This window comes from Melanostigma gelatinosum (genome assembly GCF_949748355.1).
Source record: "Melanostigma gelatinosum genome assembly, chromosome: 18".
In the NCBI taxonomy this organism is placed as follows: domain Eukaryota; kingdom Metazoa; phylum Chordata; class Actinopteri; order Perciformes; family Zoarcidae; genus Melanostigma; species Melanostigma gelatinosum.
In genome coordinates, this window is record NC_136651.1 from 7,153,528 (window position 1) to 7,210,805 (window position 57,278).

General features: G+C 43.7%; 2 protein-coding genes across 11 annotated transcripts; both read left to right on the top strand.

The window, feature by feature from the left end:
• Positions 1-2,467: 2,467 nt before the first annotated feature.
• nacc2 (NACC family member 2) lies at positions 2,468-31,062 on the top strand. Of its 2 annotated transcripts, none has more exons than XM_079289798.1 (7): positions 2,468-2,661; positions 20,555-20,736; positions 20,842-21,606; positions 23,184-23,360; positions 24,822-24,927; positions 25,166-25,263; positions 25,361-31,062. In XM_079289798.1, the coding sequence occupies exons 2-7, from the start codon at positions 20,625-20,627 to the stop codon at positions 25,891-25,893; spliced, it is 1,791 nt and encodes a 596-aa protein (XP_079145924.1). In that variant the 5' UTR covers positions 2,468-2,661; positions 20,555-20,624; the 3' UTR covers positions 25,894-31,062. The 2 variants fall into 2 exon arrangements, with proteins under 2 accessions (XP_079145924.1, XP_079145925.1); XM_079289799.1 differs by lacking the exon at positions 2,468-2,661 and adding an exon at positions 19,286-19,398.
• Positions 31,063-31,762: 700 nt separating this feature from the next.
• nup214 (nucleoporin 214) lies at positions 31,763-56,247 on the top strand. 9 transcript variants are annotated; one of them, XM_079288927.1, is made up of 37 exons: positions 31,763-31,884; positions 32,393-32,588; positions 32,694-32,848; positions 33,227-33,425; positions 33,505-33,575; positions 33,687-33,750; positions 33,922-34,025; positions 34,653-34,759; positions 34,893-34,962; positions 35,114-35,237; positions 36,672-36,830; positions 37,218-37,647; positions 37,743-37,879; positions 37,989-38,077; positions 38,403-38,486; positions 39,026-39,175; positions 39,317-39,475; positions 39,585-39,688; positions 39,780-39,959; positions 40,175-40,263; positions 40,355-40,441; positions 40,659-40,937; positions 41,055-41,222; positions 41,605-41,713; positions 43,371-43,434; positions 43,765-43,809; positions 44,128-44,197; positions 44,769-44,853; positions 45,004-45,056; positions 45,456-46,955; positions 47,821-47,888; positions 47,987-48,170; positions 48,315-48,467; positions 49,441-49,627; positions 50,460-50,641; positions 50,881-50,914; positions 56,000-56,247. In XM_079288927.1, the coding sequence occupies exons 1-37, from the start codon at positions 31,843-31,845 to the stop codon at positions 56,013-56,015; spliced, it is 5,997 nt and encodes a 1,998-aa protein (XP_079145053.1). In that variant the 5' UTR covers positions 31,763-31,842; the 3' UTR covers positions 56,016-56,247. The 9 variants fall into 9 exon arrangements, with proteins under 9 accessions (XP_079145053.1, XP_079145049.1, XP_079145050.1 ...); XM_079288923.1 differs by lacking the exon at positions 56,000-56,247 and adding an exon at positions 51,441-52,038; XM_079288924.1 differs by lacking the exon at positions 56,000-56,247 and adding an exon at positions 51,441-52,038 and having other exon boundaries at positions 47,990-48,170.
• Positions 56,248-57,278: the final 1,031 nt, after the last annotated feature.

Consider the following 57,278-nt stretch of genomic DNA (forward strand, 5'->3'; position numbering starts at 1 on the left):
GCAATGCATGGCCGAGTGAATGTGTTTACTGTGTTGGCCAACACCCATGATAGCATGCCTCTAGCCGTGTCACAAGAGTGTGTGTGTGTGTGTGTGACGGGTCAAATTGAATTTGAGAGCGTCTTTAGGTCAAATGTTCCATCAGTCGCTCTCTTACACGTTGTTTTCAGAGCGCCCCTGACAGACTTCTCTGTTTAGCTTCCTCCAGCACGCAAACACCAGCCACGACTCTAGACCCCGCCGTGCCTGCCAAGCATAACAATGGCTGTGTCTCAATCACCTTATATAGCCTCGTTTTCACGTGGCATTGAGTGTGCTTACAGGATCTCACTAAAAAAAAAATCCTTTTGAACTTAACCCCGCATAATTTGCGAGGATAAGTGTGCCGTCATGTACAAGCATCACCTTTAGGTTTTACCTGCTAGTGTGAAAAAACAGAGCAAAGGAGTCTATCTTTAGATGGGAGCTTTTGACACAGAGGCTGGTGGCCTGACTGCAACATGCTTAAAACTGGTACGGCCTCGGGCTGTAATTAGATAATCGGGGGGGGGGGGGGACGACGACAATAAGCTTTTGTTTCGGAGGATCAACACATAATATGCCTCATGCTCTGAGCTGGGCCGATCCGACAGCCCAGTTACAACAGAGGAGCGCTAGAGAACATGGTGCAGAAGGTAGGAGTGATGATTAAGTCGTGACCTGCTCATTTTCAATTCTCCTTTTTGTCTGAAAAGCTGAAGTTGATTGCTTACAACAGTCTTAATGACTGGTAGGTTTCTTTTTCTTTTTTTAAACTTTTGTCCAGATCATTGATTGACATTGACGCCTCTTTTGTGTTTGGTTATCTTTTGAAGTTCATGAAGCATGTCATGCCACGTCAACTTCATTCACCCAAAGTTCGATCTCCTGTGTTGCTGCTAGACCGCGGTTAACAACGGGAGCCAACAAAATCCGCTGCCCTTTTATTAGGCCAGTTACAGTTTTACAAGGAAAGCTGGACGGCAAGTCATGATGAAAAATCTTTAATTTCCTTGTAAACCTTAATGCATTTGTAGTTACGGCACCGACCTACGTATAATGACATTATCAACTCGCTACCAAGTACCACAGACACATGATAGTCCATGGGACGTTACAGTGCAACCATACACTGTCTAAATACATGGTACTTTATTGGAAATTTCAACAAAACCTTTACACCGTGAGATGACGGAAAGTTACAGATGAGCTATAATGTAATATAATAAATAATATAAGGAGAGAGAGAAATAAAGATAATCCAGTGCCATGAATCGCAACAAATTGGGATATGGCCTGCATAGATACGTTTACACAGGAATAACCTAGTGGGAAGTGAGAAATATACGTTTACTAAATTGGTTAGGCCATATACCAAGAAGTAAATCCATTTTATCAGAATTTATAAATGCAGTCGATTATGTGTTTTACTCAACGTTTATCTGATGGCTGGTGTCTGAATGCTTCTTTTCAGAAAATATTTGATTTGCAAAATAGTATGATAGATTGCTGTAGTTTAACCTCGAGCACTTACGACAGCTGGAGGTTGTGATAAATTTTCCAGAGGTCACAATATGATTAAGGAGATAATTATGTTTCTTAACATCCAACTATGGCATGTCTGAATATGTTCAGTTTGGCGAGTGGTTGCAATTTGGCTTCAAAGGGTCGCAAGCCAAATAGGTGAAGTATAGAAGTATACAAAATACAAATGTATATGGTCATATAAACATTCAAAATACATAATGTTGCATTCTTTGTGAAAATCATGGAGAATATCCTGCCACCATGAAGTACAGTAGAGCCAGTAGCAGTGATTTATTTAGTGAGCTGTGTCACTGTGGTATCGCATGCAGTAAAGAAAAGTTGACTTGAGGTCACACCGCCGCCAGTTGGCGCTTATAATTGAGCAGAACAGCGCACATGCGCACCGTGTAGCGTGAGCTGTCATCACATTGGGACACGTGAGGCAACCACACATGTACATTTTCTTTAGGAGCGCAACGAGCTCCTGCCTTACTCACAGACCGCATATGAGGCGCCTTAATACGTTGTCTTTTCGTGACATATCACACCCAGCGTCGGGCTTTAACTCGCCGCGTGGGGTTTTGGAACAGCGCAGACAGAAGTCTGCACCTTTAAGCCCCGCAGAGTGCACCGAGTTCGCGTGTCCGTAAAGGCGGCGGCACGGTATGACCGACCGCCGCGTAGACTACAGTGTACCTACAGTAACCCGGGCAGGTCCTCCTAAAAAAACACACACACACACGTCTGCGTCTTTAAAAAAAACTCTTTACCGGGTGGTGCATGATGTCAGGCGGCATGCACTGTTCATGTGAGCGGCGTTCACTTCCTGCAAAGGGATAGGAGCGGGCAGAGAGAAAAGAGTGGGATAGAGAGATGGGGGGGGGGGGGGGGAGAGAGAGAGAAAGAGAGAGAGATACGAGCGAGGGACGAGCAGCCAAGATAGGACTGGAGTGAGAGAGTGAGCCAGCGGACGAGGGGGAAACCGGGCCCTGCTGTTGTTGTGGGGGTTTTCTTTTTTACACCCCGCAAACTTTACAGGTTATCCGAAGAGAGAAAAGCCTGCCACATCTGCGCCAGCTGACAGCCGCGGTTTATGGAATAGCGACATATTTTCGGGTAAATATCTCCCCTTCTGTCTTGGCTTGATGTTTACAATGCCTAGCTTTTGTGTGACGCATAGGTTTATTTTTTTTGTTTTACCGTGCATTAGTCCCTCGCTGCTCCTTCTTCACAGCCACAACAGGCAGCCGCACACCCCGACTATCTGCTGACATTACAGCATGGGAGTTCATTTAGATGAAACTACCAGCTAAACTAAGTACGACTCCTCAACTTTCATGAAGTGATCTCGCGAAACGTGAATGTTTTCACGCGGAGGATAATAGGTGTACCATGCGGTACTAGAATGGTTTAATCCAATTTAAGGAGTAATATGTGTACCTCTTTACCATCCATAAATGATTGTAGTCTAATTATAAAGCCGGGCAGTACTTTTAAACTCTTAACCACAGGAAATAGTGGTGTAGTTAGTTGCAACTGTATGAGCAGAGAAAGTGGCACGATATTATCGGTCTTGCGTCACGATGAAGCCAAAACAAAAAAAAAATCTCTCCGCCCATAAGGATCCATTGTGGTGCTGTATGTTGCATTGTTGCGTCAAGGAATGGGCCTACTTTACACCAATCAATTGAAGTTGCTGCTGTGTGGGCCATTATTGCACAAATGTAGTAATCGGTATGCGGCTGGCTTCCCAAATTCTCAACCTTCAGCATTTTCCACGCATTCAATTGTCAGCATTGTTAGTTCCAGGCATTTCTTTAAATTGTAGTTTCATCTTTAACATGTTTCCTTCATACAACAGACAAAACAAGACATGACACAGGCAATAAAGTATTTGGGCCAAAAAAAAATGTGGTTCATACACTTTACTGTTGCCTGCTACAGTGTCAGCTGTTTACCTCACCTGAACCCTGCAGGAGTCAACCAAGTATACATGCAATCCCCTCCCCCCTTTCTCCTGCATATACATACATGGGTGCAGTGTGTGTGTGTGTGTGTGTGTGTGTGTGTGTGTTTGTGGCTAGCCGGCATGCAACTTGTGGCAATTTTCTTCATTTCCTGTCACTTTGCTTCCCTCTCACACACAATCTCTCTCCGTCACCCTGCTCTTATTCTCTAGTCCGCCGCCAAGCCGTGCGTTTATTCTCAAGATGACCATAAAAAAACACAAAATCCCAAATATTTCCAAGTTAGTTATGGTCTACACATCTTAATCTCTGTCATGTGGTTTCGACACAGACCGAGCGTGTAGCTTACAGTGTATGTCGCATCCTGGTCCCCCAGACAGGTGTCGCGCAGGTCGGACATTAAAACGACAGCTTGGCTTATGGACTGGTATGAATCATTTAGGTAGCGTAGTGGCGTTCCTCGCCATTTTACACTTTTGAGTCCCACTTCAGAGTGTTTGAGCGTTTTTAGTGCCCATCTGTTTCTGCTTCTCCACTGAATAACATCATGGGGCATAACAAGGTGTATCGTACTTCCCTTTTGAATTACTAAAACAGTGTGAATCCATAGGTGTGCCTGCCAGACTTAAAGGTAGCTTTTACAAGGTGGTTTACGATGTCCCTCCCCCTAAATACGGGGAAATCAGATTGGGGTAATGGGAGTTTTTTACTGCAAAGCTTCTATCTTCAGTGTTTAACACAACATACATGGAAAATGTGGGACTTTTTTTTTTTTTTTTTCCTCTTTCTCTCGAAACGGAGGCCCTCCAATGCCACTCGACTTTGACTTGGACGTCTGCCAAAAGGGCTGTGATGGCTCTCAACAGCTGTATTTGTCTGTGTGTGCGTATTTGCGTGTGTCGGTGAGTGTGTTAGCGCATGTGTGTTTGTGTGTGTGCTCTCGCTCTGTCCCGGGATGCCCTTCCTCCATAGGCCTCACATTATACAGCATTCCACAAGGGGGCCCGGGGCTGTGTGCAAGTGGGGAGTGTCAAGGAGAGGGAGAGAGAGGGAGAGAGAGAGAGAGAGAACGACAGCACAGTTTCAAATATAACTGATGCGGATACTGGCAGAGAAGGGTGAAAGAGGGAGAAAGTACAAAGGCTGCGAGAGACTTGCCTCATCTCTTGTTACAACCCTGAATGAACTAGAATTGAGGTTGCCTCGACACATGAAAGGCATATTCAGGTTATACAAGCTATGATATTCTTAATTTCTGAGAACACAAATATTTGAGGACAACAATAACACACTTGGAACATTCAGAACCTGGAGTTTTTTTCCCCTTCATTTGCTCTGCGTGTGTGTGTGTGCGTGTCTGCTTGGTGCACTTTTATCTGCACTCTATATGCGTGTACACTCATGTGGGGAGTGTGTTTATGTGTGTTTGATTTTCCTTTCCTGAGACGGTAATGAGTCATTGCTGATGGTATGCGATACAGGGCACCAGTCATGCATCATATTCTCATACATTCTTGTATCCACTATGTAGCACAACAACTACTGCTGCTGCTGCTGCTGCTGCTTGTGTGTTCAGGCATGTTGGTTGCTGCTATTGGAACAGTGTAGGTTAACTGGCGATTCTAATTGTACCTTTTCTACACAAATCCGTTGGTCTGCACTCCAGCGGTTTGTAAGGTGTCGAGGTGTTTGTTTCCTTTGAGTGGCGGCAACTGAAATCTGTTCGCATATATGAACCATTTCCTATTGGTTCTGTTTGGCCAACGTGCAAATGTTTTGTCATGTAGTATTTCGCAGAGCACTTAAACTAATGTACCAGAGAGCTGGAATATAAAAATACGACAGTTTGGTGCTCTTCTTAATGTGGTGATGGTGTCTGTCAGTATCGGGGGGGTAGTTGAGTATAAAAGCCTGGTACGGTCCATAACTCTGAGATGAATTTAGTGTTAGCCATCCAAAAAGATAGAAACGGAAGAACCAACACTCTGTGTGGGTTTGGAGGTGCGAGATCCAGGATTTGGGAGCGTTTCGATTGCTTCTCGACGTGTCGACGGCGAGCTGGCTCATCTAACGGCGCTAACGGCTCTAAAAGTGCAAACTATTGCGAAAAAGTTTCTGACAGAGCTAACGGTGTTTACCTGAGGTGGAACGGGTTTATTCAGGTAGACATTTCTTTCCTCACATAGCAAATGGTTGTTTTCTGCTATATTAACTCTGAATGTTAAATACAGCTCCTGTTTTAAAGGGGTATAACTCCTCATCGCCTGCAATGCAGATTAATAGTAAACAAAGTCGGGGGCCCCGGGGACATTGCCTTGTCCACATATTTTCTCATCAAAGCCCAAATTAAGTTGGGGACTCTCATCAAATCAGATTGACTGCTTTATAGGTGAATCTGGCTGCACTGCTGATAAAATAGATTAACTTAGTTCAACGAAATTACGTCCAAATGACTAATGTTCCCTGGTCTGTCTTCTAAATAATATAGCTCCCCGGTAGGCAACGTTTTCCACCCAAATCAATCGTTAAAAAAAGGGGTTTTGATGATATATATGTGTAAGACTTCATCAATAAATTTGGAAGCAGAAGATTTGCATATATCTTGCATGACACCATTAGTTTGCAGCCAGACTACATGTTAAAAGGTGATTGCCAAAAAGGGTTGGGCAGTTCCTCAAATGCACCGCTCATTCCAATGAATAAGTCGTGTAGCAGGCTCTTGGAATTCACTACTACCTTTTGTTAGTCCCTCATACTTTCAGTCGAATGTAAAACATAAGGAAATCTGTTGCTTTTTGTTTATTTATGCATCCTTAAAATAAATTTCTTATCCCCCCCCAGTGGTTTGTAGTCTACACAGAGATGGTAATATTGTTATGGATCTGAGATTCTACGACCATTAAGTACTTTGTTTGTTGTTTACTGTGCACGGACACACGGGTACAGTGCATTTATGTACATGCTGAAGTACAGAAACGTGGAAAAAAACATAACGAGGGAGCAAATGTGAGAAAGAGAGTATCAGCAAAAGCCATTAGGATCCTTAAACTGTAGCTCATTTGGGCTACTTTGGCTGCGTGCTTTTCAGGAAGCCTTCCAAGAATTCAGACAATGAACAGTAAACATGGCATGTTCCTCAGAACAATTCCACATTAGATCTCAGAGATCACGTGTCTCCTTTTCTCAGAATTGACTGCCCCCCACACACACACACACTACATTGCTGATAACTGCAGCAGCTAAATCGCATGTTCCATGTGTATGTACTGTACTTACATTCGACAAGAAGGAGCTCCCGCAAACTGACAAATGTGCAGAATCTCTTTCTCTGTAACACTCCCTCTGTCTAACTCGCTCTCTCACTCTGTCTCGGAGATTTCTGGTAAGTGACATGTTTGGTCGTTGGCATAATGCCTAGCAAGATCACATGGCATGAATGTCGTGCCTGTGTGTGTGTCTGTGTGTTCATTTGTGCTTGAGTAGAAAAGAAAAAAAGAAAGAAAAGAAAGGGAGCATGTGCACATTTGATTGTTCCAAGTATTTTCAGCATGAATAGGAGCACGTAGCCGTAGCGAAGAATTATGTGTCGAGAAGTATGATAAGGACGTGTTTCTGATGGTCATGAGATTTCATTCCCAAATTGGATGGAACATTTTATTTAATACTTCACAGTCGAAGCCTGATTTTATGGTATTTGTGGCATCATCACATAAAAAAATGAATGACGGTTATGTAGCCTTATAGAGAGCTTGTTTCACTTGGTATTGTAACATGTATTCGGGCCGATTCTGAAAAAAAACAGCATTACGGCGGGCCGTGCATTTTATACCTGGGCCTTCTGTGCTGACCTACTACAGTTGAAGAACCTAATCATGAGCCACAGCTACGGTTATTATTTGTTGCTTACGAACCGATAAATACGTTTGAATAATACTAGTGCATTTGGAAAATGCAGAAGCTTTAATTGTGGGAAATATAATGTTTTCGGTGGACTGCGCTCACGTAACAGACAACGGGCTTTGTGACCTCTGAACCCGGAACAAAAAAAAATGAAACAAAAAATAGTTGAGGCTACGCTAAACTAGCTTAACGGGAAAACAACCGTGGCAGGTCTCAGCAAAAGTTTCATTCTCAGCCGTAAAATGTGCACCGCTTCTCCGCCTCTGCCTTTTCCATGCTAGCTGTGGGGTTGACCGGCCCTTTGATACGATGTCCAGTTTTTCTGGTCTTGAGAAATCCGTTTCCCCTCCTCCTTCAGCCATTGAGTGTTAAAAAAACACAGCTAGGTTAAAAAAAGAAAAGAATCTACACCAAGCAAAACGCTAAAAATAACTTACATGTTTCAACCTGAATTCTTAGTAAACACTAACATCTGCTCGCTAGCTTTCTGTTTGACAAAAGTCACGCTAGCCCACTGACCAATCACGGCGCACGTTAATGCAGACGTACTTAGCAGGCTACCTGGGTAGCACTGGCACGTCAAAGAATACGCCCAACATGTCAAACTAAAGATCTGATTGGTTGAAGAATATGACAATCAACAATATCGTCCCCATTTACTTTAATCTGCAAGGTCTACCTAGAGGACCTCGGGCCTCTCTCCTTGCATAGAGAAATAGAGGCTGAATCTGATTGGATAAAAGCTCTCCTTAAAACAAGCTGTGCTGGAAGCAGCGCTGCAGGCTGGAAGCAGAGCAGCAGAGGAAGACTGGAGCTGTGCAATGAGGAAATAAGCTAATGGGGGGGGAAAAAAATTACAATACATGTGGTGTATTTGTGAAAAATGATTCAATTATAAAATAGCTATCACTTTGTGATTCTGTTTAGGCCAGCAGAGAAGGCGTAGCTGGCCCTGACGGCACTTAATTTCCCAGTCGGGGAACTCTGGTTGAACTCCTTTTGTGGATTTACATCAGGGCTCACCACCATAAGGTCACTTGTATTGACTTAAATATCTCTAACGAAGGATGTGTGCCCCCCCCCCCCCCCCCATATCTTTGCAAGGGCTGTTGTAACTGAAGACTGTAGCTTGATAAATTTTCTCAGATCCTTCAAGTTTCGGCGAGGGGACATTAGACTTACTGTGAAAGTCAAACCTATAATTCGGGGGGGGGGGGGGGCGGAGACGCACAGACATGCACAAACACACGAATTCACAAACTCATAAATAAAACCCACAGAATCATTCAGGTACACACACATAAGTAGAGAGAGAGCGAGAGAGCACTGTGGATGGCATTTATCCTTGCAGCCCACCTCAATTTGTCATGCTCTTCTCGCTGTGTGCTGTACATAATTAAATCGCTGCAAACTTCAAGTCTCTCTAGACTCGTGCCAGTAAACAAAGCATGCTAATTAGCGCATAAGGTAGTAAGCGAGGAAAGCAAAATAGGCTGACCCCTTCTCTGTGGCGATGACCTGTCCTGTATGTGCTCTTCATGTCCTAACAGCCTGGCAGAATGCTGGTAGGAGCCAGTGGAAAAAGACAGGAATCTGAGGAGGGTCGTTTTCACTACACAGCCCCCCCCCCCCCCCCCCCCCACACACACACACACCCCTCCCTCCCATTTCCCCAGCTAACATGCGTTTGCAATTACTGTAAAATTACAGCATCACTTACCTGATGCTTGCAATTGTGTTCCCTGCAGAAGGGGGAAAGCCACACTGACTTGATTTTGCCTGTAAATGTATTGGTTGCTAATATGCTAAATTATAGAAATGGCCCTTGTTTTGTGGTTGTTCTGAAGGCAACAATTAACTTAATCATACCTTGATGTGCTACGTAGCTACAGCCGGTTAGCGCCTTCAGCATTAGGACTCGAAACAGGGAAAGAAGCTAGCCTGGCAAAGATTTTTTTTAAAGACAAGATCTCTCCCTACGAGCTCCCCTAAAGCTCACGATTTAACACGTTGCATCTCGTTTATTTCATCCACGCAAAAAAAGGTTGTCAGGCGTTGCTCCTGACCAAAACAAAAATAGTCCAGCACGTAACCCCTTTAAATGGACAACTTGATGTTTTTGTACTTGAGTGTTTGTTTTCTTTAAATGAGATACAACGTGTTTATTAGTGAGCTTTAGAGGTGCTGGTAGGCAGATGTATTTATTTTCTACCATTGGACAGAGCAAGGCTAGCTATTTCCCCTTGTTTCCAGTCTTTGTGCTGAGCTAGGTTAGCCAGCTGCTGTCGGTATCTTCAGCTTTATCTAACTTTCAGAAACAAACCAAATAAGTGTATTTCCAAAAATGTGGAACTATTACTTTAATATTAAAAAAATATATATATTTTAATTGATAAATTTGTAGCTATATGAAAAACAGTACAGGCCATATTGTCAGTCCATCCACAAACCAAAATAACATTTTACGAAAAGTAAAAAAAACAAACATCCCGTTTAAAGTTTTCACGAGGCTATTATAACTGTGAGACTTTAGTACAGGATCACGCAACAGCAAGCACTTTAAGTCACGTACACTTGTGTGAGTTCATTCTGTGGAACTACCACATGATTTAGCAATCACACTCATCCTCATTTGACCCCCATCTATATGTATATACGACTGTGAAAAATGCCCCGTTCATTGAGTCAATGTTCTCTCAACTCTGACTTGAGAAAGAGATTTTAAAAAAGCTCTGTTCGCAGAGGTCAGCTCGGGCCCTTCTCAGAGTTTGGCCATGAGGTTATTAACCAAGGTGGCATGTTATTTGATCACATGTATGCTAGCTTAGTCTGGTGCTGACTGGGAGACTCTTAGGTCACACTGACGGGTGTTTGCGTGTGAGGGTGGGGTGGACGGGGGGGTAATGCACTCAAAATAAATGTGAATGTATTGCTGTGCACTTGAACAAACAAGGCTTTTATAACACGTAACACTAGACAACATTCAATTTTTTATTATTATGGGAAACGTCCCATGTCATGAGACGGCTTTTTAATTCACCTACCCCGAAGATCATGTCAAACAGCATTTCGTTCCCCTACTTTTTGTTTTCTCTTGCATGCAAGATGATGAATTAAAGCATTCTGTCTGCTCTAATTGAAAAAAATGTACATGGCTGAGCCGATGTGGGCGCTGCTCTCTCTATATATGTCTTTGTGTGGGTGTGCGTTTGTGTTTGCCTGTCTGTAGACAGTGGGCCACTGATGCTGAAAGATGTGTCCTCATTTTTTATTTTTTTTTGCACTGCGCTGGGCTCCTCTGGCGGTCATGTTGGGCTGCTCTGATGTCACGCATGTGTCACTGCAGAACATTCAGCACAGCGCGGGGTGATCAAAATGGCATGTTCATCATCTCCATATCCCCCCCTCCGCCCCACCCCTCTCTCTCTTCTTCTGTGTCACTCTCTTCCTGTCGCTCACTCTTATACTCACTGTGCTAGATGCACTGGAAACTTTAACACAGTTTGTCGTAAAGGTGCCACAATCCTTCTCCTCTCACCTAGCCTTGCCCCCTGTTTGATTGACGCTCTTGCTGCAGCTGCTATCCTTATCATTTTAATTGTTCTCGGATGAACATTCACTGGCAATAATGTGTCACATTCTTCCAACACATGAATGCCTAAAGACCTTATCGTTGAAATGGCTTTGCAGCTTGTAAAAACCTAGAGACTTTTTTTGTTTTGTTCTCAGCGTAAATGAGAAAGGGAAGAACTTGTGAAGCTCCTTAGTCTCATGGATGGAGCTGTGCTTCAGGAATTACAACAATAGGAATTTGGGACCAGCCCTTCTAGCAATCTCAGCTATATTTTCCAATATTTTGCTGGAAAGTAAGTTACCGTAGTTATTCTTTTCAAGGCCCAAAATGTACACGTTACAGTGCAGTCATTACTTAAATGCTGGTAGTTAACATGGCTTGGATTGATGAGGCTGTAAAATTGATAAATAACAATTTTTCTCAGATTTTTTGAAATAATTTTAACACTGACTGTTTGAAACCACATTTTAAACTATTTTTTTTATTTGTTTCTGTTATCTTAAAAGTCCCCCAGCAAAGCTTAAGCTCTTTGTGATTCAAACGCCCGGGAACTCCCCACCCGCCAGAACCTTTTGAAGTTCCATGGATGAGTCTGAAACGGCAAATCCAGCTCGCTTTGGCTTCTAGATCGACTTTGACCTGGATGACTAAGAATCTTCGCAGACAAGAATCACAATGCTGACATAAAGACGAATATATATTCCAACCACACTTGGAGATAAAGTGTGAAGTATAAGGGAGGAGGGGAAGAAGAACGTTATGGTGAATCTGAAAACCTAAAAATGAAAAAATAATCGCACCCTGTCGAGCTTTTGACGACTAGTAGCAATGTGTTTATCAGTAGGTCCCCGTTTTTGTTTTTGTTTTTTCACACGCACATGTACGAGCATGCACAGATGCGGGCGAAGCAATCCACACTTCTTCCACCGGTTTCACGCTATTCCACAGTCGGTGGCACGAATGCACAAAGAAACACAGCAATGTGCCAACCGAGGCAGGATGGAAACAATTCAGGATTTGAAATGTAAGAATTTCTACAAGTAAATGCACTCTGTGGGTTTATTAGACCTTAAGGACACGCATTATGGTAAATAACACTGAACATGAAAAATGTTTTGATTATTATTGAGTCAATCTATTCAACAGATCGACGTTAAAAATACATACGGTTTGTACAATGAAATATTTTCTCACTCTGTTCACTTAGTGTCTCTGGTCTGTGTAGTGTGTGCAGGATCACCACTGATATGCTTTCATTTCATACTGATTCACCCCATTTCCCATTTTTCACTGTCTGGTTCACCACGAAAATCAAATCACGTTGAAAAAAAAAGCATACAGAGCGTCTCCATTGATGCACATACACTCGCACACATGCAGACCTCCTGTGAAATCTAATTGTAGTCCTTGTGCGACACTCAGCAGGCCCACTCATGGCCCTTGTCCCCAGATGGAGGTCACGTTAAGGAGGATATCCATGGGGTTTTAGGGCCCTGTGCTTTTGTGCAAGCAACTGCACAAATCCGCTGTGTTTTTAGCATACTTGAGTATCGGATGTCTCGTGGCCAGGAGCGCGAGCACAGCAGTAACACCCCTGCTTTGTAATTGTACTTGCAAGAATAAATTATCAAGGAGCTCTAAAGGCAGGCGTCAACTACAGCCAATCAGCTCCGCCTCAAACCTGTATACCTTCCGTATACAGAACTGAGGGAGCGCATTCGCGATGCGACAAAGGCTTCTCCGGAGAATGAACCGATGTCCTTGTCAAAAGCGGGAGTTGAACGCAAACGCTGTTATCTGTTCACATACACTTTGCACCGTGAAAAAGTTCCGCAATTTGTATGCATTCACACTGGTCCGACAATTTGGTACATCTAGATAAAATTAGCCTCGCAGTAAACCCTACCTTCATGAAGGTAGGATTAGAAAAAACTGCATAACCCTCCCTTTTTTTCTTGTTTTACAGAATTATTTCATACAGTCCCCAACTTTTTCAATGAAACTGTAATTAAATGTGCCATGCATACCAAAATTGAGACCAATATCGGTTTATTTTTAAGTAATGTCACCACCAAATGGGAAAATCTGCCTGAGCCCATCAAAACTGATACTTTGCTGGCAGAAGATAAGTGCACACCAGCATGAAATTAGCACCCGTAGGCTCATGGAAAACATACAGTTGTGTGTTACGCTTTGGACACCCACCAGTCGCATGGCAGCTGGGAGCCGATGCCAATGTAAAGGATTTATCAGTAAACTGCCCCCCCCCCCCCCCCCCCCAAAAAGAAATGGCACTCGTGGTGCAGGATACTGTATCATTGTGTATACACACACACACACACACACACAAATGCTGCTGCTTAACATCCACGCATTTGTTCTGCTGATGCCATTCCTCGTCTCGGTGGACTCTCTCTTCCCTCCTTTTTCTTCCTGTGCTGGTTTTCGTAGCTTCCTTTTTAAGTTTGAGATCGGGGGGGGAATTTTCGGTCTTGTGTCAGTGTTTGTTCAAAACATCTCAGTCGTGCGTGAGTTTCCCTGCTGCTCCAACGTCACACTTATGTGTTGCTATAAACTGGAACGACCCGCTGGCCCCTGTGGTTCTGCAATGTGAGTATTACTGAAAAAAAAAAAACCCCAATTATTTGAATGGTAAAATTATTGATTCGGCCGATCAGGTCTATTTAGCTTAATAGTATTTGATTACTCCAGCGTTTTGTGTTTTCTTTGTATTTTGTGTCCGCAGTTTCATTCCTCATCCAGACCTCTTTTTTCAGCATTACCTTTCTCTGTTACTCAGACTGATTTCCCTATTTCTCTCTAACTCTCTTGTCCCCGTGACTGTGCTTTGTCAACTTCTCTCTTGTTCTTTTCTATTTGCATCTTTCACACACACTCCCTCTCTCTGTCCTCGCTCCTTTTGTTCGTCTAACTCCTCTGTTCCACCCCTCCTTTTTTCGCCTCTCTGAATTTATTCTCCCCTAATGTACCTTTTCAATTTTTCTCTCCCTCCTCTATCTCTATCTCTTCAGCTCTCAACTGTACGCCCAAAAGTATATTCAAAGGGTATATGTGAGTTGACGTATGGGTGTGTCTAGTCGCCGGAGTTTGGTGTGATATCGTGGCCGCTGCTCCTGTTTGTTTGTTTGTTTACCTCCCACAGCCACTTGGAGTTCATTAGCAATGCCTTTGCCTCAGGAGGATCATCAACACACACACACACACACACACACACACTCACAAACGCACACACACGGACATGCTCTTCCTCTGTCTTTCCCACTATCTCGTTTTTTCTCACGCACATCACCACGTCTACAAGCTACACAGACCGGTAGCCCACCGTTACGGGAGTTTCCTGTCACAACTTTGTGTTTGGTCTCCAACCACAGACGTGTCAGAGTTTAAGCTGCAAAAAGAGGTCGTTAATTTGCTGCAGTGCTGTCTTCCTCCATAAAGCGGCTGCGTTTTTTTACATATGTATTGCAGTACGTGTTCATGTTGGCACCTTTCCCTTGTCCCTGCACTAGAAAATGGATGGATGTTATTCGTCATTTTATACAAATGACATTTGAGCCTTTGACTGATTGATTTTAGGGGAAATAAACAGTGTCCACTAATTACAGTAGCAATCAGATTAATATTGCATGTGATAAGGGTGGGCACTCAACGAAATGTATAAAATTACCAAAATTATGAATGTCTTACCGGTCTGAATCTCAAACCGCAAATTTAATTGAGTTCCATTATAAAATTGAGAATAGCTGCAAAAAAACGGGATTTCAAAAAAAGAATCGTTAGTTTCCATCGTTTAAACGGCTCCTAATACAATACTTGTTCGAATAAATTTGAACACAACCCACATAGCGTGATTCTAAATTAACTTGTACAATTTGATTGTGTCCTCTGCTAGCAAACACTCCCACCCTGATGATTTATATGCTAGCTTGTTAGCACGCAGTAGCCTATTTACACTTACTGCAGATTCCGATGAGGATTTATTTGGAGTTGTGTTGCTGGACACGCGGCGGACGTTCAATTTCCTTTAGCTGGTTTTATTTTATTTGGTCTCTAACAACTCCGGAGAGAAACATCTGTCTCTTTTGAGTTAGTCACTTTGAGCGACCCCTTTCACATTACGCACGGCCATTTGTTCGTGATTATACAAATATGGATATGTTTATAAGTGAATAGCTAAGAGGCGACTTCAGAATCATACAACCAGAAATTCAACAAATCAATCAGCTGATGGCCAGAAAACTGTACGTGGTCACAAGAAATACATTCTCAGGTACTGATGTATTACAACTAATTGTGACATGATGATGTGATCCAGGTTTTAGGTCAAATCATCCCGCCCTAGTATTTCACTTTCTACATGACTTACTATTCACATTGTCATTTTTATATTGCCACGGACAGCATTGTGCCATTTCTCCTACTCAGACCACAAGTTACATGATTGGTGCATATTAAGTGAATGCAAGTGGAAAGATACCAGACAACATTCAGCCCACAACAAATTATTTCATAGTTGTCTGTTTGTTACATAACTGCAGGAATCATGGAGAGTTTTTTTCTTTTTTTCTTTTTTTTAAAGAAAAGACGATTTTGATCCTGACTATGTGCAGACGTCGTCACCCAGCAGGGTCTATACACAGAGAATGATGTTGCATTAAAAGCAGTGCTAAGCAGCGTCTCTCTTTCTCTCTCTCTCTCTCGCTCTCTCTCTCTCTCTCTCTCGACATCCCATAATGATACTCAGACAGACTCAGTCAGACACCCGCTTGGTCCCGATTGGTAGAACTGTTGCCAGGGAGCGTTGCCGTCTCAACGTGGATAGAATCTGTTGTCTGGTACACTTTAGACATGAGAACAACTGCAGGATCTGAATATTTATAACGAGGGGACTGTTCATATTGAGATTGTATAGAGGGAACGTAAGCGAGAGAGGAAGGAGCTGTTCCTATTCAGCGCACTTCAAAAATGTCTTCTAATTTCCTTTTTATTTCTGCATTGCCGTGCTGTAATAAAATGTGAATTAGCGCGATCGCTTCTCTGTATTTGTCTTCTGACTGTATGCTCAGCTTAGTTCGGTTTTTATTATCTGCATCTTGATTAAAAGTTATTACGACGCCAACTTAACTTTTAGATTCAAGTTAGTGGAACTGTTCTGTAAAGTACTAAATGGCAAATACATGAGTCATAATTGTGTTTGACTTTTACAGTCTTGTTTGAATGATACCCTATTGTCATTTGGTATCGCTACAGTGTAACTAGTAATTAAGTCTGTGTGCATGTATGTGTCTCTGTCTGCCATCTGGCGAATCGTTTCATTTCATCTCATATTATTCAAATATGCCTGGACCTACTGCTACAGTTAATAACACTGTGCGTAGGTATGAATCCTTGATTAAAATGGATGTAACGCATTCCAACAAAGCAACCGACAGCAATCAGAACAGCATTCAGATCTCATATCTTAAATCACAAACTACGCTGCCGCACACACACACACACGCACGAACATACGCGCACATGTGCACACGCCTGACAGATTGTCTGTAGTGCCAAAAGTCACAGCCGCATATATAACGTTGATTATCAAAACACGCCTAGGTATGCAAGAAACTTTGACATGGAAATGCAAACACAGAAGGAAATGAGGACACAGGCAGCAGACAGGCACGCACACATGTAGTCACTCGTTGAGGGAGTTCATGCCTTCCTATTCTTTCATCACGGATGTGCAAAGTCTATATTTAATGCAGGCAGGAGGAGGCTGCAATTTCCGAGTGAATGTTTGTGTGTGTGTGTGTGTGTGTGTGTGTGTGCGTTTATGGGCTTGTGAATGCGTGTGCCCGTCCTAGTAATGTGCATGCATATCGGCTTCAGATTCTGTGGCGCATACATTTACATGAGCATGCGGCTGTGTGTGTGTGTATATATGTGCACCGCCGTCCTGTCTGCCTGACTCAACATATTCTCCGTTCACTCTCCTTTGCTCGTTCTCGCCCCCTCCCTCTGCCTCTTTTCCCTCACTGCCCCCCCCCCCCCCTCTCTCTCCTCTCCTCTCCTCCCCATCCCCCTCCCTCTCTTTCTGCCCGGCTGGCACGTACATGCATGTCTGTAGACTCTGTACTGTGCTTGCTGCCGTGGCACGTGCCAACCTCACTGCAATGCAGCCCTGTGTGCATTAATTGGCAGAGAGACGGTGTGTATGTGGTATGCCGGGCGGGAAGGATAGAGACAAGGGAGAGGCGAGAACCAAGGAGGCGACGTAAGGACACAATAGTCACAATAACTTATTGATGGGCCGATGGACAAGCAGTCCGGCAGGTTCACAGAGGGACGGACAGACAGACAAACAAACAGACAAATGTGCATTGCTGAGTGTGCACGGGGAGATTACCTGACTGTGTTGGCGTGCGTTTAGGAGAACGGGGGGGAGAGAGTGTGTTCGCAGAATTGTGTCTCCTGCGTTTGACTGTGCTTTTTGTGTGTGCTCACTCATGTGTGGCTATATGTGCCATGCAGATATCACACTGCTGGGGCAAAGCTCTCTAAACCGAAGTCTGACTCACTTTATTGAACGCTTTGTGATGTCCTCCCTTTCATATTTCCGCTGTGACTAAGGAGTAAAAGTTTGCTCTGTTTAGCACAACTTTCTCCACTTGAGGTTTCTTTCGCAAAAGAAGAATCACAATGTGTCTTTCTGGGGTCTTTTTATTTTTTTTAATTTTTTTTTACAAATTGTGTGTTGAGATGAAATGATATTTCGAAATCACTGGCTGAAACATTTACCGTCTTCATGTCTCCTCAACCGAAATGCAGTGCAAAGGTCATAGCTTCATGCAAGACATGCAAGAATTACACAACATTGTACAGTATTGTCCTCCCTGTATGTGCGTACACACATGCACATGTCAAACGCACTTGCTCATATGTCACAGCTATTTAGCATTCTGATCCTCCCACACACGCATCGTTCTGGAACGTCTCCTTTCTGTTAGCTGTTCTCTTTTATCTTTCCTTCCCTGTCACAGGCTGCGACATCTGGCTCCTGTCCTCAATCGTCCACGTCAAGCAACATTTAGGGATGCCTTCCATGTGCTGGTCAACACAAAACACAAAAGTGTCACCTCAGTAAGCTGAGCCAGCAAAGTGGAGGCGTGAATTAATCAGTTAAATTACCAATTCATGTTGAACAAAAAAGACTAAATCGTCTTGCGTGAAGCCAGAACTTCTCTCCGCTTGTGTGTAGGTGTTTGGCAGAGAGCTCCTCGCATGATTCAGGGAAAATACACAACACTTGCTCACAAGTAAAAACCTTTTTCTTTTTTTAACTATTGTCCTCTGAAATTTGTAAGACAATGGGGAAATACCTTGAAATGACAGCTTGTGCTTTTGATGAACCTTTTCAATTCTACAATTGGAAGGATTAGAGGAGTGCGTGTATTTAAGCTTCCAGTTTAGCAAAGCGCTGCTTCACCAAGACGCCGTGACGCATTCTCTCCAGACTTGCGTCAAAAAGGGATTTCAGAAGTTTCGCTGTTCCGTGTTTAATTAATCAATAATTGTGTGTGTGGCTGTGACCTCTGTAAGCTTTTCTCATTTCTCTTTTGTCTTAGTCATCCACCCCCTTTCTGTTGGACCATATAGGCATCTGTGTCCAGGGGCAAGTGGCAGAAGTTGCTTCAACCTAATTGTCTTTCTCTGCTCGTACTGTCCTCAAATGACTTTCTCTCTGTCTCAACTCTCCCCTCCCTCCCACCCTCCCTCCCTGCCTGCCTCCCTCCCTCCGTTGCTTCTCTCTAGCTCTGCCCAGTCTCTGTCTGTAACTGTAGCCTGTGTTTTTCTCTCCCTCCCACTCCCTGCGACGTATAGATACTGCATTGATCAGACACACGCGCGCAGACACATGCACACACACACTCGCACAGTGAGCCTCCCACTCCTTTCATCATTGATTCGCTCTGCTCTGCTCTCCTTCTCCCTCCCCATTCTCTCTCTCTCTCTCTTGCTCTCTATCTCTCTTTCTCTCTCTCTATCTACAGCGGCACTTGTTGAATTCAACCCTTGGAGAATAGAGAGAGGGGAGAGAAACAGAGAGAGATAATGACAGGGAAGCAGAGGGAGGCTTTGAGACAGCGCTAGGGCAGACAGTGAGCAAAGAGAATGGGGCTTTGGAGGACATAGAGATCGAGGATAGGCCGGGGGAAGACAGACAGAGGAAAAGTCAGTCAGACAGCAGGGCGAGAATCATCTTCAAGACAGTGGGAATGACACTAAGTGAACGAGAGAGTCGACCAGACGGAGTACATCAGAGTGCTTTCCTTCCATCTCAAACTACTCCTCTTCTGTCCTGGTCCCGGCTGCTGCTGGTGTGTTAGCGAGTGCCAAGGCTCCATGGTGTGTTTTAACCAGAAGACTGGCTGACACAGGTCAGAACTGTCTGGGATAACAGTGAGCGCTTTTCTCTGCATTTGTGCATGTGTGAGAGAGTGTCGTATGCTGGTTTCCCCAGGTGAGTGCTTGCGTGCCAGAGTACACAGTAATTTCCCTATGCAGCCTGTGGTCTACGTGTGTGTGTGTGTGTGTTGGCGCTTACACTTTTATGTAAGTAAGCCAGAGTGCATGCTTGTCTGTATGGAGTGCATGAGGTGGGAGAGAGAGAGAGAGCGAGAGAGTGTGTGTGTTAGCGAGAGAGGCGGTGACATTTTTTTTTTCAGTTTGTATTCCTGGAAACTGTTCTGCAGCATTGCTTAATAATGAAACCAGTGCGTGTATGTTTGTGTGTGTGTGTGTGTGGGTTGGTGGGGAGAAAAAAAAAAACAATGACACAAGGTTGAGGGAGGGAAAGATGGCGCAAACATGCCGGGAGTATTTCACTGAGACGGATGAAATCAAAGTTCGTGGGAAATTGTGTGTATGGCGTGAGTTGTGTTGTTTGGTTTCCAGGTTTAGAAAGAGGGTGAATGCTGACAACGGCAGAACGAATCAGCAAAATCAAGAAGTATCTCTAAACTCTGACATGAAAAACTGGTTGTATTCGGTGTGGTTTTCCTTCCATTTTGAAAAGTTGTTGTGAAGGCAGATTTACAGGTCGGCAAAGCCCGAGCTTGATGCACTAAGTGCAGTACATGGAATGAGTTCAAGGTTTTGGGAATTTAAGTCGAGTTAAAACAACATAGCCTGAAGGTATTTCACAATGTCCTCGTGTACACTAGGCACGGCATTGTATTGGTTTTTCTTTTCGATGTGGACTGACTTGACTCCTCCTTTCTCTCTCCTGCCTCGACTGTCTCACCCACTATCTCTGCTTATCCATCTCTCTTTCACACACCTCTCACTTCTCCCTCAACCGTATTCATTTTCTCACTTCATCTCAACTCTATTTTCCTTCTCGCTCTCTCCCTTCATTTTAAGATTCTCTCAATGTTCCCTTCTCGCCTCTCTGCCTATACCTCTGGCATGTCTTTTCCTCTTTCACGCTTTGTCTTTGCACTCCCTCCTTGTCACTGCATTTCGTTTTAACCGACGCGTTCTACATGCCTTCTTTTTGCAGATGCCTCTCTCACTGGCGGAGTCTGCAGTGAATATCTGAAACCCCACCTTCCTCTTCCTCTGTGGCCAACATGTCCCAGCTGCTCCATGTGGAGATCCCAAACTTTGGAGCCACAGTTCTGGGCTCCCTTAATGAGCAGCGCCTGCTGGGACACTACTGCGATGTATCCATCCTGGTCAAAGGTTTGTTCGTAGCAAATCTTATTTTAATTCCAGTAACTTTGAAAAGAATTTTTGCAGCTCAATATTTTTTTTTCTTTTCTGTTCTCTGTTATTTCTATCAACCAGGTCAGGCTTTCAAAGCCCACCGGGCCGTTTTGGCTGCCAGCAGCCTCTACTTTCGTGACCTCTTCAGCAGCTCCACCAAGAGCCAGTTTGAGTTGCCCTCCTCAGTCACACCTGCTTGCTTTGAGCAGATCCTCACTTTCTGCTATACAGGGAAGCTAACAATGGCAGCTAGTGAACAGCTGGTGGTCATGTACACAGCTGGCTACCTCCAGATTCAGCATATAGTTGAAAGAGGCATGGACCTAATGTTCAAGGCAAACTCGCCTCACTGTGACTCGCAAACAGCAGGGTCTTTAGAGGAAACAGGATCCGAGCCGCAGAGTCCTTGTAATAATGGAAACGGGCTAGCGGTGGCTGCCCTTTTGGGAACCCCGGGCTGGTCTCCATCCCTACTCATGTCGCAACGTAAGATTAAACTAGAAGGGGGCGACCCGACGCCCCTGACAACACATTTGGCGCAAAGCAAGATTTCGTCTTCGGAGTTGGGGAGTCGGCTGGCGAGGGTCAGTTCACTGTTCTACACGACGGCCGGTGGGACCGCCATCCCTGGTTTGCCTTCTTACCACCTTCAAGGGCTCGGTGGGGGTGGAACAGGAGGAGGAGCGGGAGTTGAGAGGTCCAGTCCTGGAGCGTCCAGCCTGCCAACCACCGACAGTCCTACATCCTACCAGAATGAGGATGAGGAGTTTGAGGAAGAGCCCTATGATGGAATCACAGAGGATTCCTACAGTCATCTCTATGGGCGTTCAGCTAACCCTTACGGGAGTGAGTATTACGCTGAATTGATGCTTTTATGAAATCTTTCGTGAAGTGTTGCAGTGCTGTTGGTGTATTTGGTGGAGAGCACTCATCGCTGAAGCCTTTCTCTTGAATATTTGTCATCATTAAAAACTTCTAAAAATACATTATGTTGTCAGTTAAAGTCAAAACCTAATGTTACTTTGGTATCTTCCGACAAATGAGCAAGAATATTGTATTCCTGTTATGGTATTTACTTCTAAAGTCCAGCAATTAAAGTCGGTTATGAGAAAATGCTAACAAGACAATTTAAATGTCAAGGCGGCGTCAATATTCTCTCACCAATATCTTCAAAATCTATTCATGTAAGATCTGAGTCAGTGAATTACTTTCTCAGTTGCCTTTGGCTCAGATGGAGGAAATGAATTTGATATCAGACCGACATAAAAGTAAAACTCGACATGACTTGCAGAAATACTATATACACCTGTGAATGTCCGATTTATGGAACAGAGCTCCTCATTGTCCAGAAAGAAAAAGACTGATGCACATTCATTTCATCCCAGTTCCATTGTTGAATCTTTCATAGATCATGTATCCTGAGCATCTTTAAAAAGCAGGATGTTGTGCCTCCAGTGTGTGTGTGTGTGTGGGGGTTCTCTCAGCATAAATAGCTTGATGGAGTTATGATTGGAGTGCATCGTGACCAACAACACCCTCCTTATCACAGCTACAACAGCTGGCCTGTACTGCATTTTGTTATAGTTTTCATGTCGGTGCAGGTTTGCCTACACATAGATGCTACAGCATATTCACACTTGTGTTTGCATTCACATATGAACTCACGTACGCATGTGTGCACACACACACACACACACACACACACACACACACACACACACCTACACACACACACACACACACTCTCCATCATTCTTAGCATCCTGCAGCTTTGTCAAATTCTAGAGTTTCAGATATTTATGAAAACCACTCTATCTGCAATCAGAGCACCCCAGGGTGACATTGTGGGATATTTGAGAACCATGCACGTCTTTCCTGTGTGTATGTATGTGTGTGTGTGTGGTAGGGTTAAGTGTGACTGCAAATGCTTTAATCAAACTTTTCTAGATGCACTAGGTACATGTGCAGGGCATTTAAAATATGTATTTATCCTGTTCTCTCTATGTGTGTGTGTGTGTTTGTTTACATGTGCGTGCACAGGAGGTGTGTGCATGTGCATGCTCTCACAAGTCATCCCAGAGGTTAGGGGAAATCATTTTGTGAGTAAGAACCTAACACCTAGCTTCGGATCTGTCCCCCGTCCAAAAACTCAAGTTGCGGATGCAGCATCATGACTGATCTGGGATACGTCTGCAATGCTCTGAAACATTTATGAAACACAACAAGCTCGTCTGAGATTACACAAAACCTGCTTTACTAATTCAATTGTGTAGCCTCTCTTTAGACAGAGGGAAGGGTATGGATGCTAGTTGTTTTTCGTAGTTTATAGTAATTATCTGGACGCATCCATATTTATCTGCTTCTGTTTTGCTGTTGTAACAAAAGCTTTCGTATCCCTTTCTGTTCTCGCTTGCTTTTATCAGTCCAGGAGAAGCCAGAGATGGCAGCGATGCCCTTGGCCTTGGAGAGCCGCAACTGTGTGCTGATCCGCAGGGACCTGGTGGCGCTGCCTGCGAGCCTCATCAGCCAGATAGGCTACCGCTGCCACCCTAAGCTCTACACTGAGGGGGACCCTGGGGAGAAGCTGGAATTGGTAGCTGGTAGGCACGCGCACACACACACACACACACTCGCACGCATTGGCTTGCTCACATTTGACCACGTGCACACATGCAGAGAGTAACTTGTATGTAGTGAGTTTGAAAAGTATTCCCACTTCCACCCTTCTGCACATTCAGATCATTTAAAATTCAATTGTTGGTAAAATAAAACTGATGACGTGAAATTCAGGCCATGAGAGAACTGCAGGCATTCCTTTGTGAAACAGAAAACCTTTAAAATCAAAGCGTTTGTGTAGAGCCGCTTATTCCCAAAAAAATCAGTAACTGTGGGAGGTTCCCCACATCCGAGTGACTCTTACCCTTTTTTGCAAGAGACCTGTATTTGACCGTAAGAGACTGCCGTCAGAGATCTCTACTCATCACCGTTCACCGCGACTGGACTCTGAAATAAATTAGCGCTAAGCCATACAATTAGGACATTTTGGTGAAACCATGTTAAGGACATCAATAACATTCAATTGACTTCTCATCACGAATGAAAACAACGTTTAGTCGCGTCTGACCCTCGATTGTGATTGGTAGTTTTGAGCCACATCACTGTGGTGATCTGAAAGGGACAGAACAAAGCTGCAGAGCTTCTCTGCAGAGATTGAGGACCGTGGCAGAAGGACAACTATCTCTGCAGCACTCATCAATCAGACCTTTATCGTAGAGTGACGAGGCAGAAGTCACTCTAGAGTAAAAAGCATACGGCAGCCTGCCGGGAGTTTGCCAAATGGCCCTTACAGGGCTCTGAGAGCATGAAGAACAAAATATATATATATTTTTGGTATGATGAAACAAAAACTGAACACTCTGGTGTGACTGCCAGACATCGCTCTCAGCAGTCAGACCAAAGACTTTCAAAGAGACCAGGTACCATTCAACATGTAGATAATGTAATTCATATAAAGGAGGTTTCATCTATTTCGTATTGAATATTTTCAGACGAAAGTACAGAGCCTGAACACTGCAAGTTGTAAGTCAGTAATCACTTAAAAAACCTTCTGGTACAAGAGGTCAAAAAGTTACCGCACGCTGCAGATTCCATCAGATTCTGATGTCATTTAAAAACACAATGGAACATAGCAGAACATAACAGATTATTCAGTTCCATAGTCGGCGTGAAAGATGCAGAATACAATACATGAATGTGAAAGTGGTGCTTTTCAAAAGAAAGCAGAGCCAAGTAATTTAATAGTGTGCTGTTTTTATGGCCTTCAACATAAATTCCGCTCCCGATTTCTGATTTTACTTTGTCACAGCTGGAGCTTTGTTTAACTGCGTGAAGGATCTCCGTGAACATTCATTTCAAACTGTAGCAGAAGAATAAAAGATCAACTGGCAATAGGGCCAAAGACAAAAATGGGACAAAAGCCCTAGAATGTGAAAAGACAAATGGATTGTAATAAGAGTAGTTTTCTCAGCAAATCCTTTTTTTTTTTTTTTTTTCGACACCAGGTACACAGGTGTTCATGACTCGAGGACAGCTGATGAATTGTCATCTATGTGCTGGTATCAAACACAAAGTCTTGCTTCGCCGTCTGCTCGCCACGTTCTTCGATCGGTGAGTGTAAAGATGTGCACAACTAAGCAGAACAGTTTGTACGAGTCTTTAAGGGCTTACTGTAAGATCTGAGTTATTTGTACGACTCCAACACTGCCGCTGTTGTCTCAAACCAACTTTCGCACTCCATCTGTGGCCATGTTGTGCAATGCGGTTGGTTGTGTGTGTTCCCATGTTTGTCTGCTGTATGTGCCTGCTGCTGACTCTGCCCCCTGGTGTTGACTCTGTGTCCCTGCAGAAACACTTTAGCCAATAGCTGTGGGACAGGTATCCGCTCCTCGACTAGTGACCCCAGTAGGAAACCCCTGGACAGCAGGGTCCTCAATGCTGTCAAACGTAGGTTCACTGTCTAAATCATCAAATATATGGGATAGAATCGCAAAAGAGCACAAGTTGTCAACATGGAGTTTGTTGTTTTTTCTCTCTTTCACAGTCTACTGTCAAAATTTCAACCCTAACTTCAAGGAGAGTGAAATGAATGTGATTGCTGCTGACATGTGCACAAATGCGAGGCGTGTCCGCAAGCGATGGTTGCCCAAGATCAAGTCGATGCTGCCTGACAGCATGGAGGTGTACCGTGCCGGAATGGGCATGGGTGCTGCTGTGGGTCTGGGCCTGGCGCTTAGTGCCTCTCAACCAGGGGTACCCCTCCCCTTCGAGCCTGACTTCAAGGCCCTAGACCAAAGGTTGTATCCCGATCGCAAGGACCCTCTCAGGACTCACCCACCGCTGGCAGACAGCAGCCCCGGGTCCGGGGCTGCTGGAGCAGAGGCTGAAGGTGAAGGCGAGGGAGTGGTCCAGGAGGATCAGGAGGAAGATGAGGATGATGCTGGGCTCGACGGTGCGGACGGATCACTGGGGGCGCCAACTTTGATCCCAGGAGCTGAGACAGGCAATTCTGGCGACACGCCACCCGAGCAGGAAGTGGAAAGTTTTGGACAAGGTCTGAGGGTGAACGGACAGTGAATGTCCCTTCGGGCTGCCGCTCACGTTGTGAAATTAGTTTTAACTCCGCATTTTCTTTGGCTTGCTCTCCTACTCTAACATCTCGTCCACCACTCTTTCTTCTCCTCTGTGCTTCCTCAACGGGAATTATTCGGCACAAGAAGCTGCGTTCGTAGATCTTACTATACAGGAATTTGTCACACATGCATGCGCACCCGTGTGCTCGTGTCCACGCATACTTACTGATAGTGGAAGTAGATCATTCATTGAAAAAAAAGTAGACACAGGCATGGCATTAGCACATTAAGAAAATCCACCCTTCCTGCTCCACCCTTTTCTCAGTATACTCAGTATTTACTCAGTATTTAGGCTCCTGCAGCAATATGTCAAAGACCTGATAGCAGAACAAACGGCTGGAATGATTCATAATTTCAAGCGTTTTACAAAAGCAACGGCGCCTTTGCTGGCAGTTTATGGATTGTGGTATAATGGTTTATAAAATGATTCTGTTTTTAGTTTTTTTGCCACATCTAAAAAACAATTACCCAAGCAACCTTTGGAAGGAAAGAAAAATGAAGCTCTTTTAAAAAGCGGCTTATTTGTTGTATGATAAATATGTATGAATATATAACGACGACTGTATTATAATTAAAGGTCATCTCCTGCATTACCATCGTTAGACAGAACAATTTTCCTTTGTGTTAAAGCGCCACGTCATTTTTTTTAGGAAAGCTAGACTTCCTGACAATCCAACAAATAATCTGTCACGTGGAGTTGGGTTTTCATGCATATCTGGCCGTGACATATTGGATTAGATTGTCAATGTGATGCCTGTGTCTGCTCCAGACCGCCCCTTCCACACACACACACACACACGCATATGTGCACATTTCTCACCTTATGATACTTAGCCTTTAATATCTGCATCGAAGCAGTAAAAAAATTCACTGTCCCAAAAAAATATATATTAACAGTGCTTTTCATCTTTGAAAAAAAAAAAATCCTCTTCGATTACATCATTCTGAGAGAGAGACACGGACAAGAACATGCACTAAAACCCAAGCTTGCATGCATGAATACAAAACAATGGATACAGAGAATTACTTGCAAACATCAACAAAGCCACAAACCTGCGTCTAAATAAGCAAACCGCTACTGTTGCCTCCAGATATGCCGTTCAAGGACTTCTTTCCATTTCTCACTGGGATGTGACCTCAGTCCGGAACTGACCGGGGTGTGACGCGGGAATCGACTGCGTTTTCACACGATACCGATTACAGTGTCTGTTCTAACTATGGGGCGTGCTGTCGCCACGTGTAGAGGAGATTGAATGAATGGAGTCGGAGGAGGAGGAAGCGCACTACACTGAGCGGTAGAAGAGAGAAGCACTGTTTCACCTTGATGTGGTGGTGTGATTAATGGCACCGAGACTACATAGCCCTGCTTCCATCCTGTTTATTTCTTCCTTTTTTTCCTGGGAGGGGGTTGGGGGGGGGGGGGGTAAATTATTGAATGAAACTTATAAGAGCAATTTCTGCTGGTTTATTGCATTTGCACTCGAGGTCAAAGGGTGGGAAACTAAGGAGTTTAGGCAAAATGTGACTGTACTAAAAACTGAAAATGTCCTCCACATCACCCTGATTGTTTATTTGATGAGAAGATTGTGGGTTTGTAAAGACAAAAGAGAGGTCTTTCTGCAAGATATCTTTCTATTTCGGAAGGGGGCGGAGTGAAGCAATGTCTAACGGGGACAAAAACCTGTATGTGTCATACTCATTTTCTTTTCTTTTTTGATATCAGTTCTGCTGTTCATGCTTTCCGCCACGCGTATAGAGACATCGTCCAAACAACCTTCCTTTATTGTTTTGTGCATTGATTTTAAGAGATACACTGTTGTATGTTTTTTGCGTCAAAGCACATTTAATCACAAGGTCAGACCATTAACTTGAGCCCCAAAGTTATTGGCAAAATGAATACTTTTCCACTGTAAAAATTGATGGCATAAGCCAACAACCAAGCAAAAAATACAGTATGCCCAAGATATTTGATCTGTTTGTTTCTGCTTCAGTGCAGTGCCACCTCATCAAAGGTTGGAAGATGGCCCTGCACAAGAAACAGTGATAATTGCACGAGGTAATAATAATATTAACGTTTACAGTATCTAGGTTTCTTGTTTTTCTTTTGGAGTAAATGTGATCCACCATAGATGAAACAGGGCTGTGATAGAACGACTGGGACGATGAGTGAATGTAAACTGTAGCACTGCTTTAGGGAGGGGTCCAAGCCTTGATTGAATAATGGTCAAATACTCGTTTTTTTACATGGCTCACTTTTTCCTCAATTGCATGAGGCTGTATGATGTTCAAGCCTAAATTTTAGTGATTTAATGATTTTTAAACTGGTCTTCCAAGGTACTGAACAGCAGGGAGTATTACTCTAACATAGTAAGCTTAGTGATGCTTTTATTACTCCATGGTTTATTCTCTATTATCCCAACAAGCTTGTAATTTGTTAACAAATCTGTACAGACTTCAAGATTCAACAAATGGCATCGTTATGTTTTTAATTTATTGAGCTTCGGTTCCTAAAGTTGCCTGCAAGAAAAATAAAGATATTCTTTATTACTGGACTTTATGAGATCACCTGCACTTCTGATTTGTCAACTAAGGCAACAGTCTTCCCAAAATGAATATCATTTTGGAAGCTAACCAAATTCACAGTTATTACTTCAGATCACGAAATAGCTTGTAAGCCTGCTGCCCCAAAAAATCGAAACCTGTACTCTACTATTAAACTGTGCAAACTTATCTATTTATATTCAATTTTCTCCTTGTATGCTCATGCACAATACATTTTTGCTTTTGGTTCTTTCTTTTTTTTTTTTTTTACAGGCAATTTTTTATTGTTGTTGCACGGCCACTACTTTTAACTTTGAGGAACATGAAATAAACTCCAGTTCAAATGAATGAGTAAATAATATAGGGTGGGGAACATTGATATACTCCCCTGTAGGGATAAAGGGGCGTGGAGCAGTGCCTTAGACTGTGACTGTGTGGATGTTGTTGTGACGTGAACCTTTATGATCGGAGACGAACAAGACAAAGTACATGTAGGGGTAGGATACGGACATTGACTGATGTTTTCCCTTTCTAAAATTGGAATCAAAGAACCGTTGCTCAGTTATAATTGAATATTGCATTCACTCATCTTCTCACTTTACGTTTGCTAGTTGAACTCATAACAGATTCACTGTACTTTGATGCATTCAACAGCTAATCAGCAACAACCTCCTGGACTGACATCCTCACATTATTTATACAATTGACAGACCTCCAAAAAAAGTATTTAAAATGATATATATTGCATTCCCGTGTTGATATTGATGATGAGGCCGTTGAGAGACTTCACTTTGGAATAGTCCTCACTAAATAATCCCACATGCATAAACATTTATTTCCCTCGGAGCATTTACATTTCAGCTTTTTCACTGTTTGTCTGCCTTCAAGCTAAATATGTCTGACTCTGTCCTGGCCAACAAAAAATTCCAACCTTTTTAGGAAAAACTTCTCTTCTGCTTAAGGTCTATTTCTCTTGCGCAGCGTGAATTTAAAATTGAATGATGTTGCACTATAAACTGAGATATTCTCAGAGAATGTCACGGCTAAGCCTTGGGAAGGGTGAACTGTTTGAAGTGGCAAAAAGTCATGTAAAATGTATGTAATGTTATGTATTTTACAAATATCTTTTGATTGAACCAGTGTCTCCTTCACAGAAAACTCTGTCGTTAAGATTTTTTTTATTTAATGACAGAAACTTGTCTTTTCCAATATCTGCCATTCACCGAGATGATCGTTGGAAATAACAAGAAAATAGATAGAATGGGATTGTTGGTTGAAAATAACCTGTTTTCACAAACATTTCTTTGCAAATAAATTGTTACTTACTTTCTAAAACCTTACGTAGTGCTCCGTTCATCCCCATTACTGTAAAAACTGATGGGCACAGTTTTGTTCCATTGACTGGTTTATTCTGAAAACAAAACATTTATATGCAAAGAGACACTTGTATTATAACAATGCATGCCATTCAGACACTCACTCTAACCCAATGAAACCTCTGATCTTTATGCACCATGTAATTTACGGTAAGCTGAATAACTGTTGTCACTGTTAGCAAACAAAGACTTTGGAGTCTTGTGACGAGTAGGGTTGTATTTTTATCACACACCCAGGCCTTTTAGTGACTGTTTGCATCAAGTTTAAACTATTATAATAATGACAGCAAAGTAGTGATTAAGAGTGCAATTCATAGACTAACTACCCAGTTGAGTGTGCATTTGAACCTTCAGCAGACTCAGAAAAAAATGCACTAAAAGTTTGTGTGTGTATGTATGTGTCCTTGAACATAATGCCAGCACTTTAGAACTACTTAGAAAAAGAATTGTACGAAAGAGTGACCGAGGGTTTGGCGAACGACGAGAAAACGCAACTTTTAAAGCCATGTGTTCAGAGCGCTGACAATCAGAATAGGGATGAGACCCAAAGTGCATTATGGGAGATCTGACATGACTTGCTGTGCTCTTGCTATTTGCTTTGTCTTTCTCCAGCTTGCTTTGGTCTGTGCTAGCTTACTTTCCGGAGGGGAGGGACATGATAAACTCGAGCCTTCTTGGTTATAAGTGTGTGTCTCTGCAAGGACGACTGACTGATGTTTGACTGATACCTTGGTGCTTCGTGAGCAGGGCTGTCCTATGTTGACATGGACCATATCTGTAACGCTCTAATAAGCATGTGCCGGACTTGATCCTAAATCTGGGCTGATTGGTAACCTCTCAATGGACAATAGTCCATATGGCAAAAGGTCTTATCATGCAACCCTACACTTTGATCGTGGCAACGTTCTTCACTATCGACAGGGCTTGGACCAGGCAAACTGGGATGGGACAATTTCAGTGTTGATGCTGCTTTATGTTTCAAATGAAAAATGTTAAAATGTTTATGCGCCTTCTGACTCAAGCATCAATAATATATACAACAGAAATGCAAGTTGCCACTTTTGATGTTGCATAAGAATCTACCTTTCATTCCCATCATGGTATTTGCCATCACCAGTTTCAGTTGTGTAGTCCAGGAGTACCTGATTTCTTTAAATGCAATACAGAAAACTCTGCTTTCTAATAAAAGTCCTTACTTCACCATATACTGCCCTCTTTCTTTTGTCTCTGTTTGTATAAGCTATTATGTTGTTTCTTTGCTGGGAGGATCTCAAGAGGATCTCATCTCAACCTGGTTTGAAAAGTGCAAGTTATGGAAATGCATTACATTTGGATTCACATAAAATATAGCAGGACATTTTCAAGGAGGGAAATCACATCATCTTGACAAAAGTTAGTTAATCACAATCCTTAAGATTTCAGTCCTGGTCGATTTAGAATTTCTATTTGAGGAAAAGCTATTTAATTGTGCTTAAAGTTTAGTTTACGAGGCCTCTGTGCTATCCTATTTGTTAAATCTTATTCGACTGATTTAATCGCAAAGTGTTTGTTATTAGATTGATATTAAGATAATCCTTGCAGGACAGAAAAGAGGAGTAATGGCTTGGTAATAGTGTTTTGGGGGGGAATTTGTTCATGTCATTTCTTCATAAATTCTTCTTTTTTTAATCTGCATTGGAGCTTGATCTATTTTGTATTTGTCTTCAAATATTACCCTACATTATTCCAAAAATATGCCAGAAATTGTCCCCATTTTGTCGAGGTGTAGTCGAGCTCGTGTGGACTCAGGGTGCTCTGGGATCTACTTGTCATCCTGCCTAGCTGTGACGTTTTTTCTATGGCAAAATCGCGCGGCGTGTGTTCAGCTGCGCTGACAGACTAAAAGTGTATCGGAAAATTGTCTCAGATACAGACAAGGAGAGAATAAACAAAATACAAGAGATCTACAGGAGAAGCAACAGCGTCTGCCCCTCAAAATGAGTGACGACACAGACTCCCCTCCTGAGAGGGAAATGAAGGTATGACGTTATCCACAAGTTGTGTTGACAAGTTAGCATGTGTGAGCTAATGTTAGCTCGCACTGAGTCGGTTGGTTTTCTATGGTTCCGGCTAGCTTAGCTGGTTGGCTAGCTGGCCCGGTTTGTGTTTTCTGTTTATATAACTACAGCACAAAGCATACAGCGTTAAGGAGCCGTATTAACTTGGACACAAATAACAATTAGAGACGTTGGTAACCGCTTAAAAGTAAAACAAACAAAAAAACGACTTTTATCTTCTGACGTTGTAGCCAGCTACTGATGCTAACACGTTAGCTATTAGCACATCCGCCACATCTTGTAACGTTATCCTCATTGAAGAGTTGAACGTTAACGTGACAGTATGGGACTTAACAATCTCCTGTGTGTGAAATTAAGACATTCACTAACGGTTTAGTTTGCAGTTATTGAACTGGAACCACATAACGTGAACCACCCCTAACTGCTCACCCTAAAGTAACAATCAGTACTTGTGTGTTTCCTTCTTCAGGATTTTCAGTTTCGTCAGATGAAGAAAACGAGAGTCTTTGACCCTGCTGAAGATTTGCCGAGAGAAAGAAGCAGTCTGCTCACCATCTCGAACAAATTTGGTTTAACTTTCGTCGGGCTCGACAGAACATTCAAAGTTTACCAAACTCGAGACATCCTGACTGCTGATACGTTTGATGGCAACGCCAACGAAATAAGTACGTGTGTGACCGTACAGTTTTGAATTTGAATATTTATCCAATCTAGTTTTCCATTCATGTCTCTTTCCCACAATGCAATCAAATGCTCATCTTCTGTTCTAGTCGAGGGGAGAGCGGCGCTGGCGGAGGTGACTGTGGAACTGGCTCTGCACCACTTGGCTCTCAGCTGTGATGAGCTCACTTTGTCAGTGTGTGGCATGTCTGAGGGGGCGGGCTTGTCCCTCACCTTCTATGACGTCCGCACCTTCGTGAACAAGGTGACTACTTTAGCATTTATATGTGTTTGTTTACTTAACAAACATGAACAGATCGTTGAAGATCGGCTAGCTGTGCAGCACTGAAGGTCTCGGGATCACCACGATCCTCCACGAAGTATTTGGCCGATGTCCTGACTCTATTCCAATGAACATTTGGTGAACATTTTAAGCTGACTTCATTCAGAGCTATCCAATTATGTGCAGCAGCAGATTTGCAGATGCCCCAAATATTAAGAAAACGCATCCAGCAGTTGTTTAAAATGCATTAATCCAAAGTTTGTAAACCTCTACTGCGGATGGGCATAGTCTACATTTTAAATGTGACTACTTCTCTTTCCCTGATGTTCATTTATTCAACTTTTCTTTTTGCCTTTCCAGGCGAGACCACAGAAGCTTCCTTTTGCATCCTTGCTGCCAGCAGTACCCCCCGGCACCGTAGTGCAAGACCTGAAGTGGAATCCTGGACAGGCGTCCATGTTGGCTGCCTCTCTGTCTGACGGCCGTTTGATGATTTTGGATGTTACCGACGGTGTCAGAGTGCAGGCTGAGCTACCAGCTTCAAGCGGCATCACATGTAGTAAGTGGGAGACTGCGCATACTAGTTGAGTTCACCTGTTCTCTTTATATCTTTAGTTAATGTACTTTGTTTCACACAGTTTGCTGGAGTCCAAAAGGAAAACAAGTCGCTGCAGGAAAAATGAATTCCACAGTCAGTCAGTATACACCAGTAAGAACCTAAATCACCGTGATTAACAATAAAGCACTTATTGCTCCGTCAGAGCTGCAGCATTCAATGACTTGACAAGATGTATAACTGACTTTCTCCTCCTCTGAAAAGGCACTGGAAGAGAAAAAATGTATCCCATGTCCACACTTCTACACCTCTGACCAACCTGTCAAAGGTAAGACCAATAAAAACGTATTAACAGCTGTGTTGTACGCCCGAAAACTGAGCTTGATTATGAAATGCATATAAAACCAGTATAATACATGTTACGTCATTTAGTTTGACTTTCATGACTGTTTGAATCCCATCTGCGGCTAATGCCTCTCCTTCCCGTTGTCTCTCACAGTTCTGGATGTGCTGTGGCTGAGAACCTTTGTGTTTGCGGTGGTTTACGCTGCTGCAGATGGGTCCCTGGAGACCCCTCCCGAGCTAGTGTTGATCTCTCTTCCTGTGAGTAACGCCCTACATCCACAGTCCACCCAATCACATTTGGGTTGTTGTCGGGTTTCACCCCTCCAGTCTTCAATCAAGTTAAATATATTTCCTTTTGAAATTCACGTCAGTGTTTCGTGTTTGATTGAAGATATTTTCTCCACATGGCCACAACAGCAAGGTGAAGAAACCAGTGTAGCATTCGATGCTCTGCCAGATTCTATATTGTAGTTTTGAAGGCCACACGCTTTGTGCTGTCACCGTATTCTTGTGTCGTGGCTCTGTAGTCACATATAGGCTCCTACTGCAGCTCCCATGCGCTTCTGTAAGTATTGTAATTTGACGCTTCATGCAAATGACGGCTAAGCCATACAGTACAAGGCTGTTGTTGGTTTCATAGAGCTACTGAGGTCTCCATGTTCATTTCAACTGTGTGACGAGTATTTTAACATTTTAAAACACAGCTGGATGTCTAATGACCAGCATGTACTTCTCAGTATCTGTGGTGGCGTTCTTTCTGGTAAAATGTAACTATCAAGCAGCTAGTATGCTTCCACCATACAGACGTTTCATCTGTTGTTCCAGCGTGTGAATGTACATGAAGCAAATGTGTTGAAGTGTTATATGTTTATGTTTGTTTTGTAGAAGAAGGATGAGAAGATAGAGACAAAGTATCTGAACTTTAGTGACACGGTGTACGGCAGCTGCATTGAGCGACAGCACCACTACTTTCTGAGCCATGTGGAGGACTGGTAAGAATGACCACCATTTCTAGGAGCCACCCAAAAGCACCATCATTGTGTTGTTTATCAGCTTAAGTTTGATTTATTTCAGTGTCCTGTTGAATTGGTGTAATGTTTTGCTTCATCTATTTTTTTCATCCAGGGACCTTGTGTTTGCAGCATCAGCGGCTTCCATTGAAGTCAGCGTCATAGCCGCCAGACCAGAGGACAAGGTACCGATACTAGTAATATAACTAGAAATGAACGGTGTGTTTTTTTTCCATTTAAATTCCAGGAGTGAAGTAAACTGAGATCTGTATAGTTTTGAGGGAAAAAAAACCCGTTATGAGGCTGGTGACCATGACTGATCGTTGTCCTTTTTAGAACTGGGAGCTCTGGATCCTGGAAGACGCGAGTCGGGCTGAGCTTCCAGTGACCAAGACGAATGAAGACACTCTGCCCCTCGGCTTAGCCATAGACCTCACCAGCCAGCAGGAGATCCACATCAGTAAGTCACTCTCTTCACTTGTCTGACCAGATTTGCACATTGACACAATACGCTTGCACTTTCCCCCAATGGTTGTCTTTAATTCCCTTCGGCAAAGCCGACACTAAAGGTGGTAGTCAGTTGACCAATTTTGGCGAAATAACACCAATTGTGGAGCCTAGTAAAGTCTGTTTTAGTCCTTAAAAGTTATGTTCAATACTCCCCTAATGATCAGATGAGGCTGGAATCCATCAGGTTTCTTTGTGCATACAGCATCCACTGCAGTGCTGTATTGCAGCGTGTGTAGAGAATATAGATAAGCTGCCGTCTCAGTACACTGTTCTATCTTAAATGCCTTCGTCTGCCAGACGCTCACGTAGAGCTGCTGTTGCTGTCTCGCCCCATCTCTCCCCGTCACTCCAAGAACTCCTTCCCCATGAAACAAAAAAAACAACAACCTGCAATTGGAGCAACAATTTGACATGATTATAGTCTGATCAAAACCTTTATCTGAAGTGAGACGTTCGAAAGGGAAAGTGAGGGGAGGGAAACAAGAGTTGGAGAAAAAAAAATGCCCTCATTAAAATGTCTCAGGCAAGCTAGAGGACCACAACAAACAACAAAGCCCAGACGATCCGGTTGCAGAATGCTGATGAGGTTTACGATGTGCCCCTCCCTTCTGCTCGCTCGCTGTCACCACTTTCATTCTCATTTGGACTCCAGTTCCATAAACTGAAATACAACATAAACTGAACATAGGATGCTATTGTTTTTTTGTTTTTCTCTGCGTTGTGCTTATTTTGTGTATAACTTACAATCATTTTATTTTGTGACACATTTGCATAAATATGTATTTTGCATATTAAATATGTGAAGCCTAGGACAATAGTCAGAGAGGTGAGTCGGCGGTAATGAATCAAACACTGGAACGTCTTTGAAGAGCAGCTACTGCTGTCACCCACAGATGAAGTTCTACTTGAGGAAGATATGAGAAAGCGGTAGAGGACAAAGTGTACTTTTTTGGACGCGTCTCAAATGACTTGTGTCAACTCTGACTAATGCATCTTTAATTCGGAGTGTGAACACTCAGTCATAATTTAAATGTTGGTTTAGGCTGGGTTTTGCCATTTGTTTCAACAGCCCACAGCGCACTGCATGATTTTTGGAGAGTGCGGGGAAGTGGGTGTGAAGAGTTTGGGGCGATGCGATGGACTGCTTTACCAAATGAGGCATCTTAGGACGGTTGTGTCTGCACACGAGTACAGTGTCCTTTATTTGAACTGAACTCTGGGTACTTTTTTTAACCACTGGGGGGCAGAATGAGCCACAAACAGCATTTTCAACATCGCAGAGTGAGCATAAAGCACTTGCTGTTCAGTCTTTCTCTGCACATCATGTAGACTATAGTGTTTCTCTGTCTGAATGTCTGTCTCCCATCTTTCCTCCCTCTCACAGCTGATGAGAAGACCTTGCCTCCAGCACCCACGATGCTGATGCTGTCCACGGAGGGATTGCTCTGCCCATTTGCTCTGCTCAACCTCAATCCTGGGGTTAAGCAACTGGTCTCAGCTCCCACTGTCCTCTCCTTGGAGGGCGAGAGACTGCCCAAGCCAGGTGAGAGAGCCTGTGACGTGAAGTGATACATTTCATGAAGAGATAGTCATCTAATGCAGTCTTGTCAGTCATTGTTTGCAAGATTTTCCTTTTTCTGGTGTGATGCCATCAAAGGCTGTTGAAATTCATGGACGTATCATCTGACATGCCACCCGTTGGTTTCTAAAGGGGCATTTTTAAATGGAGTTTGGTTTCACAGCTCAGTTTAACAGCCTGAGAGACCCGTCAATCAAGCAAACCATCTTCGACTAGACTGTGAAGTGCTAGCTTTTACTCCTAAAGGGCTCAACCCATTTTGTGCATGAGAAAAGTGACTTGGTCTTGTCGACACAACTTGCCCAGCGTGTGATTAGGTCAAATGAGAGCCACTTTCTGTTCTGTTCACAGGTTCTTTGGCAGCCCAACCACCCAGAATTGCTGCCTCCATCCCATCTGCCCTTGCACCATTCCCGAACCTCGGTCTTCATTTAGCAGCTGCTTCCACCCCTCCAGCCCCCGCTGCATCCTTCTCCGCTGCCCCGTTCAGCATGGTTCCCGCTGCTCCCGCGACGTCCATGGCGCCGTCATCGGGCTTCAGTTTCTCGGTCCCGACGACATGCGCCACCACTGCTCCTCCACCTTTCTCAATGGGGGTGCCCGCACCTTTTGGCTCGGGGTCCCTTGGCTTTTCGTTTGCCTCCAAACCTGCCGCTGACGCTCCCTCTGCGTTTTCTTTCACCCCTTCCATCAAACCATCTGCGGTCACAGCTCCAGTTCAAACACCCCAGAGCATTGCTGCTGCCTCCCCATCAGCAGTAAAACTGAATCTAAATGAGAGGTAAATCTATCATTTATCACGGTATTGCAATGGAGACATTGAAGTTTGTATGCATACATACAAAGACTCAGAAAATCTGTCTGCTCTTTCCCTAGGTTTTCAGCACTGGAGACCCCAGCAGCGTCCCCGCAGTCTTTCTCCTTCAATCCCCCGTTGCCCAAAACACTTGCTCCAAGTTCCAGTAGTCTGACCGCCCCTCCGCTCTCAGTCGCTAAGCCACCAGCTGTATCGAGTAAGCCTGCCTTAGTCATTCTTCTTTGATATTTGGTCAAAGAATTCTTGAAATGGTTAGTGTTTCATGGCTCGGTCTTGTGATTCTAATGCTGTTGGTTGTGTCTCAGCCCCAGTGTGTCCAGTTCAAACCAGCATGCCGCCCGCAGTCGTCCAGAAACCTGCTCCTGCTGCCCAGGGCCGTGTCCAAACTCCACAGGTCCTATCTGTTTATTATGAAGGGTGTTATCTGTTCATACATTGATGAGACCTTTTTAGTTTTTTCAAAAATACGGTTAGGATTAGAAAAAAATGGCGTTCTAGAGAGCGTGTGTGGGGATAAAGCATGACATTGTTAGAATTACCCTTTTACTCTTATTTCTATAGTATCCACCATAGGAACACGCTGAAGGCACTGAGCCTCCATTCGTACACTCACCCTAGTATTTAAAGAGCCATAGTGCTAATTACATGACAGCATTTTTAGCTTTTTTGTGTGTGTGTTTCCTACTGGTTTTAATCTACTTTATTACTTCTCCGTGCAGGCAGCTGTTAGTGTGAAGGCCCTGGAGAAGCAGCTGCAGCAAAAGAAAGACTCCGATCCCATTATGGCCGGTATATTGGAGGAGGTGAGATGCATCATCCAGTACACACTAGAGTGCCATGCACCACTTCTCCTCGTGGCCCGAACCATATGGGGACAAAAATACTAGCGTACCGCCAGCTACATATTGTAAGCTAACTGAGCTAGGTTAGCTAGCTAGCGCTGACCTTGCAGAACTGATGTTTGCTTGTTTTCTTAAGATATGACCCGTTGAGATTGTAGAGTAAAAGAGATCATTGTCGACATATCTGGCCTGACACTTGATCAAAATGTAATTTAATAATGATGTAAACTGGGTAGACTGGTTCACAAACAGCACAATATACCCCAAGTTATAAAGCATTAATGACATCAGACTAAATTACTCAATAACATCGGTCAGGTTAGCTTAATTGACTATTTCCTGCTCACTCGTAACTGCATTAATACTACAACTCTGACACAATTTAAATATATTATTTGGCCTCCTAAAAAGGTTAGTTTTTGAAATTCTGTTCCAGCACGACATGCTTCGGTTACTCTCTGTTTGTTATTTAACGAAACATGTCTTCGGCTTGTTATCAGATTGCACACTTCCAGAAGGAGTTGGACGATCTTAAGGCACGAAGCGCGAGTGCTGACTTCAAGGTTGGCACCAATGAGGAGATGAAGGAGTTAAGGAAGGAGTCAGAGGACCTCCATATATTCACCCTGGAGATTAAGGAAACAACAGAGGTAAGACCATGGTTAGAAAACCAAAACTAAATCCCACACCCAACAGCTGCCTCCTACCCACAATGCAATGGTCTTGCAGTCACTGTCGTACGTTTGCTGGGGTGTCTCCTAGCTGAATTCATGTTATTTTCTCATCCGCAGTCTCTCCATGGGGACATTGGTACACTGAAGACCACCTTGCTGGAGGGCTTTGCTGGTGCAGAAGAAGCCAAGGCCCAGAGTGAGCTGAGCAGAGACAGAAACTACAGACAGCTGCTGTACAAAAAACCTCTGGACCCCCGCAGCGAGGAGCACCTCAAGGTGAAATGTTTGCATGAATCGATACTCTTCGTAAAGCCTTTTAAATGAGTCGCCTACACACTCCTAGCATTTCTTCTATTTCATTGAATTTTTTTCTTTCCTTATTTAGGAGATTCGCAGGCTCTACCAGTACGCTACGTTTGCTGTGGAAGACGTCAATGACGTGTTGGATGTTGAGTGGGAGAAACACCTTGAGAAGAAGAAAAAGCAGAAGTAAGCACAAAGACCTGCTATTTAAGAATTTGGTGCTAAAAAGCTTGACGTTTAAGTAGAATTTGTTATGAAATGATGACTTTCTTCACAGACACATGGCCGTGCCGGGGCGTGAGGGTCTGTTCACCACTCTGGCCAACAACCTGTACATCATCAACCAACAGAAGAACAGATTGGACCAGTTGATTAAGCAACTCACCTCACTGCGCCTCTACAACAAGACTACCGCTCCAACTATAAACCGCAGCGCCGCCACCGAAACAACTGCTGGGTAGGAGCTGGCATAGAACAGTCGTAGAGATGGAGGAATGTGAACATTTCAGGGATGAATTACTTTTGCATTTTGTAGATTGTTATTCAGCTTCAGTGTGGAATGGGACATTAACATTGATTTGTAATTATCTGCACCAGTACACTGCAAACAGCTCTTTAGAAAATGTGTTGTTGTTCACAACCTAAACAACTTGTATTTGTGTTTTATGACAGTTTGGAAAGCGAGCTTGAGAGTTTGAGGGACGCACTCCTGAAAGCCAGGCTGGACACCACCCCGCCTAAAACCAAATCCGAGTCTCCAGGTATCAATCTTTATATATTTTTGGTGTAAAAATAATGAAGGCTATAAGATTTCTCAATTTCCGCATATGCTACATATATATGTTTCTCCAGCGGTCAAGATCTCACCAGTGAAACAGTCCCAGCTGCGTAACTTCCTCTCAAAGGGACAGATGCCTCCTGTCCGCTCAACTGCACCAGGTACACACATCCTGCACAAACAGATTTTTAACAAGGGTTCCAAGTCATTTCTTCTCGTGTAAGTTCGGTCTACTGGCTTTAAATTTGTCGTTCCGTGAAACGAAAACTCAAATGGACTCCAATAGCAGTCAAACAAAGAAAAAGAACAATATTACCATAATACAGCTATACCACGGTTATTGGTGAACTAGATGTTCTTCGTCTATTCTCTCTCCAGCCAACCTGTCTCGCTCGGCCTTCCTTTCACCTAAATACTACGAGGACTTGGACGATGTGAGCTCTACGTCCTCCCAGTCCCTGGAGCCTCACCCAGCTGACTTGGAGGAGGAGCTACAGCCAGAACCGCTTCCGGTCATCCTTCCAGCATTGTCCAATCCCCGCCACCCCATAGTTGTGAGGACCCCCTCTATCGCGCCTGGCTTTGGGGCCATCCAGTCAACTCCCGTAACAAAAATCCACCCAGTACCCTTCGGAATGAGCCCTGTTGCCAGCCCTAGTGAGTAAATCACACTAACTATTCCTTTAAAGTTGTCCTTCAAAGCCAGGAGAGGACTGCTGCCAAACACCAGCAGACATGCTTTGTTTCATAACTGTTGCTGTATTGATATTTCAGTTCCAACCAATAAGATCAACCTCAGCGGGGCGGACAGCACTGCTCTCGCCACAAAGACGGTAAAACATGGAGCCCCACCATCTGAGAGGACCATCCCTGTCAACAACCCCGCCCAGCAGGCTGCAGCCACTGCTGCTCTACGCAGGCAGTTGGCGAATCAGAAGACAGGTAGGGGGAGCAGTTGAAAATACTACTTAGTTTATTTTTAAATGGTTAATGGGAGATGTATTAAGTTGTTCTGGGCAACACTGTGTGTCTAAGAAGCTGTTTGTATCATATTGTACTGCTGTGCCTGCTGTAATTCACCAGGGGGAGACACAGACTTCCAGAAATAATATCAACCTGGTAGCTTAACCCCCATCATGTCTTAGAATCACTTACTAAGACTGTTTCAGTACAATTCTAACCAGGCAGGAATCCCCATGGACATGTTGAATTCATATAAATACACCTGCCTGGTGTGTTCCTTTTTAAAATATAAACATGTGTACTTCTGTGTGTGATTTGGTTACATGTGATTTGGTTCCATTTGCATTTCTGTGTGTACCAGCTGTGGTCACTACGTTGACAGAGTCCACTTTGAAGACGGTTCCTCAGGTGGTCAATGTCCAGGAGCTCAGAGACAAAGGGCCTCCTACGCCGGTTTCCAACATCATCAGGTAAAAACAACAATTATATCGATTTCTTTTGTTATGTCTGGAAATTTCCTTAAGTAAGTGACAGTTAGTTGTGTTACGGTAGGAGAGGTTTTGAATAAATGTATGTAAATATATATATACATACATACATACATACATACATACAAAAGTCTTAAGACAACCACTTTTACATGTTTCAGGCAGTTAAAGTCAGGAATATATCCAAAGTTCTGTGGTGTTTACTTAACATTTCAGGTCTGGATATGGCTCTTATGATGCAGTGACAATGATGTCAACATAACAGACACTTTCATTGTCTTATTTTACAGAATGACTAAACAATCACACAATATTTGTAGTTTGTGGGCGCTTACTGATGACACGTTTTAGCGATATATGCCCAAACTGGTTCTCATGCAGTCCACTTTGAATTGGAATAGAGTCGTATTATCACATGTTTAATTAACATGGCAGATCAATTAAATTCGATTTTTGAAAATTCAAATTTTTAAGCAATTGTTTATTCTTTTCATAATTTTTTTTTTTTAATCTATCCATCTTGTCCCATCGCTCCTATCTATGTATATATGAGGTTAAATCCTACCAGTATCCACATGGATCTATTTGTGATACAGCGAGTACACAGTCTGTCACTGTGAGTCCTCCAGGGGTTTGCTGCTTGTTTTGAATGCGTCTCCCCGGCAGACATTTATCAGGTCACTGACTCCACCTAATCTCACGAGGCTCTGCATTCGAGCCTATTTTCCTCAAGTATTCCATCTCTTCCATATAATTACACATTTATAAATATCACTGTCTATTTAGTCTTACCTTTTTTTAATGTTCAGTTAAAAATTCTGCTTCAATTTCCTGCATTTTTACAAACCTCCCTTATTTGTTTGTCATGGCTCTACTCCAGCACACTGGATTTTAGATGAAACAGTGACGTAATGATGTAATATATAACTGTATGTTTAAAAAAACAAAAACAGTATGCTGTAGAATGGAGCCAAAACAAAACGGTGTGAATAGACTGCACTGTATGCACACTGTCTAATTGTCTCTTTTAATACCGTGATCCTTTTCACTTCCATTTCTTCTTCATGTCTTTCATTGGACTCTTAATTCCCTGCATGACTCACACACTCTCGTTCTGCACCTTCCTCTTGCTGCCTCACTGGGCTGTGCACCACTTTCTAAGCTTGATATTTTGGCAGGCCGTCCGTCCTTGTGGCTTTTCCCCAAATAAAGCCTGCTCACAATAACTAACGAGCACAGCAAGGCATTCTGAGAGTAAGACGATTATGAATGTGTTTTTTTTTTTTACCTGATTCCCGCCTACTCTTTTATCTCGCAGTAGTGTAACGGTTCAGACATTTCTTCAAATGATTCCCAGCTCGATATATTTAGTTTTACCAAAACAAAAAATTTCAAAATCTACATTGTTAAAGATTGGTTAAAATTTTAACTACCATTCATTTAGGCTTTGAGCTGAGGAATCCCACACAAAGGAAATACTTGGTAGCAGAGAGCAGGTCTTTGGTTGTGCATACCTCATGTAGACCTTAACATCTCACTAGATGTTAAGGTGTGAGTTGTATTTAATCCACGTGAACAGAATTCCAACAAACCAAACACTGAACGCTCTCTCCACTCCTTGTTCTGCTCTGTTTCCCAGCTCATCAGTACCAGATCCAGCAGCTCACGTCTTTGCATCAGCGTCTTCCAACCAGGCCAAACGAGTGAGTACTACATCTACCCATCACTCCCCAAGCTGTCAATCATCCTGTCATACGTTTGTACACCCACACAGCTATATATCATTCAGTACACAATCTGATTCTCTTAAAAATAAGGTGAATTGATTAAAAGAAATATGACAATATTGACTTGACCACCTGTAGTGTTTGAGATTTCCAAGTGGAACTGTTTGGTGCAGCCGCACATACATGTCTTCAGTGTATTTTGTCCGTTTGCATGCTGTCTTTCAAACACTTAAGATGAAGCACATTCAGTATTGGTATCCCTCTGCCTGCAATTTTAAAGATTGTTCAACTTGTGACAATTCACAGATTGCTGACAGTTTTACATGCGAAGGCGGACCATTAACTACACGGGTGAGAAATGCCCCCGGCTCCCTCTCATGTTGATGTTACAAATTGCAGTTTGGTGACATGGGAACTCCTCGCACGAATCTTCGTCATGGTTCAATTTAATGGGAATGACTCAAAACATACTGATCTCCAGCCACATGTGTGCAAATAAACACTCGCTTTTTCTCGACATCTGCCTTCAAATTGCAGCAGATATAGCGGTGTGTTCAGAGGAACCTGTGGTCTTTTAATCATACACAATGGATGTACCGTTTGTCTGTATTAAGACTTTGCAGAATTAACCTCTAATAGCCGATGCCCGTTTAAAAACTGTCTTTACAGAATCCTTCCCAAGGTATCCAGAGGATGTCCAATGAAAGCACAACCTCCCCACAAACAGGCTTTGTGTTTGGTAAGCACTGCTTAGATACAGGCGCATACAATAGTTTCCTCTAAGCTGTTTGGTTTTTAATGATAAACCAATCCGCACCAGGGGCGGGTCTAATGCCGCTGTACGCTGGAACAGAGGAGTAATAATAACAGCAATGGAGGCCGCTACAGGCGACACTGCTGCTGCGATCGAGGCTCTTCTGAGTCGATTTAAAATAACTGATATCTTTGAAACAGCACTCTGCTTTGATGTCTGGAAAAAAATGTATTATTTACCTCTGTCGTCCTGCTACAAGATGCCGGGTTGGGACTCGTAGCATAGCGTCTTTTCTGTGCCGTCTTTGTTGGCGTATCATGGACATTGTGAATCTCCAACCCTTACAAATAATTTAAAACATTCACACACATCCTCCCAGAATAGACACCGAGTCTGCACGGGAGAAATACCCTGACATCTCTGAATCGTTCTGAATCGATCTCCTTTACTTTTGGGCTGCTGAATAATAGTTTTGAATATGATATGATATGGAAACAAGAGTGCAAGGAGTTCACGATTCTGTCTTTATCGGGTAATAAACTCCTGTGTCTTTCAGGTCAATCGTCCAAAGCAGATGCTTCAGTGGCTCCTGCTTTCTCAGCAGAGCAAAGCACCAGCAAAAGCTTCTCCTTTGTATCAGGGTGAGTCAATTATGAAACGTAAAGAAGCATTCTGAAATATAAAGTGTGCCTAACATATTATATGTTCATAATCATCAATGTATGTATCCAATCAAATGTGATCTGGGGAGACCAACTAAATTTTATTGTGACTTAAATGTTCTCTTGCAGGTCTGCAGGCTTCAGTTTTTCTTCCGTTACTCAGGGAGCTGGAATGTCACAAGGTAAGACGATACAGCAGCTTGCTATCAGACAATCTTAGGGGCAGATCACGGCGAGACGCAGCGCAACAGGCGCGGACGCTTCAAAAACGCACCTTGGCAAAGCGAGTCAGCCAAAACAGCTGATGAGCGGCGATAAATAACGGAGGGAAAAATGATTCAGTGCAGACGTCGAGCTCTTGCTGCTGAATGAGGATGAGGGGAAAATTCTATATGTCATCGTAATTAACTATCGCTAATATCAATGTCCGTTCGAACGATATCTACCGGCATACAAACAGGAAGTCGGTGGTAAAGTAGTAAAGCCCGCCTCTTGCTTGACGTGATTGGTTTTCTCGGTCAGTTGATTTAGGATGATGGCAAATGTACACGCGCTCATCCTTTTCTTATTTGTCTCTCCAGTGAAGGATGTGAATAAGTTCTCCTTCGGTGGAAATGGCAAGATGATGTTTGGGCAGGCGGGAGAAGAGCCATTCGCCCTCACCCCAACATCCACCTCCCCTGCTCTGGGCACAGGGTCTCCCACCCAGCCTCCAAACGCCTTTGCCACATCTGCCCTCAGGATAGAGCCACAGCCCCTAAAGACAATTGGAGGAGAGACTCTGGGCAGTTTCTCTGGACTGCGTGTGGGCCACGGAGAAGAGGCTAAAGATTCAGCCGCCAAACCTGCTGCTGGCTCATTTAGCTTTGTGGGAGCGGCGCCGTTTAGCTTTGCTTCAGGTCCCCAGAAGTCTGCAGAAGATTCTACAGTCGCAGACTTGTCCATGGGGGCAGCAGCGTCAGGCAGTTTGTTCAAGCCTCCTGAACCGAACCCCAAGCAGGCCTTCTCTGTTCCCCAGTCTAGCTCCATTGACTCAGCTTCACCTACGTCTTTCGGTAGTCTCCTTGCAGCTTCTTCAGACTCCTCAGAGGAACCAACGTTTTCCCCGCAACCTTCGGAACCCACACCGCCCCCTGAAAAACAACCTGCTGCTGGACCAGCTGGACACAGCAGCAGTCCCTTTGTAGTACTCGAGCCTGCAGCAGACGCCGCAGCAGTTCCAGCACCAACACCTCCTTTGGCCACATTTAACCCGACCGCAAACCTTCCCTCCTCCATCGCTGCACCAACTGAAGCCACCGCTCCAGCACCAGCCAGTGCGGCTCCCGCATTAGAAGCCACCCCAGACAGCACCGCCTCCGCCGCCGCCGCCGCCATTGCTCCTGTGCCCACTTCAGCTGCGGCCACTCCTGCTGTAGCACCCGTGTCCCAGGTCGCTCCAACAGCATTCCAGGTGCCCAGTTCTGACAAACCAGGTTCCATTTTCACTCACCCTGCTCCTGCAATGACAGACAGCAGTTCCCTTGGTATTATACCGGTTATCACCACAGTTGCCGCTGCAGTTACCACCCCCACCCTTACTGTTGACAGTACAACAACTACAGCTGGAAGCAGTGTGTTTGGACAACCTGTTGCTCCTCCAGCCCCCGCGGGCCCAGTGGCCCCCTCAGCCCCAGCAGCACCAGCAGCCACCGGTTTTGGCTCAACTGCCTTCGGTACACCAACTGGAACTGGTTTTGGCAAATCTGTGTTTGGCCAGGTGAGTGGCTTTGGTCAGCCTGCCAGCAACACCGAGACACCCAGCGGCTTTTCTTTGAGCCAGTCGGCCTTCGGAGCGAGTTCTAGCAGTGCGACTGCTGGCGGAGGTGTGTTTGGCGACGCTACTGCCACCAACGCCAGTTCCTTCTCCTTTGGCACAAGCAGTGCCATCACAGCCAGCAGCACTGGCTCGGGGCTGTTCGGACAAACCACGGCACCGGCATTTGGCCAGAGCTCAGGGTTCGGACAAGGGTCTGTGTTTGGGAGTAACACCACCACATCCTCGTCTACAGGATTCAGCTTTGGACAGCCGTCAGGTGAGTGTGAGTATGTGCTTCTTTTCTAACTGCTCATTCTTAAGATATGGTGAGAATTTGTGGCCAACAGTTTTATTTCTAAAAAATCTGATAGTTTTGTAAAGATAAAAAATGCCCAGATTCCTGATTCACTTTCATTTTTGTCTTCCATGTTCTATGGCATATGCAATTTACAGTTCCAATGTCACTAATGCTACACTGAACCCGTCTGAAGTCATTACATTATTCCACCACAACACAGTATTATATTGGAATCCTGTGACTATTTATAAATAAAGGAAAACGACACCTCCAGGCTTTCAAAGGCATCGGGTGCACAAGGTTCTCAATTTCGAACCAGTCAGCCGTAAAAACAACAAGTCAGCTGGAGACGTTGTTGTCACTCAAAAGTGCCGTTATATTATACCAATCAGAACTACACCGCTACAAATAGTTAAGTTGTGTCTGACGATGTTTGAGCCGGCGTCAGACGTCAAATGTGACACTTCTTTCAGATGGAAAGCCATCATTTCGCAGCAGGGAAGACATCCAATGTGTCTGTGGTGTACTGCCTGCCTGGGTGGTTTGGGGGGGGGGGGGGGGGGGTAGTAGTAGTAGTAGTCTGAGTAAAGAGGGTGGCATGAGGGGAGTTGTCGCATTCCCATAGATTCTCTGAATACCCAGCATATTATGGGAATGTCTTTGTCTTGACAGCTGATGTTAATGTATCGACTCAGCCTCTCCTGTCTCTCAGAGTTACCAGAGTTCACTTATTATTAGAGTTCTTCCTTTTCTTCCGCCGATATGATAAATCCTTCCTGATAAAATCTTCCTGACATCTAGTCGCGCTGAGGATGTTTCTGTCTTGACTCTATTTTTCTTTTAATTACAGCTTTCGGCTGCTCTCCCGCCAACCCTGTGTTTGGCCAACAAGCTAGCAGCGGAAGTGTATTTGGCCAGGTATCATCCACTGATTTATTTACAGTTGTTTGATTGTACAATAGAGCAACCAGTTCCATTCTTCTGGACACAGTGTCTAACTAACGTTTCTCTCCCAGCAGCAGCAGCCGTCATCTGGTGGGACTCTGTTTGGCTTAAATGCAGCCACCAACCCAGCGGGCTCAGCTGCCGGCGGAGGCTTCTTCACCGGCCTCGGAGGCAAACCGAGCGAAGACGCTGTCAACAAGAACCCGTTCGGCACCAACGTCCCCACCGGAGGGTTTGGGCAGCCCGCTCAGACGGGTACGCTCACGCCATCTGTACAAAAAAAAACGAAATTAAGATGGCTCAAATGTTTTTACTCCAACTTCTGTTCACATATCGTTGAGCGAGTGTCACAGCTTCATCACACTGAAGCAGAATAAACAAAACTTGAATCTCCTTTAGGTGCACCCAGTCTGTTTGGGAGTAGCAGTGCCAAGACCTTTGGCTTTGGACAGTCGTCCTTCGGCGAGCAGAAACCTAGCGGGACCTTCACCACCGGCGCAGGGAGCGTCGCATCCCAGGGATTTGGCTCCTTCTCTAGTCCGACAAAATCAGGTACGGCTTCCCCTGTGTTCCTTTTTATTCTAATAGTACTTTGGTTCTTATTGGCTCACCCTGCTCTCAACCACTCTATGCAACTGATGCTTGCTTGCACTTTGCGGTTAACGGTTTATCATTCATAGTGTCGTTCAGAGTGCTGACATTTTCAGACCCAGACTCATGTGATTCATACGTACTTACGGTCGGGATTCTTTTTCTCAATTAGAACTGAGCTAAAGGCCAAGCAAATGTAAATAGCGACGTAATTACATCATTTCATAATTCCACACACATTCACCCGATATGTCTCGTACTAGAGGGGTTTGATATTCTCTGTTTGACATTTTTTGGGGGCTCTGGTTTAGCGATGTGTGAGGTTCAGTGATAGTGGGAAGGCTATAATAGCAATCCTTGGCCTCGGCACATAATGACATCGTGCACATCAGCTGACATTGCTCTCTCCTTTATCACCTGAGCTACAGCAAGGGGCTCTTATCTCCTCACCCCAGCAGAGCAGACGGGGAGCTAGTCGGGATGTCTCATTGCCTGTTAGAACACCGCTGATGCAGGGTTACCGCTCAACGCACCGAGTCACGGTGCATATGCACATTTGATACCCCAAAAAAAGTTAGAATGAGTTATTTCAGAAACATTATCACTCTTGGTCACTGTGGTAGCCCTCCCTGCTATTTGTTAGCTCTACTGGGATGTCGGTACCGCTCAGCATACTCATGCACATACAGGGAAAACGTACAGGGAAATGTAATCTTGTTACATTAGCTCAATCAATTATTTACTGCGGGCCTGCTGGTTAGCCTGGCTGTAATTTCAGTCAGTGTGAAATACAATAGGGAAACATTTTGACTTGTATTGGAGATATGAACAATACTAGTTGTAATATTTATTTGCTCGTGGAACAGTGCTGAGGACCATGTGTGTATATTCCGCTGGTTTCTGTTACAAAACCTTTCTGTTTTCCTCCCTGCAGGTGGTTTTGGCAGTGCCCCGGTGTTTGGAAGCCCCCCTTCCTTCGGTAGCTCCCAAGCATTTGGTGGTGGAGCAGCATTCGGCTCGAGCCCTTCCTTCCCCAACAACATGGTTCCTCAACAACATGTTCCCTCGGCTGGTAAAGTGTTTGGAGAGGGAACCGCGGCAGCCAATATGGGAGGATATGGGTAAGGGGCTTAATGTGCTCTGTGAAAGGTTAAAAAGTTTAGTGGAACACATGAAAGCAACAGTTTACTCTGAGAGTTGAGAATGTCTGCACCGTTTTTGTAATGCAGAGGGGTGAGCAGAGCAGAGAAGCTGATGTTCGCTTGCAGGGAACATCAGCTTTGTCTCTCGCTCAGTGCGCCATCACGCACACATAACACATAAAGCTACTGAAGAGCACCATTCACCACAGCGTTAAACTCTCCATTAACATTATAGCGATGATCAAATTTACCAAACAGAGCAAATTTTAGTAGCCCCGTTGAAACCTTGTCCATTCACTGAGGGAGGCTGCTTTCACACTGCAATACAGACACGTTTGTTTTCGTCCAAACCCAATTTTAAGTTCTAAATTTGACAGAAAAATTCCTTTCAGCCACCCCCCCCCCCACCACCAAATCAGACTCATTCCAAATCAAAAATCTTCTCCTTCTTGTCATTGTTCCCGCTCTACTGCTTTCTCCAGCTTCATCACCATTGTGTGTCCACCATGTGTTTTGTTACAGTGAGCGTGGCTCTGATGAGCCCAAACCTCTGGAGCACTGTGCAGGACTAGATTACTCCCCCTCAGATAATCTCACGCCACGGTCATGCTGCCTGCAGATTAAACTGGCCTGCTTGCTCTCTCCCCTCTCGGTTTTGCTTATTCTTCCCCATGGGAGTCGAGGGGAGTGGGATTACCTCTTAAACCCCTGTCTCGCAATCCACACACACAGTAGCAGCTAGACAAGGAATATGTCCAGTTTTTGTTGCTGTTAACTACATCAAGCCTTCCGTGTCTGCTTCTGTTTTCAGGTTTGCCTCCCCGCCCAGCGGCCCGTCCTTTGGCGCTCTAGCCACTCAGAGCGCTCCGTCGTTCGGGGTCCTCGCCCAACAACAACAACAACAACAGCAACAACAACAACAACAGGGCTCCGGGTTTGGAAGTCAGCCCAGCAGCTTCTCAGGCTTCGGTCAACAGCCACAACAGGCGGGAGGTGAGACGGCTACTTCTTTTCTTCCCTCGTCGTCTTCAAATGTCCTCTTAAAATTATAAATGTATACAAGCAGTGCAAATCCTAATCGTAGTTGCCCACTCAGTATGTGGCGATTCATCGTGCATCTGAAATGAGCATTGCATTACAATTGTGGGTTTTCACCTTTTTTGGGAGCAAATTCCAGTCACAATGTTTCATTGCTACGATCCCCCGAATAATCACTTCTCTCCATTTGGTAGGATTCTCTGGAAACACCTTTGGCTCTACAAACCAGTAAGTGTGGTCCACACATTTCGTGTGTGTGTGTGTGTGTGTGTGTGTGTGAGAGAGCCAATGAATGGACAGACCCACGTGTCCCTGTTCGTCCCTGGCAGCAGTGTGTTGTGCTTGTGGTGAAGCTCGCATCTTTCTACCACAACACCATTCCCCATAGAACCTTTCAGATGTAATACCACCTCGTCTATTTCGTTTAATTTGCCTTTTCCCTTCTCTTTATTCATTTAGATTCAAACTGAGCTTTATTGCTATTTCACTGTATGAACATCTATCTAAAATCTATAAAAAAATGTCCAATAGATCAAATTTACAGCACTAAATATACATCATTCTCCGAGCTCGTCCTTACTAATTGCCCCGTTGTGATTATAGTTTCATTCCCATCACTGCTGCTTCTCCTTTTCGGTCTTTCGTCCCTCAATCCCACTTCCTACCTCTAATAATCTAATAATATTACAACTGGCATTGAAACTCTTCTCAATAATCTCTCCCTCTCTGCTTTGTCTGTCGTTTCTTCTTCCAGATCAAGTCCACAAACATTTGCCAGTTGGAGAAGCTAGTTTTATTAAACGTCCACGTCACTGCTACAGTGCTTTCTGCAATCAAGCTCCTCGTGCCACGTAATGTGTGAAGGGAATAGGGCAGAGACTGCGCTTCTATATGTTCATTTGGGAACTTTGTGCCTGATCTTACTATGTTCTTAGGACATAGGAGAATCAAGTTATTAAACAGGTTTTTAAAAAATCATAGAAAACTTAAAATTTTGGTTTCTAGTTCATTTTGTGTCCAGCATTTGTAAGTTTTTGTTTTTGCACTTTTAAGCATATTAAATGCACAAAAACTTTAAATCTCCTGAACAGTTCAGTCTTTCGTTGAATGATGGGAAATGGTGTCCTTTGCATGTCTATACAGATTCAAATTCAGTCAGTACGGTTGTAAATAAATGTCAAAAATGTTGCCTACAACCAAAATTAAACGAGCCAGACATGCTGAACTGTAACACAAAGAATTGTGGTCAATGGTGGAAAAAGTGATACATTTCTTTTCAGATGATTTTTGCAGTAAATCCCCCCCATTGATATATTTTTTTGCATGAAAGTGTGGTAATAAATGAAACTTCTCAAAAATATTTGTCTATGCAAAATTGTATTTCTTAATGCATCATGTTAATCGCTCATTTATTATGTTTATTCTCTCGTAGTTATGAAACGGAACAGAAACAAACATTAGTGTGTAATGTCGTGTCTCTTTATGGTCTTGGAAGCAGTAAAGTGTTAAATGATCTACAGCCTTCAGCGTGCTGCTTAGATAAGTTATGTTGCAAAGTGGAGAGATGACACTTTGATTTTATACAATTTTATTGAGTTTAATGTTGACCAAAACGTCTTGACATCCATTGTAACATCATTTCACAGCATCACGCCACGGGGCGGAATGGCTGTGCTTAGTATTTCCTTAATACAGAGGACAATCACCTCCTGAAGGATAATCACACAAAACTAAATTCTGTTTAACTCGAGGTGGCATGAAGAATAGCACGGCAGTGTTCACGAATTAATGCTAAATCCTTGATATGCAGCTCATTCCTCCGTCTTCAGGGAGGAATTCATTGACTGTCATGCGGAGCTAAATTGGGCAGTGGGAGAATGCTGATCGAGAGACTCGATGTTGTGGCATTTGGGTCACCACCGACGGAATTACATTCCCGGCTTATGGCTGTGGAGCATGTCACGGTCACTCTGTCCATCCTTATCGTGGGTCTCCCACCGGACGGGTCGCTCTGAAGTGGGTCGGGAATGTCACGGTCATAAAAAAAGTGACCTGAAATCACCCACATGCTGAAATGTTCGAATCCTTCTTCCCCGATGGTCTTTAATATATATATATTTTATATATAAACGGCAGACTTCCTGCAGAGAATTTGCGACAAATAAATGATAAATGTCTTGTGTTTCTGTCTGAAGACTCATAATGAGCTGCGTTATCACAATGACGTTTGATCAGCGGCGGCTCTATTTGATGTCTCAGGTAAAGAGTTGCAGTTGGACACACGGGCAGTTACAGAGCCCAGTCTGTCATGCTTTCATCTGAACCGGATGAGATTACGAGATTTTCAGCACCCAATCCACAACTGGCCTCTATGAAAGCATTAATGACAGAGTTGTTTTTATTGTCATTACCCCACAAATGTAACTGAAATACTCAACAGTGAGAGAGACTTCTTTCTTTGTGTGTCGCTGTTCCTGGTGATGGAAAGTCTCACCGACACTCGGGAGGATGGCAGCTGCCTTCATGGAATCCAGATAAAAATAGCTTCGTCAAACCCACTTCCCACCCCTCCCCCAACCACACCGTCATTCTCTGTGCCCCCCCACCACCAAGTAAGTGATGATCGGCAGCTCTTAAGCACATCCTGCTTTGCTGACACATGCATCATCCCTACATGTGCCACTTCACTCCCCAGTGGGTGCACCTTTTGGGGTCTTAAGACATTCCTATGAACAGTGGTGAATGCTACGGATTCTGGTGACTCGGGTGTCTCCCATACGTGTGCCAGCCATGTTGTACACACTATTGTGTGTTTGGGTGGTCAGCAGCTCCTCTGAAAGAGCGTGCTACAATTTTCCCTTATGGGTCATTTTGTCTGCCCAGATAATCCAAATCCACTAATCCACTGCCGGGCGAGGGAGACCTCGCCCCCTGTTTCTCTTCTCGCTGCACACCATGCTGACACGGTGGTGCACTGCAGGTCTAAGGTTACCAGTGTCCATTTGTTCTTGCTTTGCAGAGCAACAGAATAAGATCCAGACCACCTGAGTTCGTAAGATTATACCAAAGGAAATCTATTTGTAACCAGATTGGTTTTCAACCATGTTGATCGATCGGTCCACCACTTTGTTCCAGACTGAAATATCAAGACAAATATTTGATGGATTGCCATGAAATTGTATTGTTCCCCTTTAGAATGAATAACCTTTCATCCACCTTTCATTCGGGTCAACATTTCACTCATTCTTATTGGTTTGTGACCAAATACCCGCGCAAAACTGTCGACATCCCCATCAGCCTCAGCTGTACTTTGTTTTGCTTATTGCCAAGTCGCTAATGTTAGCGCGCTAACACTTTTTAGATGGTGAACTCCAGTTAACATAACTGCTTAGCATCGGCATATTATCATGATGATCTTGTTAGCTTGCGGATGTTAGCATTTAGCTTCAAGTGCCTAAGTACCGCCTTCTAAGAACATGAATCTGCACACCAATTCAGGACTTCTCTTCGTTCACAAATTATAAAGTTAATTGTTATATTACTTTACCAGGCATGTCAAATATTTTACCAGCCAAAACAGCGACGAGTAAAAGTGGCCATTTTCAAAAACAGCCCACTTTAAAAATCCAAAGCAAGGGACAATATATTTGCTTTATACTTTGTCTTTGTCTTGCATCGTCACATTTACTATTAATATTCATTTCAAATGTTATCAGAGCCTTTAATTACTCACCTGCCTTAGTTCCTCCTCAGTTCCTCCTCTTTCCCGCTCTGTCTTTAAGTGACTCACAGGGATTACGCAGTTCAGTGTCATTACTTATCCTGATACTTTGAAGGAGCTTTAAACTGAGAGTTTTAATTTAAATCAAACTCCATTTCGTCTTCCAAGTATCCAGAAAGTGTCCAGAAAGAAGTGAGCCCTGCCTCTGCAGGGAGAGTCGACACCCTCTCTCCATTTACGTGTGATACGAGAAAAACACGTGCATGCGACAGCAATTTCCACACTTAGTCCGCATGTGAATGGATTACTGAGAACGGGTTCAACGTCTTAACAGACTCGACCGTGGATGTCAGGGGGAAGGCATCGCCACACTGCTTCCCTTTCCATCATTCAAATGTAAACATCAGCGAACATCTAAAATGAGACAATAAACTCCCCCCAGAGGACGGACAACAGACTCGTTTAAGTGCATGTCTTGCTCCGACAGTATCTCAAGCACACTTGACATTCGCCCCTTTTTTTTTTGCTTTTGCCGCAAAAGCTGTTTTTCCTGTTGAAGTGTGTGAGCTGAGCCACAGCTGGCTTCCCAGCGGCACCTCTAAATGTCCCACTCAGGTGAGCATTCCCTGCTTCTACAGCGCTGGCATTCACTTTGAGCTTGAGCTCATGGTCTAAGGCATCAATCAACTTTGTCAGAACCGATCGCAAAAAGTAACTTTGTTCGTTATCTTGTCCAACCTCCTGAGGTATAAGTTGATTGCGGTGGTTTTGATGCCGCATGGAATCTGTTTTGCAGCAGAAGACTTGCATTATTTCACTTTGAGCTCTTGAATCTCAGTCAACACTTGCAGTAGTTAATTCTCTCATTTGCTGAATCGAGGACTTTCTTCCTTTTTTACAAAGAAAGCGTCTTAAAAATGATTTGTTTAGCTTTAGCCTTTGCCCGATAGATGTGTATTCTAAAACCCCACCGACAGACACAGTATTGTTTCTATTTTGTAGCATAGTTGAGCAATCTGACGTATGATTAAGAAATTAGCTGATACATTTTTTGTGTAAAGTCACGTTTTCCGAGGCAAGTTTTGTAGGCGGAACACTTTCTGTTAAGGCAGCCTTATAAAGTATTAGTTGTACAACTATTTTACTTTACTACTGTTAAGAAATGATGTAGACTTGATGTTTATAACCCCGTTATTAACGACTTATTAACATGAACACCCGCAGAAGTGATGATCCAGTTGCATTATTAAAAAAAGAGGATAAATACCAGCCATTAGGATTGTGGCAACCCAGAATCTGTTGTCATAAATGGCTTGCAACTGATCTATAAAACATGGATATATAATTTATTGAGCATTAATAAAGATATTAGTTATACATACAAAGTGGTGCCAGGTGTATTCAGTGCATGTTTGTTAGAGAATGAGTGAACGGCTTGTTGTTATGGAGGTGCTTACACGTGGCACAGCAGTGTGGAATAACGAGATGTGACGGTCCACATCCGTGACCTTTGCTTCACACGCTCTCCTTACTGCTGTCAATCTAAATGAAACGTGTTGATGTTTTTTTGTTTTTTTTACTTTTCTCAACAGTCGGAACACCACATGAGAGATTACAAAGGGGAGGGGGTTCATAAGCCGAGACGCGTGACCGTACATCACCACGAGAACTCACGTCGTCACCTGGGACAATAGCACACCGGCAAGAACGATCAGTGTCTCTTCAGAAAACTTAGTTTGTCATTTCAATTTTTCAAAAACTGTTGTGTTGATTAATTGTTGTGATATAATGCTGGAAAGTACTAAAAAAACAAATGATTTAATCATACTTTCACTGTGGTCGATATGGTCATAAAATGGATATTAAAGTGCATTTTATATGGTGTTGAAAAGTCTTTAATTTAACTTCGATAACTGCAGAAACCCTGTGAGTGACGCTATCAACAGGGATATCAAAATCTTGTGACTGGAAAGTATGTTGCTTAATGTAAATCTTAACATATGCCTTTGAATTCTCCATTATACTAAAATATAAAGGTGACTCAAAGGCATTATACTTCCATGTTTGCCAGTAATGTAACGTTGGAGGTGAAATCGTGGCATAAAGTGTAAACTAAGTCCTCCAAACAGCAGAGTGATATCGAGGTCTATCCTCGTTAAGACGGAGTACTTTTCAAACCAAAATAGCCGAGCCAGTGCAGTTCTGTGGATCAGTGGCTAATAAATCCCAATATTTTCCCAGAGATCACAAAGAATGATATAGAGCTATTTCACCTCCAGCATTTGAAGTATTAATAGTGATGCTGAAGATACAGTGGCACAGTGATTACTTAGTATTACAAATATAGGGACAGGTGGATCTGTATGTCGGGAGACACTGCAACACGCTCACAGACTCTGAGTCGAGTAAATATAGCTGTGAATGCAAAGCTCAGGAATGTGACCAGGATAGCACAGACAGTGCAACCAGGCACGCAGAAGCTGCTGCTGGGGGAGTTCATTTGGTATATGGACGGATCAATCATATTTAGTAAACCGGACATGAAACCAGCCCCTCTGTCTTCTCTACTCTACTGTTAACCAGACTTTCCACAGTTCTCATTAAAGCCACCAGTGGCTAAAATCACAAAGTTGTCTTCAGATTTGTGAGTCACCGTCCTCCATATCTGCAGTGATTCTCTGAGCCTGTACCGAAAGGGACGAGATCAGCGCCCCGCTAACGCTGTAGACTAAAGATTAACTTTAAGTTCTTACCGACGTGCTTAATGTGGTAATATTACACACCGAGTGATGAACTGAAAAATTAAGCAGCCCAATAGAGCACTTTGCGATCCTTAGAGAGTTGTAACGGAGGTGCAGGGCAGACGTGGTG

What these genes read in the sequence shown, in the direction of transcription:
- nacc2 (XM_079289798.1), top strand. Translation starts at nt 20,625, where the DNA reads ATGTCCCAGCTGCTCCATGTGGAGATCCCAAACTTTGGAGCCACAGTT. An exon ending in TGTATCCATCCTGGTCAAAG is followed by an intron (nt 20,737 to 20,841) that starts GTTTGTTCGTAG and finishes TCTATCAACCAG; the next exon opens with GTCAGGCTTTCAAAGCCCAC. An exon ending in GGTCCTCAATGCTGTCAAAC is followed by an intron (nt 25,264 to 25,360) that starts GTAGGTTCACTG and finishes TCTCTTTCACAG; the next exon opens with TCTACTGTCAAAATTTCAAC.
- nup214 (XM_079288923.1), top strand. Translation starts at nt 31,843, where the DNA reads ATGAGTGACGACACAGACTCCCCTCCTGAGAGGGAAATGAAG. An exon ending in CCGGTTTCCAACATCATCAG is followed by an intron (nt 41,714 to 43,370) that starts GTAAAAACAACA and finishes TCTGTTTCCCAG; the next exon opens with CTCATCAGTACCAGATCCAG. An exon ending in GCGGACCATTAACTACACGG is followed by an intron (nt 43,810 to 44,127) that starts GTGAGAAATGCC and finishes CTGTCTTTACAG; the next exon opens with AATCCTTCCCAAGGTATCCA.